Source organism: Lactuca virosa, chromosome 5 (assembly GCF_052849685.1).
Source record: "Lactuca virosa cultivar CGN04683 chromosome 5, Lactuca_virosa_CGN04683_v6, whole genome shotgun sequence".
NCBI lineage: Eukaryota > Viridiplantae > Streptophyta > Magnoliopsida > Asterales > Asteraceae > Lactuca > Lactuca virosa.
Genome location: NC_136430.1, coordinates 377,112,896 through 377,184,984, shown reverse-complemented (window position 1 = coordinate 377,184,984; position 72,089 = coordinate 377,112,896). Strand labels below are relative to the sequence as shown.

Genomic DNA, 72,089 nt, shown 5'->3' with positions numbered 1-72,089 from the left:
AATGGCACTAGTGTGTGTAAACAAGAGTGGGCCAATTTCTAGTGTGCTTACCATTCTCTCAAGCTTTCCAAGGTGCTTTTGGTGATTTGGGATTCCACTTGAGGCTTCCACACTATTGGGGTTAAGCTCTTAACGTTCAAGACTTCAAGCTCTATCAAAAGGTATGTCATTCTACTAGATTCTTGTAGTGTAGTTGCTTTATATTATGCTAGTTAGGATGAAACCTTGGAATATTGAATATTTGCATGTATAATAGAGAAAACATAGATCCAAGGTTTATAGCGTTGCATGTACACCATAGGAGCGTTAGAATGCTCAAAACCCATCAGTGGTATCATAGCCTAGGTTTGTTTTCAATTATACTTGATGCAACTTATTTTTCAAAACCAAGAATTGCCCAGACTGAAAACTCGACGAGTTCTAGCAAAAAACTTGACGAGTTCATGAGTTAAAGCATGAACTCGACGAGTTCCTTATAGAACTCGACGAGTTGGCCTTCCAGTTTGTAGATTGTCGATATTTTTGGCTGAAATTGGACTAGAATCATTACCCTAAGCTGTTTTTTGAACTTGTAAACTTGCTTTTGATGTGGTAATGATTATGGTAAACCAATTTCAAGGTTGTTATCAAAATTTGAAGTTTTATATGTGTTTATGTAATTCTTGAAATTGTTAATATGATTGTTCATACACTTATCAGTTTTGGTAGATCATAGGAATTATTTGCAAATTGTTGTTAGTTAATTCTTGATCTAAATGTGTTTTCATGGAGTCCATAATTTGTCCTCAAGTTATGGATTACCAAAAGTCATTTCTTTTAAAGATCCATTAAAATTCATAGGTTTCACAATTGAAGAGTCTTTTTGTCTTATGAACTCCATAACTTTTCCTCAAGTTATGGATGTTCAAGAGTCTCTTCATTAAAGTTTTAAAACCTTAATTAAGCTCATAAGTTATGAAAATCCAAAAGTTTTTGAATAGTTCAAAACTTGCCCTCAAGTTTTGGAATTTGTAAAGTCTCATATACACTTTAATTCCAAACCCTAGAGTTTTAAAAGTTAAAATTCAACCCTTATACTTTATAGTATTATAAGTTAATAATATATATATATATATATATATATATATATATATATATATATATATATATATATATATATATATATGTATAAGAGCAAGTCAGTCTTACCGTTAGTAGGCCTCATTCATGAAGCCGGTCTATAAGGGGGGTATAAGGTTGTTGCCTATAAAATGGCAGCTTAATGGGTGTCCACATTCACCCACCGCTTCCTTGACTGGTGGAGGGTCGTTAGCCGAACGGGTAGGACAAGGACTATAATTTTCATTATAAGTGTAATGATAAATATAAAGTAACTAAACCTTTTATAAATTCCCAATCTTAGTTACTTTAGGAAAATGTGAATTTGGTGCTAACCCATGAAATTACACTTTGCACTTTGCTTAAGTCGTTAGTGGAGCGTGTGTGGTTAATCGGCACACTAACCTGGATTTAACAAGGTAGGCAAAGGGTAACTTAATGTTTATCATAAGATCGGTGGAGCGCGTGTGGTTAACCGGAACATCGATTAAGTGATAAATATTAAGGGTACCAAGTATATTTGTATGGTTATTCACACCTTGTTTTGTGATCCTCGGCATCCCAGTCACAAAACGTGAGAGGGCACAATCGAGATTGAAACATGCCATTGAAAAGTTCAATGAATCTCAAAAGATCTAGGAATTTCAAATCCAATTAAAACCTAATAAATTATTTCGTTTTTCACGGTGGAAATTGGTGAATCGTCATTCGCCTACCTTCAAATATTTTATAGCTTGGATTACGGCATCCCTCTTCCAAGTTATAAAATATTGTGTTGGGTTCTAGCCTTAATATTTCATATTGGGTGTTATATTAAGGACTTAAATCAACTGACTTGAATTTCTCCCATATTAGATGTCTGGTTTAGACATCTATGATCTTCCCAAATCCCTTGGAACAAGCTTTCCTATTGAATATGATGTTCCATGGTTGGATAATGGAAATCATACTTCTCTTCCTCCACCTCCTCCAAATTTTCTCCCTATCCCACAAGTTCTTGAATAGTTCAAGGTCATTCAAGCCCTATTGGCAAGCAAGGTCTATGTGTGCTCACATCTTGAAGATGAAGTCACATATTGACAAGCCGGGAGAGTTGGGTGTCAAAGTCTTGAGAAAGTTGGTTGTTCAATCACTTTCTAAGTCACATAGTGAGCTTCCATTGGGACTACTATGAAACAGACTATGACATGACCCTTAATGATCTTATCTATTTGCTTGGTACTGCTGAATCAGCAATGATTTGGAGGACTGGTAAAGCAAATTTAATTATAAGATCAACTTCCCAAACTTCCATGGACATTGACAATGATAACATTGGATATCCAGAAAAGCTTTCTCTTCCCAATAGAAAGGGATCGGCCATAGTCAACTCGGTTGACCAAATGGTAAATAGAAAGGCTAAGTCTGAGACAGTCCCATGTCCCATTACCAAATATTCCATATGCTTATATTGCCAAAGGAAGGGGCATTGGTTGCGAAGCTGCCCTATTTACCTGAAAGATCATAAGGTTGGTCAAGTCAAAAAGTTTGATTCTACTTCTGGTAAGTCCACTATCTAACTCTATTAAGTTCCTATTTGGAGATTCTTATTACATGATGTGACTGGGTCACATGTTGAAGTTTTAAGAATCAAAGAAAAGAGAGGAAGCTTAAAGAATAGTAAGCTGATTCTGATCGCGAAGATGGATTTCGATCGCATGGTTCGGTGATCAGAATTTTTGAGCTGCTGCTTAAGAGTTGTGATAGATTGCTTAGGAATAGATAACAACATAGTTTTCATATGCATTTGCATTGTAAGGATAAGTTTTTCCGCAAGTTTTAAATAAAAGAAAAGTTTCGTTTTTATTTATTTTAAATATCCTTACATTGGCATTTGTGAAAAAATTGTTGTTTATATGATTCCATTGATAGCAACACTGGAAAATGGATTTGATTCTTTCGTTTGTGGTAGTGTCTAAATTTACCAAATAAGGAAAGATTCTCATCACCCAAGTTTCAATTGGACAGAAATTTGGAATCATGCAAGTTATATCGTATGATGAATGAGAATTTTCATCTTTGGAAAATTAAGACTAATTCCTTGTTCACATGTATATGTGAGTCAAGTGAAGGACTAAGGGATCGAGTACACATTCTTGTGCACTGGTCAAGTCCACCACAAAAGATCGATAAGACTATTCGTCATGATTTACTAAAGTTTAGTAAATATGGTTATACTTACAAGTTTAAGTATAATTCTGAAACACTGGAAAAGTTACGATGTATGGCAGAACGAATGAGAATAATCAAATTTGGCAGAAAGATAAAAGTTTCTCAAATCTGAAAAGATGGGAGAGTACTTTAGTATCATGTTTTATGATCATCTTAATGATTGTGAGACCATATCACAATTCATCCTCTAGGGACATCTTAGTGCATTCTTATGGCTAAGAAGAGGAGTCATGAATTATTGAAATGGTTAAATCAAGAAGGTGATACATACTTCGTTCCAAAACAAGTCTGAGAGTCATACTCTAAGATTGTAATTTGAGTGACACATCTTAAAGAAGGTTTATAACACTTGTCAAATGTAGAGTAAAATGTTTTCTACTCTTGTACAAAATTTGTAAGTTGTGATGTTTTGGATAAAACAAAGACCAACTAAGGCCAATTGTGTGGAGTGTTTGTCTTGATAAGAGTCCGCACTATCTCTTGAATTTATGTTTGTCAAGGAATGGTTCTTGGCAAGAGAGTCTTAGATGTCAAGAGGACAGTGGGAGTCTAAAAGATCCTGAAAGAGTTTCAAGATCTAATCAAGAATAAAACATGTAGTTTATCACTAGCACACGACTTGAGGATTATAACCTATCGTGTTGACATATTCCTATTTTTGTGCCCATTCTAGTTAAAGTTGGCTTTGCATATGAGTTCTGAGAGTTCTCAATTGGTTGCATAATAACTTGGAAGCAATGGCAGGCCCTTGTGCTGCCAGGTGGCAAGAAGTTAAGACTGCACAAGTTCAGTCCATATGAATTTGTCACTAACCGTGTCTTGTGATTATGGTTTTGACAAATTCACATGGAAAGGAACACATACACCATCAAATCTAAGTGTCATAAGGTTTCTCTCCAATTCATGAAAATGATGGTGAGGAAACGCTTTCACTAAGAGGTTTTAAGTAGATAGCAATTGTGATATTTGCATTCTCAAAGTCGTTAGTGGAGCGTGTGTGGTTAACCGGCACACTAACATGGACTTGTGAGAAATGGCAAAGGTCTAAACAATTGAGACTATGATTATGGCATCCCTTTTCATAGTTCTGAAATTGTTTAGACACACATGTGTGCTATCTAAGGAAAGGTGTATGATTTTGATAAAGTTTTGTCAAAGCATCTCGTATCAGAAATCTGAACTTTGATAAGAAAGTCAATAAAGTATTGATTTCTAGAAGTTCAACTGATTTCTGAGTACATGTCAAAGCTAGTGGGAGCATACGTGTTATGCTAATAATCATCATGTTAGTGGGAGCATGATAATTATAATAAGTGTTGCAAGTTAGCAATGTTAATTATAGAAAACAAAAGTTTCAATTGGGAAAAAGTTGTTTTGCTATAATTAAGGGAGAGGAAATTATACTTCATTTCAAATCTAAAAACTTAGATCGTGAGATTTTAATCATCTTTAGTCAAGGATATATATATATATATATATATATATATATATATATATATATATATATATGAATTTTATGTTGGAATGGCTCAACTTGAGGAAATTCTGTATATATTGCGTTCTCAAAATTTGATTATGATTACGGCATCCCTCTTCATAGTCGAATTATGAAAACATGGCAAATAAAAAAAAATATTGTAGCAAAATACTGGTCTATAATCATGTCTTTATGTGAGACATCATGAATCGTGTCCCATATGCTTCGGGTATAGGATCGATTGCATGTGCTATAATATTTATCTTTTCTAAATTTTCCAAAGTGCATGGGGGCATTAAGAGGGGGAAAGGTCTAGAATTGGATATGACTAAAATGATTAAGCAATTGTCGAGGACAATCTAAGGTTTACCAAAGATTGGTTGCTCAGGGAGAGTTGGAAGTATAGTGTTAATTTTGGAAGGACCATATTGACATATTCTAAAATGAGGCAACTCTTGTTTCAGAAGTGATAGTTAAAATGGGACTATTGAAATGTCTCCATGGGTGGAAACTATTCAATCTGTGTAATATTAGAAAACTTAATGCAAGAAGGATGTTCAAAGCAATGTACTTTGAATATGAGACTTCGTTTCCATGTAGTTGATCTCCATGGAATACTCTGTAATGTATGTTGTCAAGTCTTTGTGACTACGTGCATAATCATTACAGAGGATCAGTGCATATAAGTTTAAAATCTAACAGATTTCGGTAAATGGCAAGAATTTGGAATTCTTGCATTTGCGGTAAGGATTTGGGATTGTGAAATGAGAATCATTGGAATTATGTTCAATTGATCTATTCCACAAAGTAAAGATCATAGACAAACATAGTGTGCATACTTGGTGTATGGCATGACTAGTGTTCAGAAAACATATTGTACATGCTTGGAGCATGGGGTAACTATTGTTTTAATTCAAGTATTAAGTTGATAAATTTGAAACATTATACAATGAATAATGTTTAATCAATATGGTGATAAATAAAAGGTGTTCTATTTATATTCATAAGTTCTGAGACCATATTGGATTCGATTATTCTTGTGTTTCACTTTGCATGTTTTGACATCCAGAATAACTAGGTCATTCGTCTTGAATGACTAAGTTATTCAAACCATTCACAGTCGATAATACGTTGGAAGTAGGTATTAAGGAAGACTGTCATGAAGTTGGTTTGTAGATGTCTAAGGTACTGGACATAGCAAGAGTTGCAACAACATTCATGAGTGCTCATAAGTTCTGAGTATTGGATTAAACCCACGCTCATTTGACTCACTTCATGGATTTTATCATGAGTGATCATGAGATGATAATATCTTATATTATTCAAACCTAGAGATATGAGTTGTGGCCTATGAGTTGGTTATACATTGATTGTACGAAAACGCATTGGTAACTTAATGTTATAAAACGTGCCTTTGTGTATGATTCAACAAGTAGTAGGTCAAGCATATGAGTCGAAGTTTATCCATTCCTTTTACCCTTGATGGGATAAAAGCGATATATGTGGGCCCCTCGATGATTTAGTGATGACACCACTAAGCGCTTGGCCAAGCCTGGACTGATTTGATTTGTTCAATTAGTCGGTCGTCATAAATCGGAAATCGGGAAACAACAAATGGACATAGAGAATGATTATAATCCATGTCTCAGTCCATATGATATCTAGAATGGAGGAATATATGATCCCTTATCTAATGGACAAGTCATTGATTTGTTCAGAGTACGGTAGCGGCTTTAAGAGCTACGATTGCTAGTCGGGTTTTGGAGTCATACGCAATAATAGTTTTAGACTTATCCAAGTGGGAGACTGTTGGATTAGTGTCTAAGTCCATAACTATAATTGGAATGTATTCGACCCGACTTGGCATGGTCCATTTGGGTTGCACTTCACCGGAACAATTTATATGGATAGTCTTTTGAGAATAGTATGTTTATGATTTATATTAATATATTATAAGTTCTAATATAATAATATGGAATCATATTATTTAATTAGTATTGATCAAGAATTAATTTAGTGATCAAAAAAGAACTAATTAAATATGGACTCTTATATATATATATATATATATGGAATGGGCCAAGTTCATTTAGGTTGGGCTAAGCTTTCATGGATAGTCCATGGAGTGTTTAACCCATGGATCCTGTGGAAATGAAAGATCATGGGTATTAGGGTTTACATGAATGTAACGCTAATCCTCCATACTATACAAAGAGGTCTTTGGCACATGAAATGGAACTAGTGTGTGTGTAAACAAGAGTGGGCCAATTTCTAGTGTGCTTACCATTCTCTCAAGCTTTCCAAGGTGTTTTTGGTGATTTGTGATTCCACTTGAGGCTTCCACACTATTGGGGCTAAGCTCTTAAAGTTCAAGACTTCAAGATCTATCAAAAGGTATGTCATTCTACTAGATTCTTGTAGTGTAGTTGCTTCATATTATGCTAGTTAGGATGAAACCTTGGAATATTGAATATTTGCATGTATAATAGAGAAAACATAGATCCAAGGTTTATAGGGTTGCATGTACACCATAGGAGTGTTAGAATGCTCAAAACCCTTCATGTTATTTATGGCTCGATTGGTATGTATGGTATGTGGTATTTGGGGAACTCACTAAGCTTTGTGCTTACAGTTTGTGGTTTACGGTTTCAAGTGCTTTAGGTTCGACAGGGAAGGGCCCGGCTTGATCGTAGCGCATATACCCGTGTTTTCCGCAATATGTGATTTTGTGAATGAACTCTAATAAATGTTTTGTAATGAAATGTTTTGCAATGTTTGGAAAGGATTACTCTAGTGTTTTGAATATGATAAAAATGAAATTTTTACCCTTGATTGTTGGGATGTTACAAATATTAATACATTCAACATGGAGTTGAAAGAATTATGAATGGAAATATGATTATTCTACATATACAATTATGTGATCATTTCTAAGAAGATCATAATGGATTACGTTTTAAAAAATAATAATGGTTATGTTGTTTGAACTAGCGAGTTTTAGGAAGAAAGAAATCACTAGCTTAGTGGATATCCAAATGAGAAGTAAGAGTTGATGGCATATTTGAAATACATATTTGGATTACAAACATAAGAATGCCTTGATTAATCTCATTTGTATGCTCTTGTAATAATATGTGGTTACTTGTCAAAATTTGAAAGTATATCGTTATGATTTGAAACTAAAACTTCTAAACATAGATTTATAAGTATAATCTACATGGAACTGCCTAGCAGGTATCTTACCCGAAGGAAAGCAACAAAATATGTAAATTGTAAAGTCTTTATATGACTTAAAGAAATATTTGGAAAAATGGTTTCGAAATTTTGAATATGTCATTCAACATCAAGGGATGTGATGAAATAGATCCATATAAATGGCACTTTAAAGTGTTTATCTAAAGCATGTTCCTTTCTTTAAAATAAGCATATTCAAACTAGTTATGAAAGGAACATGCTTTAGAAGTATGTGTTCTTTTAGTGATTAAAGCATAAGACAAAGGGAGGATAGTACATGAAATACATAAGTCTTTTATAAGGATTTAAGGGACTTATACTTTAATAAAGTATGGCTGCCAATTTCTTTCTCTTTTGCTTCAAAAAGCCATGAGTTTGAGTGTGGTATGGCAAGAAAAGATTGTTTTGTTTATTGTTGATACCATGCCCTTAAATCTATAGGCCTTTAAGTACTAGAAGAATGAGAGGTAAAGTAATAAATTCAATGGGCAAAGACTAAAAGGAAGATGGACAAAGACTAAAAGGAAGATGGATATAAACTAGTTATTACACTCCTTTTACACTTGATAATTTCTGAGTTTTTGCTCTCTCCATCCTTTCTCTAGTTCTTCTTAAAGGGTTAAGATCATGGAGATAAATATGATACTTGGAATACTATCTTTTAATGCAAACTAGTTTCTTTGTCTTAAAAGCTTAAGAGATTATTTTATTACAAGATAAAAACTAGCATCTTATCAAGTTAACAACTTATTGGTGGATACTTCTAGTGAGCTTAATTTAGAAATTAATGCCATCTTCATCAACTTACTAATTACTAAAAGGAAAGAAAGTCTTCAAAGGTTGTATCACTTTCTTCTTCTTTGGTTTTGTTTAATCTTTCTAAGTTCTTGCAAAATGATCCTTGGTGGGTATAAAATGGTTTTAGTTTTGTTCAAAATTAAAGTCTTCCATTGCCATCTTTATGTTTTTGAAACTATTTTTAAATAAAACCCAACATCCTTGTCACAGGATACCTTATAATTTTACATGTTGATGGTTAAAAGAAAGAAATTGTTTGGCAAAGTACGATATTTGCAAGGAGACTCATGTATGGTATATTCATAATTACATTTGGCCAATGTTATTGTGAATTCAAAAATACATGTAGTGTGTATGATTATCATATTATGTTGACACAATTATATAGAAGTTCAATAGTGGTAACTATGATATGGTAATAACCATATTGATAATGGCCAACATCTGTTGGAAAATATAAGAGAATAAATTTAGAAGTTCATCCAAGTTTGGACAATGAATTAAAGGGCTCTACAAGTTTTTGGGAGATGTCCCATAATGAGCCAATATATCCTATATGTGTACATGTTGAGTCTAGATGTATTTATCAAAGACATAACACCACCCAAACAACGATCTAAAGATGAACTATCTTTACTGGCTATATAAAGTCTAAATAAGATTGCGGATCCGCTAACGAAATGCTTGAAATGAGAGGTCATTATGCGGAATGGGACTAAAACCCATAGATTAATAAGTTATTTTGAAGGAAAAACTAACCTAATTTACTGGAGATCCCAAGATCTACGTTCAATGGGACGACCTACTTGTATATAATATTTGTGAATCACTGTGGGGGTTAACCCCAACCCATTCCTAAAGAAAACAATGAAGCATGTTAAGCTTATAGTTGTGGATGATAAATTAGAAATCATCATGGATTAGATTTTAATGATTATTATAGAGTCACCTATGTGAGAGAGAAGTGGGGTCGCTTCAAAGGGAAATATATAAGCATATTCCTAAGAGCTCTTACAGAACCAAGCAAGTGTCCATGACCATAACAGACACATCAATGAGAACCTAACTAGTTCAGGAAGAATCATGTGCGACACATATTGATTATCTACACAAATGGGAGAACAGTTCAAGGAGATCGAGTCTACTGGTCAGTTAGTAAAATAAATATCTATCTTAAGGGAAGGTTAAAAGGGTTTCACTTAGCTATCCTATGCATGATTTAACTGTTGGATTTTTTCTAAGTATCTTGAAAATGTTTGATCAATTTCAATTCATGTGGGGGATTGTTGGAAAAATAATTGGTGGATTGAAACTAATCACTAAAGTTGAGGGGTTGAATGGTGTATAATCGAAAATTGATGTTTAATTTTCTGTTACAATTCGTAATTAACAACAATATTAAATATAATGTCGGTTACGAATTGTGTTTTAATGTCAGTTTAATTGTTTTGTTGGTTATGGGTGTTAGTATACATACTTGTATGATGTATTTAGTATTGTATGGCCCTGTGTATTTACGATGTATTAGGCCCAGTCCAATTTGTATCTTGCATTTATTGTGATTGATTAATGAGATGAGGGCATGAAAGATCATTACGTTGACATGGTATCAGATCCATAATAGCATCGTCTCCCTCATCTCAACCCTAGTGTCGTCGTTCTTCTCTGTGGTTGACACATATTCTCCTTCTTTATCTTTCTATTCATTTTGTGATCTTCTCTTTATCCCATATCTCTTCATTATGATTAGAAAAGCAAGCAAAGGTGTCCCTTTTAATGAAAAACCCTATGAGATCTCTAATATTTGTGCCTCAATCCCTCTTTTTATTGACTATGATCGACGATGCATGGAGGGAACTTTTTGAGACCCAATGCCATGAATTCAGATTTGACAGTCATCTCCAACCCCTGAAGAACCCTGCCTCCTCCAACATGTAGGAGTGGGAACGAATTGACTCCATAGTCAAAAGTTGGATCTACAGTACTCTATCCCCCTCTCTACTTCAAATGTACATGAAATAGAAGTCTAATGCCTATGATTTACGGACTCAACTCAAAACCTTGTTTCGATCCAATGTTGATTCTCGAGCTATGAAATTAGATATAGATACCTTGGATAACCTCGATGCGGAAGTCCCAGAAAAAACCTAGTTATTTATAATGTGAATGGTTTGGCTCCAAAGTTCAGATACATTGCAAGTAAGATTCATCACTCAAAGCCTTTTCCTTCATTCTCTGATACCCGTTCTATGCTTGAAGTCGAAGAACAACGACTAATTGAACATGATCGTCAACACAGTGGATCATCGACATACTCTAATGCCTCATATCCTACTGCCCTGGTTGTTGGTAACTCGATTAATAACTCTTCCAGTCGAGGCGGTGGCAGTCGTGGAGTCAGGGGTGGTGGTCATAATGGGTGCGGCAGCAGGTCCGGAGGTCATGGCGGCTGGTCATATTATGGTGGCGCTAATCAACATGGAGGTGGCAGCTCTCAATTACCCACCGAGTGGGGTTTTGGCTTTTACCTGTTGGCTGATGTGGGTTCTTGTCATGAAAATCAGTAGGTCGGCATGCTCCCTACACCGGCCCAACCACAGACTCGCTCCAACTGGCCTAGTAATACAACTCATGTATCACCCATAAAATTCTTGAAAGATTTTAACTTTTTAAAACCATCCAGAAATCATATTTAGTTACAACATAGTTTTCAAAATATGTTTAATATCAGAGTTTTCCCAAGTTCATAACACAAAACACGATGAGGTTCACGATAAAGCCTTCGCCTTCCCGTGATCATCTGAGGTACCTGAAACATAACCCAAATCTGTAAGCCAAAGCTTAGTGAGTTTCTCTCAAAATACCACCACACAAAACAAAGCATAAACACAAAGACTCATGCCTGGCCCAATCAGCCTCGGGCTGGAATACCAAGCATATCCACGATGGGTTCAGTCATCATTGGGATGGAATACCCTCGTATCATAAGCATATTGGCCCAATCAGCCTCGGGCTGGAATACCAATATGTCGGGTCCAATCAACCATCGGGTTGGAATACCCAAGGTTTGTTAGCTTACCGCCTCAACCCTACCACTCCTCCCGAGCCTCCGTGCCTACGGCTTATAGTCGGCCCGCACCGGGTATCTTGGCCTACCGCACAAAGCAGGACCGCCTCAACCCAACCAAACATAATATGTCGACATATAAACAATCACGATCAAGTAGGAACATAATATAGGTAAAAATAATCATACGGCTCACTACTTCCTACTAATCCTCTCACAACATAAAGTCCCACTACCAGCTAACCCGCATAGAATGTGTAACCATAAGTAACTAGAGGTGAGATAGCCACCCGAACAGATGGTCCTACTCTAGAACCACAACCAAACAAGGAACATGTAAAAGAGCCTAGACCAAGAGTTCTCAGGCTATCCTACATAACCACTGATAGTCCCTAAGGGCACTCCATAAATGATAACTAGCAAGCACATATAACATACAGTTCTGTAACATCCCAAGATTTGGCAGGTATTCCCGAACCCTCTTCTATCATTTCCTTGTCATTTATAGTCCTTGGGTTTGGAAGTAAAGAGCCAAGATAAGTTTAAGGGCCAAGTTTGCAAACTTGGGCCAAGAGGGAGTACGCTTCGTGTACATAAGAGTACGCTAAGAGTACTAATGTCCGCCTTAGTACGATGGGCGTACACTTGTGTACGCTGGGCGTACTAATGTCTGGGTGAAACCCTAATATTTAGGGTTTGGGGCCTATATAATGAACATTATGAGCACCAAACCTTCCCTTACCACAACCTCCACAGATTATACTCGTCTTCCCCAAACCCTAGGCTTTCCTTTGTGTGTTTAAGCTTATTGAGTGTGTTCTTGAGTGCTTTAAGAGGAAGCTATTGCATCAAAGAGTTGGAGAAAGAGATCAAGCTTGTAGATCTGAAGTTAGCTTGTGCCCAAGAAGCTCTAGAAGGTATAAAGTTCCAAACTTTATGCATATATGTATAGATCTCATCATTTTACCTTAATAGAAGCATTTCTTGTCCCAAAAATCCATAAGGTGGTGCATGATGTGATTTGGACAAAAAGGATTGTTCTTCTAGACTCTTGAAGGGACCTTGAGTGATAAAAATGAGGTCCCATTAGTTGTATGTGTCCCATGCATGGAAACATAAGGTCTTAATGGATTAAGACCAAGCATTAAGAGCTTTATGGACGTCCAAAGTGATAAAGTTCATGACTTTTTGGATCCTAGGCATATTAGGTCTCTGGATCTGAAGTTTGGGCTTCAGTGCTTAAGCCATTAAGCACTTAATAAGGTTTTGGCAAACCGCCGAGTACGCCCAGCGTAAATCCAGTACGCCCAGCATACTGGGTCAACCACCCTGATGGTGGTTAACATCTTGATGAGTGCGCCCTGCGTACCAGAGGAGTACGCCCCACGTACGTCCTCTGTTGGGCCTTTGACAAATAGACTTCAGGTTTTGGGCTGTTTATGGACGAAATGGAATTGGGCCTTTGTTGGACTTTGTAAATAAGATATTTTGGGCCAGATAGTGATAGTGGATCATGGGGTTAGGCCCAATTAGGAGGTTGTGCCCAATTTAGTAAATTGGGCTAATAGTGGGCTTTATATATATGTGGACCTTCAAGTTAAGGGCTTGGTATTGGGCCTTGGCCCAATCAAGAGAATGGATTTAATGAGTTGTGTGGACACTTAGTCAAGAAGGTTATTTTAGGTATTAACTTGATATTTATTATGTGATAGTTCGGGATTTCCGGTGAGACAGCGATCAGAGGTTTCAGTACTTCGGTACTACTTGCGAGGTGAGTTATCCTCACTATACTAAGGGGTCTAAGGCACTAAGGCCGGCCCATTGGATATGATATCCTAGCAGTTGGTATTATGTTGAGTATAAGTTAGTATTGCATGCTAGTTGCTATGCCAGTTGGGTAGATCTGTAGGACTACCTGTGTTATTATGTGATTATATGTATGTGCATTAGTTGTGTTATATGTCGACATATTATGTGGGGTGGGTTGAGGTGATACTGCTCCGTACGGTAACCAACAAACCCGGGAGCATTCCAGATACGAGCTGAGGGCCAGGTGGGGCACGCCAGACTCATACCGTGGGCTTGGGAGCATTCCAGATACGAGCTGAGGGAGACTCGTACTGTGGGCTCGATGGAACTCACTAAGCCTCGGGCTTACAGTTTCAGTTTATTGTTTCAGGTACATCAGGGGATCGCGACAAGGCGAAGGCGTGATCGTACAGCTCCTCATGTTTTGTTTATGTTTCTGGGAAAACTCTGATATTAAACATTTTGAAAACAAGTTGTAGTGATTTAATGGTTTTGAAATACTTTTAAAAGTTCAAATTTGGCATGATTTTTATGGATGTTACAAGTTCTACAAGTTATTACCACAAAGCGACATACTCAATACTATGAGATAGTTCCAATTGATCACTACAGTATAGCAGCATACTTGATACCAGAACACATATCTAACAGATCACTATAGCATAGCAGCATACTAAATATCAACAACCCAAGGAATGCATGTCCGTATATACTCAGAGGTAAGATAGTCACCCAGACAGGAGATCCTACTCTAGAACCACAAACAAGCAAGGAACAGGTAAGAGAGCTTAGATCAAGAGTCCTCAGTCTATCCTACATGACTATATAAAGTCCCTAGGGCATCCCTCTACTAGCAAATAACCAAAACTAGTGGGCCGACATTAGTGCCTTCGACCCACGGGTACAGTGAGGCGAAACTCACCTCGATATGCATGTAGATAACCACTGAAGCTACGAAGAACTCTATCAGATTCAACTCACTTCTAATCACCTACAAGAAGGTACTTTAGTCAATACCCGATCCCAAGTTATAGTCACTTGCAACAGTGACTACCCCACATGAAATGACGATTATGTTTTCACATAAAATGACGATTAGGGTTATGTAAGAACACTTAACCCATTAAGGACTTAATCACTTAAGGGTATGATTGATTAAGGTTTGACTTAATCGTTCTCGGGTGATAGAGCTCCTCGATTCTAGAGTTTTCACATAAAATGATAACTAGGATTAGTGTTCCACACTTAACCCCTCAAGGACTTAATCCATTAAGCCCAATATTGCATTAAGTTAATTGTAGCGACATTATTAAGTATTCTTTCAAGTTTAATTAATAGTTTTAATACGATTCCCGACCAACTCCAAAATTAGGGTTTCATGAAATTAGGGTTTTCCAACCCCTAATTAGGGTTTCCAACTCCTTAAACTATATGATTAGATAATTAATTAAATATCAATTTAATAAATCGGGCACCAACCACTGCCACCTCGGGCAGTGGTGGTCAGCGGCTGTCCGCGGCGGCAATCACCCGCACACGACGGAGGTTCGGGGTGATAAATCAACAAATCCAAGCATACATAAAAGTTCTTACATCACACACACATACTAACACCAAAAAGAACACGGAAAAATGTCTGATACAGCCACCAAGATGGTGGCAAAAGGCGGCAGCCACCACCTCATGGTGGTGGTAGTGGGTTTTCTTCAACTTCCGCTCAAAAACCAAACATACAACCTCACACCATAACACACACACACATACATAGCCACCCACACACGATGGCTGTTGGTGGCAGAAAAGGCAATATGGGCGGCAGCCACCATGGTTGGCTGCCATGGTGGTTCTTCATATTTTTCGGCCAACAAACACATCTACACCCACTTCACGATTGGCAACAACAATACACACACATAAACATAAGTTCCCACCTGAAAATTATGACATCCCCATTTTCACAGCCAGAAAAGACCGATTTTGTTTATGTTTTATAAAAATCAGAGTACCTCTTTTAATAAAAAATGTTGCGGAATTTGTTCCCAGAAAAACATGATAAATACGTTATCAAAGCATTTCCGAAGAAATGTATTTTTGTTCATTTTAAAACATTTGGGATGTCATCATCAATACAGAAACATAAGCATAAACAGAACTTACATTCATTTACACTAGTGATCTACATCTCTTTAATCTCTCAGTGTAATGTAACTTCATATCGACACCTGTGATACAAATAAGCTTGAGTGGGTCAGGTTGGGAAACCTGGTGAGTACATAGGTTTTTCAACCCACAATAATTTAATTATTATGTTTAAACATCAAACAATCAACCCAATTACCCATCCCCATTATCTTCCTTACTCTTAAGGTCTACCCTAAGAGTCATTTATCATGCATTCGTTCATTCCGAAGTCCATTGCTTCCAGGGTTTATATGACAGGCACTAAGTCCATAGCTGCCAATGCTCGTTCGTAAAGCACTAATTCCATATATGCTAAAGTTCATTCATCGGGTACTAAATCCATAGCTACCAGTGTTTATCTAATATGTACTAAGTCCATAGCTACCAACGTTTATCTAACAGGTACTAAGTCCATAGCTACCAACGTTTATTCAATAGGAACTAAGTCCATAGCTGTCGATGTTATTGATGGGTTTTAGGTACAACAAATAAACTAGAAACAATTCCTAAGTTCACATGCAACCTACTTTGGATCTATGTTTTAACTATTGAACATACAACTTTGAATTGCAAAACAAGAACCCTAGAGGAGAGAGGCTAATTTCGAAATTAACAAACTAGGGTTTAGGGTTTACATACCTTTCAATTGTTATAGCAAACAATTGATAATCCCTTGATCTTGATCTTGATCTTCTTGGAAGCTTTAACACCACAAGTGTAATGCCTCTAATGGAATCACACCCAAACTAGCAAGAAGGAAAGTAGAAGAAGAGAGAGGAGAGGGAGTATGCAAAATCTCGGCCTTAGGGTTTCTTCAAAAGAAAGAGTGACCAAAAACATGAACCAGGAGGCTCCTTATATAGCTGAGGGATTTAGGGTTTAAGGGAAACCCTAGTTATCCTTTGCTTAGGGCCTAAGCAAACCCAAGGGCCTTATCCAAGCCCCTATGGACGAAATTATTAGGGTTTCCCCTAAAGATTTCGTCCACCCTCTTCCAAGGGGGTTCTAGAGCCTTCCACTCAACTATTAGATAATTGCAAACTAGTCCCTGCACCTTATAATTAATTCTTTTAACCCTAAAATCAATTCTGATTAATTTCTGGCTAACAATTAATTAAACATAATGATTTCTAATTAATATATTAATCCATTAACATATTAATAAATCATTTATATATATATATATATATATATATATATATATATATATATATATATATATTAATTTATTAATCTTATAAATTAATATCTCTCCTTTCATAATTTCCTTGTCCAGTTGCTAGGTTGAGGGCAACCCAAAAGGACTGTGCTGGTATCAATTCAAGTACATACCAATTATAGTTATGGGCTTAGACACCTAATCCAACAGTCTCCCACTTGGATAAGTCTGTAACTATAATTGCTAGTATGCCTTCTAAATTTGACCAGCAAATTGTAGCTTCCAAAAGCTGCTGCCGAACTCTGACCCAGTCAGTTACGTGTCCTAAGATAAGTGATCATATAATCCTTCGTTCTGCTGGATATCCCTAGACATAAGACATGGAATGTAATCAATCTCTTTGTCCAGAATCTATGTTTCCCGATTCCTGATTTGTGATGATGTAGGACTTCTAATCGAACACATCAATTTAGTCCTGGCTGGGCCCATCACATAAGTCAACACCAAATCATCGAGGGGCCCACATATATCGCTTTTCCTGTTAGGGCAAAAGGAACGAATAAACGTTGACTCATATGCTTGTATCTTTTACTCATCAAATTATGCATGACAATACGTTTTATAACACCAAGTTACTGATGCGTTTTCGTATCACCAATGCACAACCGACTTGTAAATTACAACTCATATATCTTCGTTTCAAAATTATAAGATATTATCGTCTCAGTATTACTCGTGATGAATTCCATGAAGTGATACTCTGAGCGAGGGTTTATCCAATACTCAAATCTCAATTTCTGAGTACTCATGAACATTGCAGCAATTCTATTGCCATGTCTATCCTTAGACAATCTGCAATCCAATTCATGACAGTCTTAATTCACTACTTACTTCCAAGAGTACGAGCGACTGTGGAGTTTGAATAATCTCATTATTCAGGAAGTAAAACATGCAAAAATGAAACACAATAATAAACAATCGACAAAAGGTAGTAGCCAAACTTATAAATAATACTTTATTATTTAATCACCAAAAGTCAATTACATTTACTTTGTTACAAGTTTCAAAGACTAATCTAACTACTAAAACTAATATCATCTTTCAGTCCTATGCTCCGAGCATGCTGAATATGCTTAGCCCTACTCAGACCCTTTGTGAGAGGATCTGATGGGTTATCTTCAGATGACACCCTCTTTACTATAAGATGGCCTTCTTCTACTCTATGTATGATGAAATGGTACTTTCTGTCGATATGTCTGGTCTTACCATGATCTCTTGGTTCCTTTGTCAAGGCAACCGCTCCTTCATTATCGCAGAACAGTTCCATGGGCTCCTGGATGGTTGGAACAACTCCGAGATCCCCGATGAAGTTCCTCAACCAAGCTGCTTCTTTCGACGCTTCACTTGCTGCTATGTACTCTGATTCACAAGTAGAATCAGCCACCGTATTTTGCTTGGAACTCTTCCAAGTAACTGCTCCTCCATTCAGTAAAAACACCCAGCCTGACTGAGAACGGAAGTTATCTCTATCCGTCTGAAAGCTGGCATCACTGTAACCATCTACTCTCAAAGTATCACTGCCACCAAGCACAAGGACCCAGTCCTTTGTCCTTCGCAAATACTTGAGTATATTCTTAACTGCTACCCAATGAGCTCTACCTGGGTTTCCCTGATAGCGACTGACCATGCTCAAAGCAAATGCCACATCAGGGCGAGTACATGTCATAGCGTACATGATCGATCCGACAGCGGAAGCATAAGGTACACGACTCATGTCATCTATTTCAACATCTGTACTCGGGCATTGAGTCTTACTCAATTTGGTATTGCTCTGGATAGGTAGCTCTCCCTTCTTGGAGTTTTCCATACTAAACCTCTTTAGTACCTTATCCAAGTATGTGCTCTGACTAAGTCCAATTAGTCTCTTCTTTCTATCTCTCAATATTCTAATCCCAAGAATATAGGCAGCTTCTCCAAGGTCTTTCATTGCAAAACACTTTCCAAGCCAAGACTTAACCTCTTTCAAGGTTGGAACGTCGTTACCAATGAGTAATATGTCATCGACATATAACACCAGAAAAGTTACTATACTCCCACTAGCCTTGATATACACACAAAACTCATCTTCACTTCTAGAGAAACCAAACTCTTTGACTTTCTCATGGAAGCAAAGATTCCAACTGCGAGATGCTTGTTTCAATCCATAAATGGATTTCTCAAGCTTGCACACTCTATTGGGAAACTTTGCATCAACAAAACCCTCTGGCTGACTCATGTAAACATCTTCAGCCAACTTCCCATTAAGGAAAGCAGTTTTGACATCCATCTGCCAGATTTCATAATCATGAAAGGCAGCTATGGCGAGCAATATCCTAATAGATTTAATCTTAGCCACTGGCGAAAAAGTCTCATCATAGTCAACCCCTGGGGTTTGAGTAAAACCTTTTGCAACCAGTCGAGCCTTGAATGTATGCACATTCCCATCCATGTTTGTCTTCTTCTTGAAGATCCATTTGCACCCAACTGTCTTGCGACCTGGTGCACTATCAACCAAATTCCAAACTTGGTTGTCATACATGGACTTAATCTCGCTGTCCATTGCCTCTTTCCACTTGGAAGCCTATGGGCCTGCCATTGCTTCCTTATAAGTGACTGGTTCATCTAAGTTTACCAGTGTTCTGTCACTTATGAATGTGTCACCATCTGAAGTAATATGAAAACCATACAACTCAGGTGGCACACTCACCCTAGTGGATCTTCTAAGAGGTAATGAGTTATCAATTGGTTCAACAGGAACTGTTTCCTCTGGTTGAGTGCTAGTGTCATCTAAGGTTCCTTCATTGGCTGAATCTTGAATTTCTTCAAGGTCAATAGTGCTCCCACTGTCCACTTTGAATATGAGCTCTCTTTCAAGAAAGACTCCTCTTCGTGCTACAAAGACCACGTTTTCACTAGGCCTGTAGAACAAATATCCAAAAGACTGCTTTGGGTAACCAATGAAAACACATTTCTCACTTCTAGCTGCTAGCTTGTCGTGAGTCTCTCGTCTTACGAAAGCTTCACAACCCCAGACTTTAATGTGTGCTAACGAGGGAACTTTCCCTGTCCACATTTCGTGAGGTGTTTTGGCAACCTTCTTTGTAGGGACAAGATTGAGGATGCGGGCGGCTATCTCTAAGGCATACCCCCAGAAGTGAATAGGAAGCGAAGCCCGACTCATCATAGAACGAACCATGTCTAACAAGGTTCGATTACGCCTCTCAGCTACACCATTTAACTGTGGTGTCCTAGGAGGAGTCAATTGTGAGACTATCCCACATTCTTTCAGATAGTCGTTAAACTCGATACTAAGATACTCCCCGCCTCTATCGGATCTAAGTATCTTTATCTTTCTGCCCAATTGATTTTCGACTTCATGCTTAAACTCTTTGAACTTTTCAAAAGTTTCTGACTTATGCTTGATCAAGTAGATATATCCATATCTGCTATAATCGTCAGTGAAAGTCACATAGAATCGATTAGCATCTCTTGTAGTTGATCTGAAGGGCCCACACACATCCGTGTGTATGAGATCCAACAGACCTTCACCTCTTTCACAAGACCCTGTGAATGGTGATTTTGTCATCTTTCCCAAAAGACAAGATTCACACATATCATCTGACTTTAGGTCAAATGATTCCAACACTCCATCCTTTTGGAGTTGGGCTATGCGTTTCTTGTTAATGTGTCCAAGACGACAATGCCACAAGCATGCCTTGTCTACACTATTAGACAAGTCAATATTAAGTACACTATTTCCTAGGCTATCAACACAAGTCACTGTTTCATACACACCATTACAAGGCAAAGCTTCAAACATAAAAACACCATTCTTATAAACAGAAATTGAACCATTCAAATCATTAAAAGAATATGTAAAACCTTGTCTGAACAATGCATGAAATGAAATAATGTTTCTCGTCATCTCAGACGAATAGCAACAATTTATTAAATCTAATCTAACATCATTACTAAGCAGAAGCTGATAAACTCCGATCTTGGTTACTGGTGAAGACTTTCTGTTTCCCATGATCAGGTTTATCCTTCCTCGCTCTATCTCCTCACTTTCCTTTAGACCCTGCAAATCAGAACAGATATGAAAACCACATCCTGTATCAAGGACCCATGAACGAGAAGATAATGAGTTATTAGCAGAAATAGTGTAAATACCTGCCGAAGATGGCTTCACTTTGCCATCCTTGATATCTTGCAGATATTGTGGGCAAGATCTCTTCCAATGCCCCTTTTGGTTGCAGTAAAAGCAAACTGCCTCTTTTGGATCAGAAACATGGGGAGTGGAACCATTGGGCTTAGCCTTTGGGCCATTACTAGATGACCCAGCTTGAGCCTTGCTCTTCCAGTTTTGCTTGGGAGGACCTTTCCTCTTTTTCCCCTTTCCCTGTCCAATAGCCAAAACAGGGGCACTCGTAGGTGTGGAGGGTATACTTTTACCCTTCATCCCTGCCTCAGCTGTCTGCAACAAGTTGTGCAATTGGGCCAAGGTCTGCTCAGTATTGTTCAAATGGTAAGTTAGAATAAACTGACCATAACATTCAGGAAGTGAGTTCAAGACCATGTCAATGGCCAATTCCTCATCAAAGTGAATATTGAGCTTGACCAAACGCTCTATGTAGCGTTGCATTCTTTGCACATGTGACACAACTGACTCCCCATCTTTCATCTTGCAAGCCATGAGTGACTTGATTACTTCGAACTTTTCTTGACGAGCTCGCTTATGGTACTTTTCCATAAGGTCCTTGTTCATCTCGAAAGGCCAGTAGTCCTCATAGTACCTCTGCAGTTCTGGGGACATAGTTGCCACCATGATGCATGCCACTTTGGTAGCATCATCGTAATGTTTCTTGTAGGCAGCAAGATCTTCAGGAGTAGCTTCATTCTCATCAAGCTCTTTGAGCTCCTTTTCAAGAACATATTCTTTGTTCTCGAAACGAAGAGCCATCTTGATGTTGCGCATCCAATCGTTATAGTTTGAGCCATCCATAACGACTTTGGAGCAAATATTGAGCAAAGAGAAGTTTTGGTTGGAGGAGGACGAAGCAGAAGTGTTTCCAGGAGTAGACATCTGAAAAGAAAGAAAGTTTTAGTTAGATTTCAAGATACCTTAATAAAATAACCCAAAGATATAATATCAAGGTTAGGATCCAACTATGAAGATTCACAACTTAGAAATGGGATGCCGAGATCCAAGTGCAAATTTCATAAAGGTAGGTGAATGACGATTCACCAATTCCACCATTAGACGAAACAAACGAAGTGAAATTCCTAATTCTTTTGAGATACATTGAAACTATTCAATGGCATGTTTTAATCTCAGATTATGCTCTTCTATTTGTGACTGGGATGCCGAGGATCACAAACAAGATGTGAATAACCATGCAAATGTGCTTGGTAACCTCATTGTCTTTATCATTAACTATTGATGTGCTGGTAAACCACACACGCTCCATCAAAATGACAATTATGAGATACCCATTACTACTCTTTATTAGTGCCTTTTAGTGTGCTGGTTAACCACACACGCTCCACTAACGACCAATAAAGCATAATGTGCAATTTCATGGATTAGCATACTTTTCACATTTTTCCTAAAGTAACTAGAGTTGGGATTTTGAAAATAATGTTCTAGTACTTTCTTTAATATCATTATACTTTTAATGAGAAGTAGTTGTCCTATCAAATCCGTTCTGCTAACGACCCTCCACTAATCAAGGAAGCGGTGGGTGAGAGTGGACACCCATTCAACTACCATTTTATAGGCAGTTTTCTTATACCCCCCTTATAGATTAGCTTCGTGAATGAGGCATACTAGCGATTTGACTGACCATGTTCTTATACATATATAATATTAAACTTTTAATTATAATATATATATAAGGTGTGTTTTAAAACATTTTAAAACTTCAAGGGTTTATGAATTTCGAAATTTAAGCTATTAAATTTAAATTTAAATAAACCAATTAACCAGATTTAATATTTATCTTTTAATTAACTATTAATCAAATTATTAAATCTTGTAAGGATTATCTAATTAAATTAATCCATTAATTTAATCCTAATCCTTATCCCTCTAAATTTCGAAAAATAGGGTAAGGATAATTATCCAATTAATCTAATTAAGCAACAATTATCCAAAACAAGAAACCCTAAAACTTCTAAGCAAATTTCGAAATTTACAAGGGAGGAGGCTAGGGGTTTCAAAACCCTAACCCTAATTTCGATTAGGGTTCTTTGGAGGCTAGGGTTTTCGAAAAAACCCTTTGATCCAAAACCCTAGAAATCGAAAATTTTGGCCTTTAGGGTTTAATAGCTATAAACCCTAATTTGCAATTCAAAAATTGTAGCAATTCAATTTAAAACAACAATGGCTCTGATACCACTGATGGGTTTTAGGTACAACAAATAAACTAGAAACAATTCCTAAGTTCACATGCAACCTACTTTGGATCTATGTTTTAACTATTGAACATACAACTTTGAATTGCAAAACAAGAACCCTAGAGGAGAGAGGCTAATTTCGAAATTAACAAACTAGGGTTTAGGGTTTACATACCTTTCAATTGTTATAGCAAACAATTGATAATCCCTTGATCTTGATCTTGATCTTCTTGGAAGCTTTAGCACCACAAGTGTAATGCCTCTAATGGAATCACACCCAAACTAGCAAGAAGGAAAGTAGAAGAAGAGAGAGGAGAGGGAGTATGCAAAATCTCGGCCTTAGGGTTTCTTCAAAAGAAAGAGTGACCAAAAACATGAACCAGGAGGCTCCTTATATAGCTGAGGGATTTAGGGTTTAAGGGAAACCCTAGTTATCCTTTGCTTAGGGCCTAAGCAAACCCAAGGGCCTTATCCAAGCCCCTATGGACGAAATTATTAGGGTTTCCCCTAAAGATTTCGTCCACCCTCTTCCAAGGGGGTTCTAGAGCCTTCCACTCAACTATTAGATAATTGCAAACTAGTCCCTGCACCTTATAATTAATTCTTTTAACCCTAAAATCAATTCTGATTAATTTCTGGCTAACAATTAATTAAACATAATGATTTCTAATTAATATATTAATCCATTAACATATTAATAAATCATTTATATATATATATATATATTAATTTATTAATCTTATAAATTAATATCTCTCCTTTCATAATTTCCTTGTCCATTTGCTAGGTTGAGGGCAACCCAAAAGGACTGTGCTGCTATCAATTCAAGTACATACCAATTATAGTTATGGGCTTAGACACCTAGATTTTAGTCTAATATTTACCGTGACTAATTATTAGTCTTAGCATTATTATTATTATTATATAAGCGTTTAAACAATATTTTCCAACCACTATATACAGACAGGGGCCAGACATAAAACATCGGAGGGTAGGGCCTTTTTGGCATATAGCACTTCTGAAATCCAACAACCTATGCGGCCCTTTAAACCAGATTCCCCGTACCGCGAGTAGTTAAAAAAGATATTATAACGACACTTATATAAGTCATAATAATAGCCCAAATATTTATTATAAGTTCATAATAACAATACTAATTTTAAATATAAGTTATATTTAAAATAGGGTAAGCATAACTTACTTACAATGGTGTTTTAGCTAGGAGTCGGGCTCTGCAGGGGCAGAACTTCGTCGCTGAATCTTTCTAAGAAAGATTCTTGCAGCGCTTCAGCGCTCACCTTACAATACTAAAACTACAGAAAGAGAAGTCGAATCACGAGGGACCGGAATGCTCGGGGGATAAGAAGAGAAAGACTCTTGAATCAAGAGAATGGTGCAAGAAATATAAGAGCCTAGAGACTCTTATTTATAGTAATTTAATTTTCAAAAACCACCCTCTATATTTACTTAAATGACTAAACACCCCTCTATAATACTATTTTAAATAGATTTAATGATATTTGTACTAAACTAATGTCGAAAGTACTCAACATTAGTCTTACAATGACCGCATTGTCGATACCTTTCTAATGATATATACATATGTATATATATGTAGACGTATATATGATTTACGCTTTATTTTAATACGTAAATGTGCTATTAAAAATTATAACTCGTTCATACGAACTCCATTTTTGACGTTCTTTATATCCACGCGTTGGTATTTATGAGTACTACAACTTTCATTTAGACACCATCGGCTAATTCTCATTCTATCTCGAATTTACAAATCTGTATCGAATTCGTCGCGCTCGAAAAGTAGGGACTAAGTTTCGTCCATATCTTTTGCATACAAGCTCCGTTTTCGACTGTCTTTTTATCATTGAAATCCTATTAACGATATCTTCATTTCTCGTTTAGATTTTTTTGGTTAAAAATCGACCGATCTAAAATTCGAATTCCGGGCTGTGCACTGTTATGCTACATTTTAGAAAAATTATAACTTCATCATACGAAGTCAGATTTGGACGTTCTTTTTATGCACACTCTCAGTTTAACATATACTACGACTTTCGTTTAGATCGCTAAGGCTATAAAGTATTTTATCGTAAATTCATTTTTTACGATTCTCGGTGTCGTGTTGGTTTTGCCGTAAAACTTCGACGGGTCATAACTTCTTCGTTATAACTCGGATTTCGGCGTTCTTTATATGTACGGAACCCTTGTGACATATTATACAACTTGGTTAAGATTATTTATTCTAAATAATCTTTTGTCGAAAAGTTGTTTTCAACACTTATTGTCTCTAAATTGACTAGTCCGAATCTGCGGGCGTTACAAAAATTACACCCAACTCAGCCTCCCTTGCGGTGGCGTGCGGCATTCAGAAGAGATGGCGACATCGGAACAGCAAAACAGAATGGAGAAGGAGAGGAGAAAGGTTGTGCATCTTCAACCGAGAACAGCGGCGGTGACAACCATTGTTTCGCTTCTCCGACCTCCTTAACGCAATGACGTCAGCTCGCAGGTCGTCATTGTCATCAGTGGCAGCGGAAACAACGGCGGTGTCGGCTCGGCGGTTCACAAAAACAATAAGGGTTTGGCAGCATCCCTCCTCGGTCTTGACGGATCCTCCCGACAACCCTCGTTGTCGCCGACGGTAGGAGCAGCAATGGGCCGGCGCAATAGAGGGTGGATGGCGGCGACTGGAATAAGGTGGCGGCGGCTGAGGTCTTTAGGGTTAGGGTTTGGTGATATGTAAGGCCAAAGGGAGGTGACGGGTATTAGACCCCGTCCATGTTCAAACTCCATAACATTTGACAATTTCGGCCCCCTCCCCCTCAATTTCTTTCAATTCAAGCCCATAGTTACCAAACAACCCTTGCTCATGAATTCCTTTTCATTTTAAGTCCTAATGTTACAATATAGACCCCAAATTCTGGAAATTATATCATTTAACTCCTTAAGGCTAACACGGATAAATTATTACGGATTTAGGACTAAAATAAAATAAAATATAGAATACATCTCGGGGTTTTAAGGCTTATTATTTATTTATTATTTTTATCCTTATTTATTTATTTGCTTATTTTATTTTATTTATTTTATTTTATTTATTTTATGTTAAACGGAATGTTACAACTCAATGGGCTGCTACTGTTCTGCAACCTTCCCAGTGACAAGGATCACATCAGGCTTTTGTCACTTCTAAAAAACAACATCAGCCCACCCCTCTGTGGCAGTGGTTTAGCCCAACTTCTTCAGTTTAGGTCTCGGATCAAGCTACAACCCTTCCTGAGCTCTTCAATGCAATGTCCTTGAATGACCCTAATCAAAATGGTTGGTATATGGACACTGGGGCAACTGCTCACCCACACTCCGAAGCAGGTATTCTCAAAACCAAATCTTATAGTATGTTTTATCCTTCAGTAGTTGTCGGGAAGGTTCCAAAATCGTTGTAAGTAACATGACACTGATCTTTCTTAATCTAACCAGTATCATACTCTCTCTTTAAAATACGTCCTAATTACTCCCAATATCATCAAAAATATTATATGTGTGTGTCGTTTCACTACTGACAATCGGTGTAGTATTGAATTTGATCCTTTTGGTTTCTCTATGAAGGATCTTCAGACCAAACACACTCTTATGTGATGTGATAGCATGGGCGATCTTTATCCAGTCACCAATCCCTCTTCTCAGGTGTTTGTCTCTACTAGTCTAGCTCTTTGGCATCAACGTCTCGGTCATCCTGGTCTTCCCGTTTTTCAACATTTAGTGTATAGTAATTTGATTATATGTAAAAATAATAAACACCTGAATTTATGTCATAAATATACAAGGTTACCTTTTGCTTTGTCAAATTATAATTCTACTTTTCCGTTTCAGTTAATTCATTCTGATGTTTGGACATCTCCTATTGAAAGTATATCTGGAGTAAAATATTATGTTGTCTTTCTAGATAGCTTTACTCAGTTTGTGTGGGTGTACCCTTTGAAATATAAATCTAATGTGTTCACAAAATTTCTTCATTTTCAAAACTATGTCAAAAATCAATTCAATTATGATATTAAATCGTTCCAATGCGATAATGGAGGTGAATTCAATAATACTCAATTTCACAATTTTTGTAACTCAAGCGACATTCAAATGCACTTCTCATGCCCATATACAACTCAAAAAAATGGCAAATCGGAGCGAGTGCTCCCCACCATCAATAATATGATTCATACTCTTTTGTTTCATGCTCACCTTCCTCCCACTTATTAGATTGAAGCCTTGCACATGGTTGCCCATCTCCTCAATATTCTTCCTTCAACCACCATTAATAATCAATCCCCATTCCAAAAGTTATTCCACAAGACTCCCTTATATTCTTATTTACGCATGTTTGGTTGTCTTTGTTACCCATCTCAACACAGTGGGTACTGGTGCTTAGGGATGAGATTTAGAACCGGAAAACCGGACCGGAACCGGAATATACAGAATCGGTTCCGGTTCCGGGTTTAAAAATTGGCTTTATCCGGGTTCCGGGAAATTTGGGTCTGGGTCCATCGGGTCCGGGTAAACCGGGTCTAAAAACCGGAACCGGTGTTTGGAACCGGAACCACTTTTAGGGCCGGAACCGGTTTTTTGTGAAACGTTTAAAAGATGCATATCTCATTTGTTTCAACTCCGATTGACATACGACTTTTTCCAACATGTAGTTTAGAGTTTGTACATGATTTTAGACTATAAATTTGCCATTTTTATTTTTGTATTCATTGACTTACAGTTCCCAAAGTCGATATATCAAAGCTGGAAGTTTTTATTTTTCAGTTTTTTTGTATTCGGTGAAAGTTTTAAAACATGCATATCTAATTCGTTTGAAGTCGGATTGACATGTGGTTTTTTTTCAACTTGTAGTTTACAGTTTGTACATGAGTTTAGACTATAATTTTGTCATTTTTAGTTTAACATTCAATGATTTACAGTCCTCCGAAGTCGGGATATCAAAACTGAAAATTTTCAACTTTTCCGCTATTTGTTTTGGTACTTTGTATTATGTGAAAATGTTAACACATGCATATCACATTCGTTTAAAGTCGGCTTGACAAACATTTTTTTTTCAGAGTGTATTTTAGAGTTTGTACATGATTTTAGACTATAATTTTGTTAATTTTGGTTTCATATTTAATGAGTTACAATCTCCCAAAGTCGGGATATCAATATGAAAATTTTCAAAGTTCAACCCACTAAGTAGTAAGTAATTACCAAAAAATTCCGGTTTTTCCGGGTTTTCCGGTTCTAAACCCACTTTATCCGGTTCCAGCCTACCCACTTTGATGTTTCCGGGTTTTTCGGTTCTAGACCCACTTTATCCGGAACCGAACCGGAACCGATTCCTATATACCGGTCTGGTTTCCGGTTCTACAAAATCCTGTTAACCGGTTCTGGGTTTTCCGGGTCCGGGTCCATCCGGTCCGGGTTTGGACCCACTTTCATCCCTATGAGTGGTGCTTGAGTCTTGAAACTCAACAGATTATTTATCTCGTCATGTCACTTTTGACAAATCGGTTTTCCCCTTCGGGTCCATGCATCTGATCTAGAAATTGATGGTGTTATTCTTTTATCTCATTAAACAGCCGAGAGGCTTAAATAGATACAAGAGGAAACAAAACTAACGGAAACAAAGGAGAGGATAATGACAAAATTATAGAGGATAAACATTCAAGAAATATGTTATATTCTATACTCCCCCTCAAGATGGAGCATGTAAGTTGACAATGCTCATCTTGCCAAGTAAGAACCTGAGCTGGTTAGTATTAAGTCCCTTCGTCAACAAGTCAGCAACCTGCATCTTACTGTCAATACGCATCGGAAGAATCTCCTTGGAAACAACTCTTTCAAGGACGAAGAAACAGTCCATCTCCACATGTTTCGTTCGCTCGTGAAAAACAGGATTATTAGCTATATGTCTAGCTGCTTGGTTGTCACAGAAAAGCGTTGTCGGCGTATCAAAGTGAACTTGCAAATCTTTAAGGAGCCATCGAACCCACAAGATTTCACTAACAGTAGAAGCCATGGCCCGATATTCTGCTTCAGCAGAGGATCGTGAAACGACAGTTTGCTTCTTAGTCTTCCACGAGATTAGAGCACCACCGAGCATTAGTAAGTAACCGGTTCGAGACCGCCTTGTGTACGAACACCCAAGCCAGTCTGAATCACAAAAAGCAGTCAAAACCGGGTCTCCATCTTCAGGAAGTAAAATCCCTTGACCTGCTGTTCCTTTCAGATACCGTAAGACGTGATTCGCAGCCTCCATATGACTTTGTTTCGGATCAGCAACAAACTGACTCAATGCATTGACGACATAGGTGACATCAGGTCGAGTAGCCTGTAGGTAAAGCATGCGACCTATGAGACGTCGATACTGACTCGCATCAACCTTTGGTTCATCTTGTCCTTGGCTAAGCTTTAAGTTTTGCTCAATAGGAAAAGAGCTAGGTTTGCATCCTAACATTCCGCTGTCTGTAAGAATGTCCATGACATATTTCCTTTGACTCAAAACTAAACCATCTTGAGTGTGTGCAACTTTTATACAAGAAAATATTTCAACTTTCCTAGGTCTTTGATGCCAAATGCTTCATTGAGTTGTTTCTTTGTTTGTTGGATTAGCTCGAAATTGTTGCCGACTATAATGACATCATCCACATAGATAAGAATGGCCATGTAATTCTCATTCTTATTTTGCAGAAACAATGAGTGATCTGCCTTTGGCTGTTGAAAGTTCAACGTTAAAAGGAACTTAGTGAATTTGTGATACCAGTTTCTTGAGGCTTGCTTTAAGCCGTAAAGAGATTTTTGTAGGCGGCAAACACGCGTCTCATTCTCCCTTGAAAAGCCTTGTGGAATTTTCATGTACACTTCCTCCTCTAACTCCCCATGCAAAAAGGCATTGTTCACATCGAGTTGATGAACAATCCAGTTTTTCTTTGCAGCGACTGCCAAAAGGGTTCGAACTGTCACCAGCTTCGCCACTGGTGCAAAAGTATCGTGATAGTCCACTCCTTCCATTTGGGTGAAGCCTTTAGCAACTAATTGAGCCTTGTATCGCTCCACTTCTCCGTTAGGTTTATATTTGATCTTGTAAACCCATTTCGAGTCAATATCTCACTTTCCTGGAGGTAGGTTAGTTAAGAACCAAGTGTCGTTTTGTTCAAGAGCTTGTACCTCGTTTTTCATTGCTTCTTGCCATCGTGGATCATGTGATGCTTGCTTAAACGTTTTTGGCTCATCATTTGAAGTAATGGCCGACAAGTAAGCTTTATGTGAATTAGAAAAACCTTCATAAGAGACACAATTAGAGATTGGGTATACCGTAGAGGATTCCTGATCTGGAGCGGGTTGTTGGTGTACGAAGGAAGGGGGAAGCTTCACCAAATAATCTTTGAATTTTTGTGGCTGGGTTTTCATTCGAGTACTCCTGATTCGACCATCAGCTTCTATGTCATAACTGTGCTGATCCAAAGCATCGTTGGACTCTGGTTGAGTTTCTGGCCCAACCTCATCTACATGATCCATCGTTTCAACTGGGCCGGTACCGTCGTTATGGCTAAATTGGGTCGTATCTCTTGTCTGATTGCCATGCTCCTGTTCAGAAGGAAGTCTCATTTTCGTTTTCTGGTTCAACTCTATCTTCTGGCTGTATGGGCTCATGTAAGGGTTGATGCATGTTCGAACTATCGTATCCACACTTCACCGGTTGCTCATCATCATCGCATGTTTGGATATTAATTTCTTTTAAAGGAAAAACACCTTCATTAAATAAAACGTCTCTACTAACCACAATTCTTTTGTCTTTGACGTCATACACTTTGTAGCCTTTGACACCTTGAGGGTAACCCAAAAATATTCCAGGTTTGCCCTTTTCTTCAAACTTTTCGCCCTTTGTGTTCATGTTCTTGTAATACACTAAACAACCAAAAACCTTCATGTGGTCACACTGTGGTTTTTGATTCCAGACAAGCTCATAAGGTGTTTTGTTCTTGATAACCTTCGATGGAAGACGGTTAATCATGTATGCAGCGGCAAGAATACACTCACCCCAAAACCTTTTAGGTATGTTAGCCTCAAAACAGATTGCACAGACCGTTTCAAGGAGGTGCCGATGTTTTCTTTCCACGACTCCGTTTTGTTGTGGAGTGTGGGGGCAAGTTGTCTCAAGGAGAATTCCTTCTTGGCTGTAAAATTGATGCATGGAGTTGGAGGTGAACTCTCCACCATTATCACATCTAATCTTCTTGATGCATTTTCCAAATTGGACCTTTATCATCTTGTGAAAATTCATGAGACACCTACTTGCATCACTTTTATGTTTAATAAGAAACACCTACACAGCTCTACTAAAATCATCAACTATTGTGAGAAAGTAGCTTGCTTTTGTATATGAGGGTATTTGATACCCACCCCAAATGTCATAATGAATAAGATCAAAATTGAAGTTGTTTTATTGATGCTAATGGGAAAAGGTGTCCTGGCTAATTTTGCATTTGCACAAGAATCACAAATTATATTACTAAAAACAACTGGACTGCCTTTAATAAAATCAATCTTTGAGAGCTTTCCCTTCGAAGCATGACCCAACCTTTTGTGTCAAGTGTCGGTAAACATCAGCATTGCTTTTCTTTCCTTGACCATGCTCATATGGTACAGCCCCCCTTCACGTCTACCCGCTCCAATCAAGTTCTTCATACGAAGTCCCTGCATGACACATAAATTGGGAAAGAAAGTTACAACACACTGCAGGTCGTTAGTTATTCGACTCACCGAAAGAAGGTTGCATTTAAAATTTGGTACACACAAGACCCCATTGAGCTTAACTTCCCCTGTGAGTGTACAATCTCCTTTTCCTCTAACAGGAATGGACTCACCATTAGGTATGCCAACAGGTCTTTCAAAGGGAGTAATTTTTTTATTTTCAAGTATATCAGAAAGATATGTTATGTGTTCAGTGCATCCGGAATCAATAACCCAGTGATCATTACATCCTTTACCTGCCATGTTTGCCTTTGGTCCTACCGACTCGTTGCTGGTGGAGAAATGCTTCACGAACAACTGATATTGTTCGTTGGTTAATTCCGGTATAGGACTGCCCTCCGTCTCCGTGCAAGCAGCCCTTGGCTTGTTTTTCTCTCCTTTCTTTCCTGGCCACCACTCCGGGTAACCGATAAGTTTGAAACATCCATCTCGTTTGTGCCCGTTTCTAATGCAGAACGTGCATTGTTCATCTTCCTTCTTTTCTTTGTTCTCCTTGAAGCTTTTCTGAAAATTCTTTTCCTTTGGCGGGTTGAAGTTGGTGCTCTTTCCTTGGAACGCCTTGAAAGCAGCAGGTTCGGGTGGTGCTCTCTTGTCGTTGGAGATAGTTCTTTGTCTTTCATCTTCTGCAACCAAGTGATAGACAGTGGCCAAGGATGGTGTGGGCTTTGTTGCAAGGATCTGTGTTTTGATCACTGCAAATTCCGCATCGAGTCCCATGAGGAATTTGTATAAGCGTTCTTTCTCCTGGAACTCGTTTATTTCTTTTCCAACGTTGCATGAGCACCCGTCACAAGAGCACTTGGGGAAAGGTAGAATCGACGAGACTTCATCCCAAAGAGTACGAAGGCCCGTATAATAAATGGAAACGGAGGTTCCATCTTGTCTCGTCGAAGCAATTTTCTATTTGAGTTCATAAGCTCTAGGAGAGTTTTCCTTGCCAAATCGTTCACGTAGATCAACCCACATATGAGACGCAGTGTTGGCGTATTTGACGTTGTCCTGGATATGCTTTTCCATGGCTGCGGTGAGCCATCCTTTCACCATGGCGTCACACCTCATCCATAACATGTAATCCTTGGCTCCCTTTTCTGGCTTCTTAATGGTCCCATCGACAAATTCGAATTTATTCTTGGCGAAGAGGAAGTTTTCCATCTCTTGTGACCAATCTACATAGTTGGAATCTGTGAGTACTTCATTAACATGAATCTGTTTGGGGACGTCAGACGGGTGAAGGTAGAATGGAGAGTTATGATCAATCGAGGAGCTGGAGCCTTCTCCGATTTTGTCTTTTGGATCGGATCCTGTCATCCTAGAGGAAGAACAGGTTTATTTAGGGTTTTGAGTTCGCTCTGATACCATCTAGAAATTGATGGTGTTATTCTTTTATCTCATTAAACAGCCGAGAGGCTTAAATAGATACAAGAGGAAACAAAACTAACGGAAACAAAGGAGAGGATAATGACTAAAATTATAGAGGATAAACATTCAAGAAATATGCTATATTCTATATCCGACTCCACACCGTCCTATGAGTTTCTTGAGATTATTGATGGCACCAATCATCTCTCTCAACTGTTTCGCCAGACTCCTGTCATTCCTGCTACCACTCAAACTGTCGAGGAGGTCATCCCGGCTTCCAAAGCTGACATATCTCCCTCCACATCCGTTGCTAGCTCTCTCCCCACTAATGATTCAGTTCACACTAATGCCCCTCATCTCATTAATCAATCGCAATAAATACAAGATACAAATTGGACCAGGCCTAATACATTGTAAATACACTAGGCCATACAATACTAAATACATCATACAAGTATGTATACTAACAATGAGTTGTAGTATAAATACAACCATTTGGGACACACAAAAAAGGATCCAAACTCTCTTCTTCTCTGGTTTATCTTTTTTTTTTCTTGTTGTATCTAAGGTTTAATCAAAGCCTATTGAAGGTTCTGATGATCTAGAAGAACCACTTCACGCTGTTGTATTCTAGGAAACAAACACCTACTAGCGAACAAATTTGTTTTAAGGACATTGTGTTAAACACAGCCTCAACGGTTTCTAATTTCATGTTTGTTTTTCGTACATTTCTGTAATATAATTCCTACAAGGTGTTGCTTTTTCGTTTGAGTATAGGAAGTCTTTCATTTTTAAAATATTGTTGCGTTTTCGTTTAATTGGCTGATTTTTGAAACCGTAAAGCTAGAAAGAATTAGAATGTGTAAATGCAAAACCCAATTCAGCCTTTATCTGTAATTTTGTTTTGCTTATATTGTTGCCATTCCAACGAAAAAAAAATCGTAGGTCGGATAAAAGTTGATAAATTCAAGTGGGATGTTTAATAAAAACTCATCTCACGTACATAGAAAATAAGCAATATAAACATATTAACGAATTTCAATGGAGGAGTTTGTGAGAATATCTTCCGAGCTCCCGCATGGATAAAGTGTGAGAGATTTGAAGTCGTTTTAAAACCTTAAGCTGCAAATACGAATAACACCTACCATTTATTTAATATTCAACTAATTACTAATATATGCAATTTGTCTTAAAAAATAAAGAACAATATAATAAAATTAATATATTCAAAGGATTCAATAGCAGCCATGGGAGGTAGTTGTTCAAATAATACCATCAAAATTTAAATAAAAATATTAGACACATAATAAATAATACATATTTTTTTGAAAGCAGAAACCAAACGAAAGCGTGTGTAATCTTAAATAAAACATTAATAGAGTTGACAACCAAACACAATGGCTTAGGATATTGTACTTCATCGTACAGCTACCAAAAGCATATGGATGATAATAATAAATTATTATATTATACTAACACGATTTGTTGTATCATCTAAATGAGGAGGTATATCATAAATAAGTTAGTCTTTGGTAAGATATGGAATCGGGAAACAGTGAATTATTCTTTCTGTTAGAATGAAAAAAGAATAGTTGTTTTGCACTTTTGCAGCTTGATGGAACAAAATAGAATTGTCGTGTAAAATCATTATACATTCGTTTTTATAAATTTCCATCACTTCTCTATTGAAAAATATAATTTTGATGAAATCAATTTTTTTATTTAACTAAATTACAAAATTTCCTAAAATAACTTAAAATTATTGTATTTATTGAAACATATTTGAGTTTCTAGTTTCGATGGGTTTTCATTATGTTTCTATTCTGATTTTCACAAATAGAACTTTATTAATATAATTAAACTAATTTATAAAAAAGAGTTAAAAATTATACATATAAATCTATAACAATTCATATGAAAATTTATTTCAATCTTAATGGCTAATCAAACCGGGGCGGTTCTATGTGAGTGTCAGTAGTGACATCGACAATGCCTGTTTTTTCTGCATGCAGTGGAAATAATTTTGAATTTTTTTCTATTATTATATCAATAATTAAAAAAAATGTGCAACTACATAAAATAAAATGTATCCGCCCTTGAAATCAAACATGATCATAAAATATAATTATTTACTCCATGTTTACTAGATTACTTATAAATTCTATTTAGTCTTCATTCTATTTCATCCGTCTAAAGAGATCTGATCCTCTAATGACCAAGAGACTAATAAAATAACCCACAAGGGGGACATTAAACGAACACAAACATATAAATACATATTTTTTGTCTTCATGTTTGTTCAATATGAAAATAAGCTTATTTATTTGTGCTTGTTTATGTTCATAAAAAATGTAAAAAATCACAAAAACGCATATACGTTTGTAAATATGTTCATGTTCTTTTATTAAGTTCTTAATAACTCTTAGTTATGAATCTAAATAAAGAGATTACTAGGCGAAATCTTTGTTCATATATACGATTCATTTAATTAAATGAACATGAACTTTTATTGATTCCACTAAACCACTACAGATTACAGATTCCATACTAAAACATTTACTAAAAGAATTTAATAAGCTGACATTTTATATAAATATTAAAATAGTAGTTTATAACATTACGGTTACAAAATTAATTAAATTTTCATAGTAAAAAATCATAATTATTAATCAATTACTTTAAATAAATTATTAATTAAGAGATATACCAAAATTTTAAAGTTAGTTATAACTTCAAATTTAACATATAATTATAAAAAATTTAAAATCTATTATTTAAAACCTTAACATCATTAATTGTGATTGTGATTTACCTAATATATCTTCCTTGGTACAATATTAATAAGAAGATGTATTAGAATGACACATAATAAAGTTATTTTTTTATTAGTATATGGATACGGATATAATTTATAATTAAACATGTAAATACCACGGTTGTAGAGACCTTTGACCCTTGAATCCACGATACACAAATGCATTTATGATATTTTGCAAGATGTCACAATTTAGAAGCATGTTTTACTAATTCGAAAGTGTGATAATGACTTTTTTACCCTCCTTGATTTGTGGGACATGGATTTCTGCGACTTCATCCATCACCAACCATCTTTCCTTTGACCTCTCTCTCTCTCTCTCTCTCTCTCTCTCTCTCTCTCTCTCTCTCTCTCTCTCTCTCTCTCTCAATTTGTTGCTATTTTTAGCAAGACCAAAGTATAGACTAATCGTTACACACACGGACACGGTCGTTATAAATGTACACATTTATTTACTCGCTAAAAGGAGAAACTATATGCAACATTTGAACTCTATAAAGCGTATTCCACATTCTAAGCCTTTGAAATATCAAAAACGTGCTATCGGGTTGCTTTTATCGTTCACATAAACTCAAAATCAAACCCTCTTTTTTGAAAACCTTGATTTTATTAATTCCAGTCAAGCATATACGCCAATAAAGAATAAGTAAATGTTTTTACACGAATAAAGAACAAGTAAATGTTTCTTCTCTTCCGTATACGTGTTGTGTCGACTTGACATCAAGACAGTATCCCTTTATTCACGGTGGGTTCTTTTATATATAAGTGAAAAGAGGGAGGTTGGTCATCATCATCATCATCGTTTTCAAGAAGATTCAGAGATTGAAAAATCTTGCATTTTAGCCAGAAATCAAGAAACTTAAAGGAAAGTCTTTGGATAAAGCTCATATTGATTCAAGGTGAGTGACAGATAGCCCGTTTTCTTGTTCTGTTCTTTTAAGATTCTTAATGTTATTATTGATAGTTCTAAATTTCCTTTCTGGGATTGGTTTATACTGATTAAACACGTATTGGGTTTCTTTGAAACTAAGTTTTATGAATCTGCTACATGTTTTTTTAATCAAAATTTGAATCCATTAAGAAGAATGTTGTGTTGTTTTCCTCTGGTGGGGTTTGAACTTGGAGCAATCATTATGACTTTATTATGCAGAATATAGTGTTGTTATATGTTTCTGTGTGTTTTCCTCTTGTGGGGTTTGAACTCGGTGTATTTATTGATAATGTTTCAAGACTATTACATTATTTAGACAAAAAAGTTGTTTGTATGTGAAATTTTCAATCCTTTTGGCATATGCACTTGACATCTTTGTGTTCTTGAATAATAATAATTACATATCTTTTGAAAGTTTAATGATTACATCTCTTAAAATTTTAAACAAGTTTCTATCTATTTTCTGCAGAAATCTTGAATTTTGTTATGGGTTTGTCCTTATCATTGTTATCATCCGCCTGGGAAGAAATCTTGCATCATAGTTTCATAATCTTGCCTTATGAACTTGATAATGAATCGAACACCGATTGCTTCATAAAATCTGAATCCGATACACTATCAAATGAACCCAAAGATTCATATGTTGATCATAGTAGAAAAAAATCGATCAATTTGAAGAAGCGTGAACCCTTAAAGATAATGCTAGAAACCACGCTTTCTTTCAAGAATCTTGTTCAAGATTTTAAGAAACCCGAACCCAAAAACCCAAATCTTAAAACGGGTCGGTTGAGTTCTCCCGGGTCAACCATATTCTTTTCGCCCCGACCCGTTAGTGAACTCAATGCAGCTGCTACCACAGTTCAAAAAATATACAAAAGTTATCGAACCCGAAGAAATCTAGCGGATTGTGCTGTTGTTGTTGAGGAATTATGGTTAGTTTTCGGCTCCCATACAATCCATATTGTTTGAAATACAAGTTTGTTGCTATAGTGGTTAAAAAAAATTAGTTAAAGTTAAAAATTGGCCAACCTCCTATTAGCATTTTCCAAAATGGCAACTAAACTTTTTCTTACACAAAAAAAAAAAAAAAAAAAAATCCCCTTTATTACCATTATGACATGTTATAGAATGTTTTTATGCTATTGTGACTGATTATAATAGATTTAACATTTTTTTTATATCACTATGACCGGTCATAGTAAGTGTAATTGGAAAATCTTTCTTAACTAAAACCCAAAAATTATTGTGGTTTGTGTATTTTGTAAAAGACAATAAATTACATTGCTATTTGACGCCATTTATTCCAAAATAAATCCAGCTATAGTTTGACTTTGACTCAAAACTTTTGACTCAAAACTTTAAACTTTAAAGTCGTAGTTTGTTTTTTTCTTTTTTTTAATGGGTGTTTTAAGTTAATTTGGTTTTTTTTTTTAATTGGGTGATGTGTTGTAGGTGGAAGGCTTTAGATTTTGCAAAGTTGGATCGGAGCTCCGTTTCGTTTTTCAATGGTGAGAAACCCGAAACTGCAAGTTCAAGGTGGGTCCGGGCTGGGACTAGAGCTGCTAAAGTTGGAAAGGGTCTATCCAAGAATGAAAAAGCCCAAAAATTGGCCTTACAACATTGGCTTGAAGCTGTGAGTACTTTCCCCACATTCTATCATTATTTCAAGATTTCTTCAAATGTTTCTATGGTGAAAATGGACGCAAAAGAAAGATACCAATGAAAATTTCAAGATTCTTTTGATAAATTGGTGTGAAAAACATGATTTTTTATGCCATTCTAAGGATTCTTGAAATGTTTTCAACCACGAAACGGGCTTTTCTTTTTATTTTACATAGAATTCTCGTTGGATATCCAATATAGACATTCATCTCTAACTCAAAATCCATTGTTAATTGGCCACCTGCAGATTGACCCACGCCATCGATATGGCCATAATTTACACATTTACTATGATATCTGGTTTGAGAGTGAAAGCAACCAGCCTTTCTTCTATTGGTAAGTCATCTTTTATTATAAATCATAAAAGTCATAGAAAAGTCTTAACTTTTATTATAAACCAAATGCCATTAGTGTGGTGTGTAACAAACATGGTCTAATGATTGAAGTTATTAAGATCCTTATGATGTTCTATTTTTGGAAATATAAAGGTTGGATGTTGGAGATGGCAAAGAAACAAATCTTGAAAAATGCCCGAGAGTCCGTTTACAACGACAATGTATCACATATTTAGGCCCCGTAAGTTTTTTTTTTCTTTATCATTTTCATTCAATGAATGTTTCTAAAAGACATTACATTCAACAGAAGGAAAGGGAATCATACGAAGTTATAGTTGAAAATGGGAAGCTAGTTTATAGACAAACCGGTTTGTTTTTGGAAACAATAGAGGGTTCTAAATGGATCTTTGTTCTTAGCACATCAAAGAACTTGTACGTTGGACAAAAGAAGAAAGGCTTGTTTCAACATTCGAGTTTTCTATCCGGTGGTGCCACCACCGCTGCCGGAAGATTAGTCGCCCATGGCGGCATCCTCGAGGTACAAGTCCACAATGCATGAGGACATTACGTCTTTTGCATTTGTCATATGTTTTCCATATTGGTATTAACTTTTTAAGCATTTGTCATTTGTTTTTCAGGCTATTTGGCCTTATAGTGGTCACTACCTCCCAACAGAAGAGAACTTTAGAGACTTCATAACCTTCTTGGAGGAGAACAATGTTGATCTCACAAATGTCAAGGTACAAATTACCCTACATGCATCACTAACTTGTATACCAATGCATTAACGGGTTGTACTCTTAAAATCCGTTTCATTTTTCGGTTTTCTAATCCTCATTATCTTATGAATGCAGAAATGTTCTGTCGATGACGATGAAATGAGCTTCTCGTTTAAGTGCACCCAACCGGAAACAAAGCCTAAACCCCTTGTCATTCCACGAACAAGGCCGCAAGACATCCTATGTACAACTACTGATGCTGAGCGTACAACCACACCAAGCTTTATTCAAGGTCTAACCAACGGGCCTATTTCGGCCCACATGTCGTGCAAATGGGCCTCAGGAACAGGGGCCCGAATCGGTTGTGTGCGGGATTACCCAACTGAGTTACAGTTTCAGGCCCTTGAACAGGTTAACTTATCTCCTAGGACAGTTACAGGAAACTTTGGGCCTGTCCCGTCACCGAGACCAAGCCCAAAGGTCCGACTCTCTCCTAGGATTTCTTACATGGGACTTCCAAGTCCAAGGACCCCAATTGCTACCGCTAGCTAAGCTAACAGATTTGTTTGAGGTCCTTTTAGTTTTGACTTTTTTTTTTCACAAAGTTGATGGATCACGGATTTTACTTTAAAAAAGTTGAGATGCTCATATTCATTTATTTATTTTTGGAAAATATACTAAATTGTTTGGATAGTTTTGTTAAGCCCCAGTTTTGATCACTGCCCCTTTTATGCAGTTGGGTTTTTACCTTGTTAATTGGTTATTTCATCTCTTTGTAAAGAAAATACATTTCTTTCTATAATAAGGAAAATATAGTTTTTTGTTATTTTTAACTTGTATGGTGATGTGCAATAAAAAAAAAATCCATAAGGTACAAATTCTCAATGTATGATTAGGTATTAGCTGAGGGGCAATTTTGTTATTTTATTTGAAAACGAGTTATTCATGTCAGATTTCATTGATAATCGGCGAGGAGGATGAATTTGAATTTTTTAGTTAAAAGACTACTCGAAAAGTTTAGATGTTGAACAACATACGTATTTATAATTTACCACAATGAAAATTGTTTTATGGGATTTAAAGTCCCGAAACGTTGGTCTTATTTATAAATAAACCATTGATATTAGTTTTTAATAGAAAATAACAAAATACAAGTGATTGTTTAATCAAATAATCAAAGGGACAATAAACCATCACTCGTTTACACATTTGGGATTTTAGCTAGTAATCTTTGAAAAAATCGCTTGCTCATTAATGATAAAGTCATTGATTTTTTTTAACGGAAAAGACACAAAGTATTATCTTAATATAATCTTACCGTATTTTCTCACAAACATATTATCTTACTATAATGTTATTTTATTCTCTTGACTAAAGTTTTACGACATTATCTCTGTCATGTAGAGTTATATTAATGTAGTCTTATTGTTTTTTGTCTATCTGATAGAGAATACAATTTGACCGAGTCTTCACATATCTTCTCTGGTTGACAAAGACTATATTTTTTATTGTAATCTTATTGTATTCTTTCTATCTGATAGATAATATTATCTTACTATAATCTTATTATATTCTCCCTAGTTGAGAGATGATATTATATAAATGTAGTCTTATTGTGTTTTCTCTGTCTGACGGAGAATACTATTTTATTATAATCTTCATGTATTCTCCCTATTTGACAAAGGCTTATCTTTTATAATCTTACGGTATTCTTTCTATATGTTAGAGAACATTCTTTTACTGTAATCTTATTATATTCTCATTGGTTGACAGATGATATTACTCGACGATAATTTTACTATATTATCAACAGAAAGTATTATTTTATTATAATCTTACTGTATATTATATGTGTTTTTTACTGCAATTTTACCATAGTTTTTTGTTTGGCAGAGTATTATCTTAATATAATTTTATCATATTCTTTCTGTCTAACACGTTATTCTCAAGTTTAAAAATTAAGGATGGAAAAGAGAGAGGAAAGAAAGGAGAAGATATGGGAGGAGAAAGATGAGGGGATGGATGTGTTCTTGAGTTTAAGACAGAGGAAGGAATATCACTGTGTATAACATTTTTATCTCTAGAGGAAATTGCACAACAAATGGCCAAGTGTAAAAACATTTCTTTCCTTTCCTTCTCAATTTGTCCAAAAATGAGCTGATATAGACTTAACATTTTTCCTTCTTCCCTCTCCACCAATCTTCACCTCCAATCCTCTCCTCCCTTTCATCTCTCTCCTAAAAAAATTTGAGAACACCCTTTTCATTCTTAGTCCTCTCCTTTCTTTTACATTCTCACATAAAAAAAATAATAAAATAAAATAAACAAGCTCTAAGAGATGGTTTTATCTTATCGTAATCTTACTTTAATCTCTTTCTAGCAAAAGACTTATCTTACTGTATTCTCTCGGATGACAAATGATATTATCTTATTATAATTATATTGTATTATTTTTATTTGATATTGTAGTATTATTTTACCATAATCTTATTATATTCAATTTGTTTTACGAAGAATATTATCTTAATTATTATATTCTATTTGTTTAATGAAGAATATTATCTTATGGTAATCTTAATCATACTTTAGTCTATTTGTATGTTAGAGAGTATTATCTTTGATGTAATTGTATTGTATTCGAGTTTTGGGTTTTATATAATTAATCATTTCCTTAGATAATATTTTATTTTACACCCTAGTTATATTTAACCCTCAAATCTTTATTATTTTTTGATTCATTAATTTATTTCATTTTAATACCCAATAATAAATAGTGAATTTATAATGGTCATATAATATCTTTATCGTTTTTATTTTTATAATTTTGTACATAATAATTTTATCTTTAATTTTATAACAATATCAAATATAGACTCTAGATTTTACGTATTTATTTTATTTCATGTATTGTAATATATTTTTTATTAAGTATGGTCAATTAGTATTCCTATTAAAATATAAAACAATTGTTTGAAAATTAGCCAATTAAATAAGAAAGCTTCCTTAAAAAAGCTTTATTAAATATTTTACAAAGATAAAGATAATTTAGTTAATTTAAAAAATATCAATAATTGGAGATGGTTTATGATGAGATGTTTTTGTTAAATAAAACTAATAGAATGATTATTTATCAAAGCAAAAACACTATAAAAAAGTTAAAACTTGTAACTTGTAACTAGTCAAATGTCATGTTAAGGCTCAAGTCCAATTAAAGGACTCATTAAAGGTTTCAAGATTGGATCTGAGAGAGGTTGTAACTTGTAACTAGTCAAAGGGCAAGACTTTGACTGCCACTATATAATTTATAAGGTCTTTGTGCACCACTATATAACAATGTTTTTAAGATGCAATGAAACCAAATAAAACTATTCCTATTTATACATAACTCGGAGGGACAAAATGGTCAAAATGACCATAAACCTGGTTCAAACTGCTAGTTCTTTTTTTGTTTCTTCATTTTTTCTTTTTTAAGTCTAGTTTTCCTCATGGACCTTATTCAAACTGCTAGTTTTCCTGATGGACCATAAACGGCCGTGTTGGAAACAACCCTCATCTACGCTTGTTAAGGACGCTCACGCAAAATACAACGAAAGTATTGGGCATCAATGTTTTAAAACCCGGGTCGACCCGACCGGTTGGACCGTGACCCGGGGTAGAAGGCGGGTCAATTGAGAACGGTTTTTTGTAAAAATATGGACCGGATCGAACCGGCCGGGTTTCCTTAAACCGCGGTCGAACCGTTTATGTCGAACCAGTTAAAACCGGATTGACCCGTTTTGATAGGGCTTGGATCGATTAATTGATGCTTTCTTCTCCTATCGACTGTGAAGGTGATGGTTTTGGTTAGTTTACTAATTATTTATTGTTAATTGATCACTGTTTCAAGGTTTCTGATTGTGTAGATTATATAATTAGGATCCAATTAACATATGTTTATTGATTATAACATTGTTTTTCAATACACTTAAATATGGAATCAAGGGAAGAAGAACCATTACAAGCACAATCTATAACATGTTTTGATATTCTTTCAATATTTAAACTTTGAGGACATCAAATTATTGGTTTTATATGTCTATGTATTATGCAGAAAAATAAAAATATATGAAAAATAGAAAAAGACCATGAACCGGGTTGAATCGGTTGACCCGTGAACCGGTCATCACACCGGGTCAACTAAAAACCCGGCTTTTAAAACATTGTTGGACATATGCTTCTACTTCTGCTAAGTGCTAACCTCCTCCACCACTTTTTTGTTCTTTAACGTATTGCGATCAAAATGGACTAGTTTCTCACTACAATTCCACAATTTTATTCAAATACACTAAACGTAGATCTTCACGGAGCTTCGTGTTGGTAATAAATTTCGTCTAGGCCATAAGATTGGCAGTGGATCGTTTGGAGAGATCTATTTAGGTCTGTTAATCTCCAATTTTGCAGTTTCGTAGTTTTAACACATTAATCTATCACAATTTTTTTATAAAATTTAGAAAACGAAGGGCTCGGAAGGGAGATGATGACTTGAATGCTAAGTTCAGACGAATGAAGAAGATGCGATTAAGCTTGAGTTTAATTTTCATTCATTTATGTAACTTGTAAATGAAGGTTACTAGTTTTTGTATTTGACAAAACAGTAGTGAAAATGTTCTGAATGAATCATGTTAGCGTATTTGGGTTTATTGAGATGGATGAGGTAGCTTATTTGTTTTGCTCCATTAGCATAACTGCATAACCCCTTTTGGTGGAGCATAGAAGCTTAACAAGTATTGCTGATGCATTTTTGAAGTAAGAACTAAGGAGTGTTTAGGTTGCGTTTATTTACGGAAAAACAGTTTTCGTTTTTCGTTTTTCGCTTTTCGTTTTCCCTTTTCGGTTTTTGTTTTTCGTTTTCAGTTTTCATTAGAAAATTTAGAAAACACATTTAGTTAAAACTTATTCATTTTTCATTTTCAGTTTTAGAAAATTAGAAAACGCGTTTAAATGTGTATATTTCTATCGGTTTTCATTTTTACGAAAAGGGTAGCGGTGGTAGGGTGGGGTGGGGGCAGCGGCGGGGGGCAGTGGTGGTGTCGATGACGGCGACGGTGGTGGTTGTGGCGGCAGTGGTGATGCTGGTGATGGAGTAGTGGTGGTGGTAGGTCGGTGATTGTGGTAGTGGTGTTGTGTGTGTGTGTTTGTGGGTGTGTGTGTGTGTGTTATGGGGGTGGGTGTGGGTGTGTGTGTGTATGGGGGGGGGGGGGGTAGGCTTGGGAGTGGGTGGGTGTGGGTAGGTAGGGGTGTGGTGGGTTGGGGGTGTTAACTTGGGGGTAGGTAGAGGTGGGTGGGGTGGGAGTGGGTGTGTTAAAATTTTAGAAAAAATTTGGAATTAGAAAAATGTGAGAAACAATGATTACCGATATTCAAAAAATTTCAAATTCTTTGTAATTTTAGAAAACGGAAAACCGTGAAAAATTTAGAAAAATAGATGAACTAAACGCATTTCCAAAATTCTCATTTTTCTTGGAAATTTTTTCTAGAAAACGGCTCATTTTTCCGCAACTAAACGCACCCTTAGTGTTTCCAAATGTAAATGCTAGAATACAATACATAAAGTAAAAACTGTTCCATCTTTTCGGGAAAGGTAATAAATGAAGCATCTTTCATCTTCTACTCATGGTAGATTTTAGTTATCCTTACTTTGTGTTTAACTGTAATGGCATTTTCAGGAAAATGTCAAGGAAAAGCATCCTCAATTATTGTACGAGTCAAAGCTATACAGGATTTAAGTAGCTTCACTAACATGTTTCACTTATTATTGATTTTTTTTAATTACTTAAAACAATTGGACTAATGAAGCTGGTGTTCCAAGTATGAAATGATTTGGTGTGAAAGGAGACTATAATGTTCTAGTGATGGATATACTTTGGTCCTGGTCTTGAGGATTTATTCAACTATTGTGGCAGGAAACTTTCTTTGAACACTGTTCTTAACTTCTTATGCTTGCAGATGATATAGTAAGCTTTGGTAATTACCAAATTGACCTTCTAACATCTATAGGTAACTGATACTAGAGTCGTTTCAGATCAATCGTATTGAATATGTTCACTCTAAATCATTTCTGCCAATTTGGAGCCTATGCTTGGATTACCTTGTAATATCCCTCCTTTGACTATGAAAGGTGTACAACATTGACTTTGGTCTCTCGTTTCATGACCTCTTTATCCACCAAGGTAATTCAATTCTAACAAATCAACTTTGATCTCTTGTTTCGTTTGTGAAAAATGACGAGATTGCCCTCCCTCCTCATACTGAATCTTGAAAATACCCCTAGAAAGCTTGTCGAGACATGCTGAAGTCATAATTTGTTTTTCCAGGTTCCGGTTTGATTATGCTTTTAATTGTTCCACTGAATAGAAAAAGACATTGACAATTATAACCCTATTTGAATTAGGAATCAGTTTTTGTTTTCATTTCCAAAAAAACTCATGACCATGAAGAACCTTCTCCCAAACTTGATTTGCTTTTATAATTATATCATTTTTTTCTTTTTGTTTACACCACAAAGTTTTCATTTTTTAGCATTTATATCCTTCCTTTTACCATTTAGGTGCTATTTGTTTTATTGAAGCAAAAATTCATGAAGTCTGCAGACCACCTCTGCAACCCTCTGCAGTAGAAGAAGTTGATCAAACGGCTGCAGATTGTAATAAGAAGCGTGTTTGTTTTTTTAACATCTACATGCTGTTGCAGATATTAAAAAATTAAAATAAACTGATTTTATAAACCAAAAATAGTTTTTTAATACCGAAAATTTAATAATGTATGATATTTCAGCAAGAATTTATGATACTTTAGCAAAAAATAATGATATTTCAACAAAAAAAATAAATATATTTTAGCAAAAAATAATGATATTTCATCAAGAAATTATCATTATTCAATATAAAAAAAACGAAAAAAAAAATTCAACAAGAATAAACAAAAAAAATGTAAAATAAGATTTTAACAACATATAATCAAGATTTCAGCAAGAAAAAAGAAGAAGAAGAGGTTGGAAGAGGTAATACAAGTGTTGCGTCAAACAGAACATGTGCATAGGTTTTTAACTCTGAAGACTTCTAAAAAACAAACAGCTGCGATATTAAAAGTGTTGCGCGTGTGCTGCGCCGCTCAGCAGTAAGAGGTCTGAAGAATTTTTTTACAAAAAACAAACTAACACCTTAATTATTTATTCTTTTGTGTTCATTCTTCATACTTTGACAATTTTATTTTATTACTTTTTTTAGATTATAAACATCTTCGTTAATAAAAAAAAACAATCATAGACAATATTGCAATGACAACTTCAATAATAAAACAAAACCATGACAAAGTTTCTTTCTTTTGACATTTATATTCTTCTTTAATATTTAATTTTTTTTTCTTTTTTGTCATTTTTTACATCATTAGCTCTATTTTTTAGGTTATAAACTCCAAAAAAAATTAAAAAAAAGTCATAAAATATATTGCAAAAGCACATTCAATAGTAAAACAAAATCACCAATCAAAGACAATATCACATGATTAACGAACTAAAAGATAATTCATAAAATGTGCTTACAAAAAAATTTGTATACTCTCTATCTTCAATACATATTCTATCTCTATAGAAACCACCTCGGTTGCATTGCAATGTGGCATATTTATCTTTACTTGAATCTCGAATAGATACTCCATATATTTTAGCGTCATAAAAAGCCCATACACTCTTTAGTAATTCATCATATGATTCAAATTTGGAGTTAGATAAATAAAGTTCATTTAGAGGAAGACGATTGGCGTTGGGAATTGAATGTTGTTCTCAATTTCAATGTGAATGAAGTTAGAAAGCATATTGATAATGAGTGCTTACCGGATGGTACTCTTGTGACCAGGTGGAATCGCTTCGTTCCTAGAAAGGTAAACATATTTATTTGGAGATTGTTAATTGATGGTTTACCTACCAGGTGGAATTTTAGCATCAAAGGTTTGAATATCCCTTCGTTGCTTTGTCCATTATGTGATAAACAGGTGGAAAATGCATATCATGTTTTCTTTTTATGTGAAGAAGTTTATGTTATCTGGCAAATGGTGTTTAGATGGGTGGATTTGGTGCTTCCGGGTGTGGATATACTACATGATCTATTTTTTTGGTTGGATATGGTTTCGATCTCGGGTAATAAAAAAACGATTTTGGAGACTATTATTCAAACGAAATTATGGGTGATTTGGAGATATCGTAATGGTATCATTTTTAGAGATTCTAATCCGATTAAAAACCGGATTTTTAAAGATATAGTTGATTTTTCTTATAATTGGTTTAGTTCTAGAAATTTTAAAACTAAAACTAATTGGGTTGATTGGCTTAAAAACCCAATTCTAGCTATTTCTTTGTAATTTCTAGCTTCTTGCTAGTTTCGTTTTAATAATATTTGGTTGTTCAAAAAAAAAAAAAATAAAGTTCATTTTGTATCATAGAACTTTATTTATCTAAATCTAAATTTGAATCATATGATGAATTACTAGAGTGTATGAGCTTTTCTTTGAAGTAAGGTTGAATCTATTCGAGATTCAAGTAAAAACATATATGTCACGTTGCAATGCGACCGAGGTTGTGTCTATTGAGATAGAATGTGTATTGGAGATAAAGAGTATATGGGTTTTTTGTAAGAACAATTTATGAATTATCTTTTAGTTTGTTAATCATATGATATCGTCTATGATTGGGTATGATTTTGTTTTATTATTGAAGGTGCTCTTGCAATTACCTTCTATGATTTATTTTTTAATTTATTGAAGGAGTTTATAACCTAAAAATAAAGCTAATTGTGTAAAAAATGACCGATATATATATATATATATATATATATATATATATATATATATATATATATATATATATATATATATAGGAGTAGGATCAAATGAGAACACTAAAAAGGTTGAGAACGCGAGAACAAATCTGGTCCATTTAAATACTTAAATCTAAGGTCATTATTGAAAGGGGGATTTATGAAAAATTCTTAAACTGTTGGAATTAAAATGTAACTTTTAAATGGTTAGAAGGACATAACAGGAATTTCAACTTTACTATCTCTTATAATTTCTCACCCGTTCATATATTTCCTTTAATCTATCGTGTATATATTTCCACCTCTTCTTTTTAGGGTTTCATAAAACTCATGCCATCATCGATCTGGGCATCACCTACAACCCACCACGAAGTCTGTTCCCATCATCATTGGTCTCGGTAGGTGCAGCAAGGGTTGCTCAAGCAGTTTTTGGTTGTTTCTCCTTCGATTATGGTAGCATATGCGAAGGGGAGGAGAACATTTGGCCCGATGGAGCAAGGCAAGCGGAAACAGCAGCTCCGGTGAGGGTTTTCGCCGTGGTGCTCGATAGAAGAAGAGGAAGGTGCGAGGGGACGAAGAAACAGGCAGTAACAACGATCTATCAACAGAAATCGATGGGTCACGACAGGGGCAGTTCATCGGGTAACGCTTCTTTTTCTTTTACTTTTAATTTGACTGTAAATCAATGGGGCTTAATGATGGGTGTTTGGCTTTGATTTTCCAACAGAAACCGATGGGTTTATATTACTAGATTTAGATTGGTGTTTTGTTTGCTGGAAGTTGATATGAAGAAGATGAAGCAATAATCCCAATGGTTGTATTTCTTGTTTGCAGGAAATCACGAGAACAAAACAAAATTTGTTCTTGACTGTAACTTGATAGGAAGGAAGAAGAAGGGTAAAAACGGGTTTGGTTTTTGTTTTGGTTGATTCATTTGAAAAGAACAAGGAAAAAGAAAACGAGGGTAATAGATGTGAATCAGTATTACGGATTGATTAATTGTTAATGATTAGAACTATGTTTTTTAGATAAAGTTTCAGTTGTAATCTTATATGAATACAATGTCAAATGTCTCATTTGTGGTTAAACATCAATGAATAGAAGTATATTATAATTACATGATTTCATATCTTAATGATTTATGTTTTGAACATGTGTAATTTAGAGCTTGATGTTTCTAATAAGGATAACCTTAAAGCATGGAAATTGATAGCAGGATCAAGGGCGTCCCTCTTCGTTTATATATGTATGATAGCAGCAAGAAAATATGAAGAAAAAAAACAATGTTGTAGTAATTCATCTATGATTCACATTATAATCTTATATAATATAACTACTGAAAATATAGGAATTTAGATGTTTTTTGTATTCTTGTAAATTTATTCATGTATGATTAGAGTTGTATTCATTTATGATTGTAATAAAAGGTGTATTCATTTGCAACGAAATGATGAATTCTTAAACATTTTTTGATATCAATTCATGAACAAAAAAAAAAGACAAATCCAGTAATGACATTTTCAGTTATGAATATGACACTATTTGACAAAATTAAATTACAAAATTAGTTAATTGTTATATATTTTTAATCGATTGTATACTCAATAAATTAGTTTGATATTTATTCATTTATGGACAATAATCACATAAAGCAAGATAAAATCATTTTAAATTGATAACTTTTTTTCTCTTTCATTAATGATATAAAGAAAATGGAAAAAAAAATTATTTTTTTGGTGACAGTCAATTAGAATCTCAAAAATTTAGGAAAATATCATTTAATTAAAAGACAAGTTTACCTATATGCCCTTATCTATTGATTGATTCAGAACTGTTCTCGCGTTCTCAACCTTTTAGGTGTTCTCATTTGATCCTCTCTCTCTCTCTCTCTCTCTCTCTCTCTATATATATATATATATATATATATATATATATATATATATATATATTAAATATTAAAAAGAAGGGTATAAATATCAAAAGAAAGAAACTTGGTCATAGTTTTGTTTTATTATTGAAGGTGCCATTGCATTGTTGTCCATGATTGTTTTTTTTATTAGTGAAGGTATTTATAACCTAAAAAAATAATAAAATAAATTTGTCATGAACAAAGAGGAATAAAAGATTAAATAGTAAAAGGAGGGCTATAAATGCTAAAAAACAGAAACTTGGTGGTGTAAAAAATAGAAAAGAAAAAATGATATAATTGTAATAGTAAATCATGTTTGGGAGAAGGTTATTCATTGTCTTCGTCGTGAGTTTTTGGGAAAAAAAAAATGAGATTTTTTTTTCTTAGGTATTTCCTAATTCGAATAGGGGTATAATTGTCAATGTTTGTTTTTATTCGGTGGAACAATTAAAAACCTCCTTGGAAAAATCAACTCCCTTAGGGTATGAGTGCCGACCAAGCGGGCCATGTCATGATGATGTGGACCCCACACACTAGAGACAAGATCATCATCAAACACATAGAAAGTTTCCTTAGATCCGAAAATGGGTTAAAAAAGTATGAGAGTGGTTTATTAAACAAGAGTATTCAGGGCTTACACTTGAATGATGAATAAATGATTTGTTCACTGATCCAAATGATTACTTCTTCAAATATCTTTAAATAGTATTACTAATTGTTGTTTGGTTATAATGAAGGTGATGATGATAATCCACAAGTGTAAATGGGAAATTATAACTAATCATCTTGATGATTGTTTGCTTAGTTTATTTCCACTTCTGCTGAAATTGCAAACTCTTTTTTTTTTTTTTTTGTTTCATAAAATAAAATGATCGATCACCCATAAGACAATAAAGCTACAATGAGAACGATAAAGGGTTTAACAAAGTTTCTATTTATGGTAAATGAACAAAAGTAGCTTCGTGAATGCTATCAACCTCACAATATGAATGTTGGTCCCTTACAAATCTTATGGAAAACCTTTGAATCTAGCTTTTTGACTCATGGGAAAATTGTGAATCAAATAAGCTAGGTTTTTTTAGGTATCATAGATGCTTTAAATTCGAAGAAATGCTAGTTTTGAGGCGGATTATGTCTATACACATGGATTTTTTTTATTATTTTTTAGAAAATGACATCTTATATAATGTTCTTAGGGAGGAGGGAGTGATCCCTCCTAACTCATTCAATCCATTGTTATATCAGTTTTTTTCCTACTTTCATCTTTTCCAACCCACAACATATGGAAGTAACATCTTTCCCAACCCTTTCAACTCATTCAATTAAAAATATACAAAACAACTAATGTACAAGTTTTAAAGCGCATGGTACGAGAAAGAGGGGGGGTAGAAAGCGGGTTGAGGAATCCACTCAACAAAACAAATAAGCAACAAATGAACGATACCACTCTTGGAGGGGCAATCCCCCGATCCAAATTTGGCCACCCGAGCCACTCCACCCTTATTTAGACTTTTAGAAATTGTGTTTTTTAGGCAGAGGATTTTGACGAGTAAGACAAATGCGTCTTTGCAAATGGTGAAACAAAAAATAAGCTTGTGGTGGTGGGAGCTATGGAATGTTTTTTTTTTACTTGCCAATTTCCTTGAATCTAGATTGGTTTTAAAGGCTTCCTGCTTAAGACTAAACATTGTTACCCTTGACCACGATATGGTTGCAAAAAGATAGTTGTCTGTGGTGGCAGTTGAAGGGACGAGAATAAAGGAGAAGAACAGATAGGGGTGGGTGGGTACAAGTGTATAAGGTATAGGTATGGTGGGGCCATGAGATGAGTATGTGCCAACAACAAGAGATCCATGTCATAAGCTCTATAAAGACACTCGATGTGTAACATCCGGATTTTCAAGGACATTATTGTGTATGTTAATCTTGAGATTTAAGGAGGGACTCGACGAGTTGAGGGACCAACTCGTCGAGTCGAGTCGAGTTGCTCGCGTGGATTTTATGAATGGACTCGACGAGTCAGAGGAGGGACTCGCCGAGTAGGTGCTGGGCAAAGAAACCCTAATTTCCCGGGTTTGGGACCTATTTAAAGGCATTTATAGCCTCATTTGCGGCTACCTTCCCCTGAGAGCAAACCCTAATTCCTATTGGAGCTAGAGAGTGAGAGAGAAGCTCATATTGTGGTTCTTGGTGCATTTCTATGAAGAAGGATGAAGAGCTTCATGATGGGGAACAAAGGAAGGCAGTGGATCTGTGGTATTGAGTGTTTCAGCTGCTAAGAGAAGGTACAAAGTCCTCATCTTGTTCATTCTTTGTACTAGATCTCATTTTGGGAGTTTTAGGGCTTTGCTTCCATCCTTTTGAATCTATGAGTCGAATGAGACCTGGTTGTGGTTGGAAACCTCAGATCTGGACCTCCTAAGGTCCTTAGAGTCTAGATGTCTCAGCTTTAGTGGTCCAAATGAGGGTTGATGAGCAAAAACCTTCAGGAAGAGCATGTTTTGGCATTTTGAAGCAAAAACATCATGTATGAACGTAAAGATCGAAGCTTTACGTATTTATTGAGCCTTGGGATGATAGATCTATAGTTTAGAGTGATAGATCTGGTTGAAATCGTCTGAATGAGAAATAAGATCAAAGGGACTCGCCGATTCCATGTCCTGACTCGACGAGTTGGCGAGGGTTTGTCCCGATGGATTGATTGAGCGATAACTCGGCGAGTTGGGGGTCAAATCGACGAGTTGAGTTGGACTTTTAAGACTTCTGAGGATACGAGGGGACTCGACGAGTCGCAGGAGTGCACTCGACGAGTCGGGTCAAACGTGGACTGTTGACTCGAGTTTGACTTCTGTTGACTTTGGGGTTTTGGTCAACATATGTGATAGAGACCTTGGAGGGGTAAAATGGTCTTTTACCCACTTTAAAGAGTTAGAAAGAGAAAGAACCGCCTTCGATTATCTAAGTCGTGAAAAGAGTATTAATTAGAGATATTCATCCTTTGTGTTAGGAGGAGGCTAGTTCCAGATCCGAGCGCGAGGTTATTTGCTCACCTGCTAGCCGAGGTGAGTCTTCTCACTATACATTACCTAGAGTGGTAACTATGTGCAGACCGGAGGGTCTTATATGTTATGTGTATGTTTGAGTTTATGTGCATTGTGATATATGTATGTTATGTGTTATATAGACCGGACCGGAGGGTCCAACGACTTACGAGGCCAGAGGGTCCTCGAGTAGACCGGACCGGAGGGTCCAACGAGCTAGACCGGACTGGAGGGTCCAACGAGCTACGGGACTGGAGGGTCCCGCTGAGACACATTGACCGGAGGGTCATACCGAGTTATAGCCTCGAGTGGCTATGTGATGTATGTGGTATTTTGGGGAACTCACTAAGCTTTGTGCTTACCGTGTTATGTGTTATGTGTTTCAGGTTTTATCAGGATCGCGGGACGGCACCGGCTTGATTGTACACACCAGAGAAAGAGTTCTGTTTTGAGGATCCCGGATTATTAATGGAGTTGTGCTTTGTAATTTGAATAAACGAGATTTCTATACAAAATATTATGAAAAGTATGTGATTTTAAAATGAAAAATCTGTTTGAAAAATTACGGTGTTACAAGTTGGTATCAGAGCCTTGGTTTGAGGGATTCGGATGCACCTTCGGGTAAATCTGGACTCAAACTGAGGATTTGAGAAAAAATTTCAAAGAAATGATTTTTCTAAAGCGAACAAGAGTTTCTAAGAGAAAACGAGAAGGAGCAGTGTGTACAATCAGCCAGAGCCCAAACGGTGATTTCCCAAAATACCCTTACGGTTGTATTATGAGATATTTATGAGATATGCTATGAGATATTATGAATGCTAGAGATAGACTAGGTATTTCATATGTTAGGACTAGAGTGGCCTGATTTGTGATGCCTTAGCCTAGGAATTACTGTTATGTGCTTTCGAGCATGTGCTGAGTAAGAGTATCCAGCAGGAATCCTCTAGAGAAGGATTTGAGTAGAGGAGTAATCTAGGAGAGATACCTAGATGAGCATTTGAGGAGTCTGCTGAGAGAGTAGTCAGATGCCCGCGTGGGGTAAAGTTGCTTGAGTTCGGTGGTATCCTTTGAGTATGAGGAGAGCAAGTGGGTAATAACCTAGAGTGGTTTTACATGTTGGTAGAGATTATTCGATGCCCGAATGTTGCTTGCTTCGTACTTTGTGGAACTCTTGATGATGAGAGTCACCTACTAAGTGAATATGACGATATTCAGGAGGTAGATGGCTGGCATCATAAGGAGTTCTTCAGCAGCTGATGGCGGAGAAGTGTGAGAAACTAGGAAGAGCCTAGGAAAGGGTGACCCTAGTCAGATGAGTACACTGACAGAGTTGGATATTTCATAGAGGAGCGAACACGCATGACGGGGTTGGTGATTGAGAAGGTCGAGCAGCTACTTAGGGACTCGGGGATGGTCCGTGTGGAAAGTATGGGTAGATGTGGCAGGTAGTATGGGCCCGTACTACTGAAAGCAGAGGACCCATACTCGATATAGGGAACATTTCGGAGGTCTTAAGTAGCAGATCGAGAGGTGATTTCATGGTTCGAGTACCATGATTTGTAGCAGATCGAGAGGTGATTTCATGGTTCGAGTACCATGATTTGTAGCAGATCGAGAGGTGATTTCATGGTTCGAGTACCATGATTTGTAGCAGATCGAGAGGTGATGTCATGGTTTGAGTACCATGATTCGTAACGGATTGAGAAGAGATAACATGGTTCGGGTACCATGATTCATAGCAGATCAAGAGGTGGCCACATGGTTCGAGTACCATGACCCGTGACGGTTAGTGTTACTGGTTCTACCAGTTATTCCGTTGTGATTGTCTAGACTGAGATCAGATGTGAAAGAATATGGGGCCAGAGGGCCATGATGAACAAGTTTTAGTGGAGCATCCCTTAAAAAGGGAAATCGAGTTAGCTCCGAGGGATTGTTGGTGAGATGCCAGTTGGAGTCGCAAGACTCAGGGATGAGTAGGGATGGTGCGTTATGGGAGAATACGGTCTGGGCTGAGCGACCGGCCGATGGTGGAGATGTCATTTTCTGTGACCTGAGCGGTGCTATTTCTGTTCCTGTGGGAAACAGGAGAGGTATTGAGATTTTCGGTTTCCAAGGTTGGGGGGGTGAGCCCTGTGGGGTAGCTTTGGTTGCGATCTTTCATCAGAGTATTTGGGCAGTATGTCTGCCGAGAGGTAATGTTAGAGCATGAGCAGGTTGTCAGCGGGGACTGAGATGGTTAAGGACAAGGATACACCCTATTTGAGCATAGTAGGGCATGTATTAGCTGCAGCGACAGACGATCAAGAAGAGGATATTGGAGCGGTGGCTCTTATTGTCTATGATGAGTATCGAGTGTGGTAATGAGGACTCCACTCTTATTACAACCCACGTGATGGAACGTTGGTTGAAGAGTCAAGGATGAGGAATATGTTACTTCGTTATTTTCAGACTGAGAGTCAGGGTTGCGACTGGACAGTTGAGATGTCCGGTAGTGGGATGGTACGAGATTCTGAATGACTAGAGGTAGTCATGATGAGAAGTTTCTGAGGATTTCATCGGAGATTCGGGGTATTTGGAATTGCTTGACCTCTATCGGGGGGATTATCGAGCATTGCGTATCACCTTCCAAGAATAGGTGCGATGTTATTGGTAAAAACAGTCTGCGGGCTAGATTGTTGGCGAACCAATTGGTGATGGATCAAACCCTGAGTGGGGGAGAACCGGGTACTTTTGAGGAGATCAGAGATTTGTTCAAGAGCGGTTAGAGAACTGGATAGAGAGGCCTGCGGTGAGGATTCCTGAGACCAGGGTTATTGGTGGTCAAGGAGATAGTGCATGTGGTACGTGTTTAAGAAAGGATGAGTGTCTCCACGGCAAGTGGCCGTTGGTCGGAGACCTTGTGGTGGTTAGGAATCCTTCAAGGTTAAAATGGTGAATGCGAGGTGGTTGGCTTGTGAGGTTAGTTCGGCGGTAGAGAAATTCTGGTTCAGAGTATGGGCTATTATATGCAGTATGGGAAGGGAAGAAGTTGATTGGGCAACCAACTTCAGGGTCGTTATGAGTATCCTTGCATGAGTTTTGAGCATTAGAGGAGGAAGTTTCAGATTGTCATCTTCGTGTTCTGAGTCGTTGGCAATTTCTCTGTGTTTTAAGTGGGAGATGGAGTATTCAGGGGTTACAAGTGGCACGAGAGAAAGACCGGTTGTGAGATTCCGAGGAAGCAAGGCGGTATCTGAGTATGATGCCATGAGTATGAGATCGGTGGTAGAGTCAAGACACTGCGAGGCGTTGTGATGGTATTCCGGGGTATCCGAGTTTAATGTCCTAAATCTCGGATTATTTTGAGTTTTGAGTTTGAGATGACGAGTGGTGTATCAAGTGTCTATGGTTCTGGTGGGGGCCCTTCAGCTAATTGACATCAAATGGATTTATTTGAGAATGTGAATTGCAGCGAGAAAAATAGGTTTTGTCACGACGGTGGTCGTCCAAAGTAGTGATGCTTAGCCTGGATGGGTGTGTGTGTACCTATCTATGTTGGGCCGCAGAGCATGAGTTAATGATCGCAGTGTGATGTCAACCTGAGGATGAGATTGTGAAGTGGTAAGAGTAAGTGCGGTAAGACTGCGGGGAGCTGCAGTTTCAATGAGTCGGTGCAGAGAGGTTGTGGTGATGCTACGGGGAGCCGTAGTACTCACTATTCAGTGAGAGGTTGTGGTGATGCTACGGGGAGCCGTAGTACTCACTATTCAGTGAGAGGTTGTGGTGACGCTACGGGGAGCCGTAGTACTCACTATTCAGTGAGAGGTTGTGGTGACGCTACGGGGAGCCGTAGTACTCACTATTCAGTGAGAGGTTGTTGTGATAATGCGGGGAGCCGTAGTACTCACTATTCAGTGAGAGGTTGTGGTGATGCTACGGGGAGCCATAGTACTCACTATTCAGTGAGAGGTCGTTGTGATAATACGGGGAGCCGTAGTACCCACTAGTCAGCGAGAGAATGTTGTGATGAAGTGCTCTCTGATCAGATCTTGACGCAGAAGAGTTTTAGGCTTGGGTAGACCTAATATTTGAGTTTGTGGAAGCCTGGGGTCGAACCAGGGGTGAGACTAGGGTCTCCATGTTTGTCGGAAGTCGTTATAATCTGAATTGAGTAGTGGTTTTCGTGGCCAAAAGGGAAGTGGATCAGTGAGGTACGCATGGGTTGCGGGTCATGAGTCATGAGTTGAGTGGTTCATTGGGGCGAGTGGTTCCAGCTCTGGATCATATCAAACTCTCGAGTTTGAGTTTGGCTCTGGTAGTGCGTTGAGTAGGCAGAATGAGATTCCGGATTCAGAGCTGAATTTCATTTGGAAGGGGGGTATTGCTTCCATATGGTGCCTTAGACCTGAGTGGGTCAATTCGTTGGTGTGAGAAAACCGCGAAACGTATGGAACTAATGAGTAGTAGACGACAGGGGTCGAGGGTGAAACGAATTCTGTATTCGCTTGAGGAAAAGCGAACTTCGTGACTTGTGTGTCACACTGGGCCGAGATAGCTAGTGTGGGAAGGAAGTCAGTGAGACATGTTGAGGTATGCAATGGGTAACTCTTGGAGGTTCAACAGCTAGGTCGGGAGATGACCTGGTGTTCAGTGTTCAAAGGGATTTGGAGAAGGGAGCTGGGGTTTGATTACAGTTCAGTGGATGAGTCCCTGGTGTGATGTGATCCTTCCATTCCTTGGTATATGATTTGGATTGTTTATCATGTCTGGGACGAGTGATCGGTAGCCAGTTTTGGGCATGGACTTGTTTTATCGGTCCCCACTAGAGAATCGGAGGGGCAGTGAGCTATCGGGGTTTGTTATTCGAGGAGCGAATAACGTGGTGACATCTGGAGATGGCGGTCTGGCTGTGCCAGGCTACTAGGGTTCCAGATTCTTGAGAGTCAGAAGGGGTAGCATAGTGGCAGATGGGTCTGTCCTTTTCCAGGGAGGAGTTCCTGTTTGGTTTCAGGTGTCCAGAAAGGAAGATAGTTGTGTGGTATGAGACCCTTTCGATGGTGCTGTTGGGTTATTTGATTAGATCTATATGTTGTGGAGGAGCGATTTCGAGGGCGAAATCTAATTCAAGTGGGGGAGAATTGTAACATCCGGATTTTCAGGGACATTATTGTGTATGTTAATCTTGAGATTTAAGGAGGGACTCGACGAATTGAGGGACCAAATCGCCGAGTCGAGTCGAGTTGCTCGCGTGGATTTAATGAATGGACTTGACGAGTCAGAGGAGGGACTCGCCGAGTAGGTGCTGGGCAAAGAAACCCTAATTTCCCGGGTTTGGGACCTATTTAAAGGCATTTATAGCCTCATTTGCGGCTACCTTCCCCTGAGAGCAAACCCTAATTCCTATTGGAGCTAGAGAGTGAGAGAGAAGCTCATATTGTGGTTCTTGGTACATTTCTATGAAGAAGGATGAAGAGCTTCATGATGGGGAACAAAGGAAGGCAGTGGATCTGTGGTATTGAGTGTTTCAGCTGCTAAGAGAAGGTACAAAGTCCTCATCTTGTTCATTCTTTGTACTAGATCTCATTTTGGGAGTTTTAGGGCTTTGCTTCCATCCTTTTGAATCTATGAGTCGAATGAGACCTGGTTGTGGTTGGAAACCTCAGATCTGGACCTCCTAAGGTCCTTAGAGTCTAGATGTCTCAGCTTTAGTGGTCCAAATGAGGGTTGATGAGCAAAAACCTTCAGGAAGAGCATGTTTTGGCATTTTGAAGCAATAACATCATGTATGAACGTAAAGATCGAAGCTTTACGTATTTATTGAGCCTTGGGATGATAGATCTATAGTTTAGAGTGATAGATCTGGTTGAAATCGTCTGAATGAGAAATAAGATCAAAGGGACTCGCCGATTCCATGTCCTGACTCGACGAGTTGGCGAGGGTTTGCCCCGATGGATTGATTGAGCGATAACTCGGCGAGTTGGGGGTCAACTCGACGAGTTGAGCTGGACTTTTAAGACTTCTGAGGATACGAGGGGACTCGACGAGTCGCAGGAGTGCACTCGACGAGTCGGGTCAAACGTGGACTGTTGACTCGAGTTTGACGTCTGTTGACTTTGGGGTTTTGGTCAACATATGTGATAGAGACCTTGGAGGGGTAAAATGGTCTTTTACCCACTTTAAAGAGTTAGAAAGAGAAAGAACCGCCTTCGATTATCTAAGTCGTGAAAAGAGTATTAATTAGAGATATTCATCCTTTGTGTTAGGAGGAGGCTAGTTCCAGATCCGAGCGCGAGGTTATTTGCTCACCTGCTAGCCGAGGTGAGTCTTCTCACTATACATTACCTAGAGTGGTAACTATGTGCAGACCGGAGGGTCTTATGTGTTATGTGTATGTTTGAGTTTATGTGCATTGTGATATATGTATGTTATGTGTTATATAGACCGGACCGGAGGGTCCAACGACTTACGAGGCCAGAGGGTCCTCGAGTAGACCGGACCGGAGGGTCCAACGAGCTAGACCGGACTGGAGGGTCCAACGAGCTACGGGACTGGAGGGTCCCGCTGAGACACATTGACCGGAGGGTCATACCGAGTTATAGCCTCGAGTGGCTATGTGATGTATGTGGTATTTTGGGGAACTCACTAAGCTTTGTGCTTACCGTGTTATGTGTTATGTGTTTCAGGTTTTATCAGGATCGCGGGACGGCACCGGCTTGATTGTACACACCAGAGAAAGAGTTCTGTTTTGAGGATCCCAGATTATTAATGGAGTTGTGCTTTGTAATTTGAATAAACGAGATTTCTATACAAAATATTATGAAAAGTATGTGATTTTAAAATGAAAAATCTGTTTGAAAAATTACGGTGTTACAAGTTGGTATCAGAGCCTTGGTTTGAGGGATTCGGATGCACCTTCGGGTAAATCTGGACTCAAACTGAGGATTTGAGAAAAAAATTCAAAGAAATGATTTTTCTAAAGCGAACAAGAGTTTCTAAGAGAAAACGAGAAGGAGCAGTGTGTACAATCAGCCAGAGCCCGAACGGTGATTTCCCAAAATACCCTTACGGTTGTATTATGAGATATTTATGAGATATGCTATGAGATATTATGAATGCTAGAGATAGGCTAGGTATTTCATATGTTAGGACTAGAGTGGCCTGATTTGTGATGCCTTAGCCTAGGAATTACTGTTATGTGCTTTCGAGCATGTGCTGAGTAAGAGTATCCAGCAGGAATCCTCTAGAGAAGGATTTGAGTAGAGGAGTAATCTAGGAGAGATACCTAGATGAGCATTTGAGGAGTCTGCTGAGAGAGTAGTCAGATGCCCGCGTGGGGTAAAGTTGCTTGAGTTCGGTGGTATCCTTTGAGTATGAGGAGAGCAAGTGGGTAATAACCTAGAGTGGTTTTACATGTTGGTAGAGATTATTCGATGCCCGAATGTTGCTTGCTTCGTGCTTTGTGGAACTCTTGATGATGAGAGTCACCTACTAAGTGAATATGACGATATTCAGGAGGTAGATGGCTGGCATCATAAGGAGTTCTTCAGCAGCTGATGGCGGAGAAGTGTGAGAAACTAGGAAGAGCCTAGGAAAGGGTGACCCTAGTCAGATGAGTACACTGACAGAGTTGGATATTTTGCAGAGGAGCGAACACGCATGACTGGGTTGGTGACATAGACAGTAGTTGACGTCTAGGAAAGGGCTACTGCCCCTAACAACATATGAAGGGTTTCATCTCATCAACAGTCAATTCCAGGAGCTCTAAGCTGCAATTGTTACTAAAGGTTTGATATCAATTATTCCTTTGTCTCAGACATCATGTCGAACATGAGATATGGATCGCGATCAATCTCATTTAGTGTTCAACATTAACTAAGTCCTTAGATGTCATGCTCTCAACGAATAAGAGGGACAAATCCCATCTCAACTACATACGCCCGTCAATGTAGTTCATGTCATACCCAACGATGGCCCTTATGACTGCCTTTTACAAAACAACGTTAAACCATGTCTAAGCACAACAATTCCTACACTTCAAGTCCTGAATATGCATCTCATGTCTAAGAATACAAAGATCATCTTGACTACATACGCCTATCAATGTAGTTCATGTCATACCCAACGATGGCCCTTATGACTACTTTTTACGAAACAGCGTTAAACCATGTCTAAGCACAACAATCCCTACACCTCATGTACCAAATATGTATCTCAAGTCTAAGATTAAAAAGATACAACCTTGATCAAAACATCACTCTTGACTACGATCCATAAAGTGGTTTTGATGCGGGTCAAGTCCAATACTTATTCTCCCAATCAAGTACCTATGAAGTTGGTAGCAGCTCTTTGCCATTCTCATTTCCATGAGAATCCACCAATCCACTCATATTAGTCTTACCCCATAGATGCTCCCACAACTATGAACAACTATGGACATTTAGAATAACCTAGTTATTCAAGGATTTAAACATGCTAATATACACCACAACAATTATTTAATGAAAGACTCATATCCAATATATCATTCATTACAATATATGTTGCTTTATTGTTCCAATATCCAAATACTAAATTTCAATCAATACATCTACTTGTATCAACAATGCTCTATAAAGAACAATGCTCTATAAGTTGGTATCAGAGCCCTGGTTTGAGGGATTCGGACACACTCTCGGGGGTGTCTGGACTCAAATCAAGGGTTTGAGAGATTTTTACAAGAAAAACAATTTTTCCAAAATTAAAATTAAGGGTTTTTATAAAGAACAAGGAGTGTGATGCGTGCAATCGGCCGGGCTCAAGTAAGTTTTCCCCAAGATACCTATATATGTTATGTTATGATATGAAGTATGAATATGTGAACTGCATGCTAGATTAGGGCTAAGGATCTAGGAAGGATGCCTTGTATGCCTACTGTATGTGCTTATTGAACTGCATGGTAGTACCGATTAGTCAGCGATATGATTGCCTGATTAGGATATGCTTGGTTTTGGTTACTCAATGCTCGAATGTTGCTTGCTTTGTGCTTTTAGGAGTCCTAGTTATCTTTAATTAACTAGTAAACGAATACGTTAAGTTACATATTACGAGGACTAAATAATTTCAGAAGGTTAGGTATAGCCCTATTTTGCAGCTCTTGTCTGAGTCCAACCATTATAGGGTAGGACCTCTCATTCGAAAAATTAGCTGGTCTTAGTAATATGTAATGGTATTCGCGAGCTTGTTAGGGAGAGATAACAGGGACTTATTATGCAGCTGATGGCGGAGAGTGGGTCGGAGATTACCGTAGGGCAAGCCTAGGATGAGATTAGTATCAAAAAGTATTTGATTGCGAATCGTATACATGGATAGAAGGCCGCTTTGGTAAACCAAGGCAAACCAAGGGAAAGTACGCATAGATGTAGATGGTAGTATGGGCCCGTACTGCCGAAAGCAGAGGATCCGTACTTGACTCTTGAGGAGCTGCGAGGAACCAAGAGTGGTAGAGTGTGAGACCTCTCGATGTTATGTATGACCCTGACGATTGTGTGTTTTGTTTCAGAATAGTGGTGACATGTCATGGAGCGGGAGGCTCAGGGTCTGGATCAGGTTCGGGTACGGTTTCCGAGCCAATTGATGATGGATTGCGCGAGTTCATTGCATCCGAGATTACGAGAGGCATCCTTGTGGCGACCCCGGTGATTTTCGGGTCGATCAAGGAGGGTATCATTGAGCTGATGGAGGATCGCCTTAGGGTATTAAGGAGTGACATGGCACCTGGCGAGTCAAGGACTCGTACGCTCTCCTTTAAGGATTTCAGGGGATGCGGAGCACCATACTTCGGTGGGGTGAAAGGCCCCATTGTGGCGAGACAATTGATCGCGGACATTGAGTCTACACAGATGACGAGCTTCTACCGTGAGGGGTCGAAGGTCAGATTTGCTGCTGGTTGTCTGAGGGGGCGAGCGAGAGACTAGTGGGAGGCGGTTAGTGATACGTTGGGAGCCCCAACCATTGAGGCCATGAGCTGGTCGGATTTTGTGTCCAGGTTTCGGGCGGAGTTTGCGCCGGCTGTGGAGGTTCAGCAGCTGGCCAGGGAGTTTTTGGATATGAGACAAACTACTAAGACGGTGGCGGAGATTACCGCCAAGTTCAGGGAGAGGGCCTTGTTGGTGCCCCAGTACGCGGGTGATGAGGAGATGAAGAAAACCCGGTACCATGATATGTTGAGAGCTGACATTTGGAAATATATCAGTTATTTTGCATGCCCGACTTTGGATGATATGATAGCCAGGGCACAAGAGAGAGGGAGATTGATATAGAGCACATTCGGAAGAGGAAGGCGGAGGCTGGGCAAACGACTGGGGTTTCGGCGAAGAAACCCAAGGGATTCGACTCGAGGTCGAAGGGCCAGCAGGGTCGGAGCCGCTGTGGGAAATGCGGCAAGCCACACGAGGGAGTTTGCAGAGCCGGGGGATCGGGCTGCTACAAGTGCGGCAAGACTGGGCACTTTAGCAAGGATTGTACTGTCTCTACCCTCACCATTCAGACACCAGACTTGATTTGCTTCCATTACAATCAGCGGGGCCATAAAAATGCCAACTGCCCGAGATTGGTATCAGGAGCGCTACTGGCGGCGCCAGCTCCAGCGACCCTACGGATCACAGATGGCCGCCAGGGAAAGTCAGATGCTCCTGTGGTGAGGAGTCGAGCCTTCCAATTGACCGCCGAGGAGGCGCGTGTCGCACCAGATGTGGTGACGGGTATGTTTCTTCTCCATAAATTTTATTATATGTCAGTTTTAGTATTTACATTCCATGTATTTTGTTATAGGATTGTTCCATGTGAACGGTATCCCATTGCTGGTATTATTCGACTCGGGGGCTACCCGATCATTCGTATCTCTTGCACTCAGCAAGAGGTTTGCCGAGTCTACGAGTATGTTGGATTGTCCTTTGGAGGTCGAGATTGCGGACGATCGATCCGTTCGGGTATCAGAGCTTTATAGAGATTGTGTCCTGAGGATGTAAATCAAGCATTATCTCGTGGATTTGGTTCCCATTCCTTTACGTGGGAACAAGGTCATCATAGGCATGGATTGGTTGAGCTCTAATGGGGCGGTGATCGACTGTGAGCAGCAGTTGGTTCTGGTAAGGGCCCCAAGTGGGGAGAGAGCTGGTGATTCAGGGTGAGAGACTGCAGTGTGGACTGGTCGGGTGTTCTGCAGCGAGAGTCAGATGCTACCTTCAGTTGGGATGTGCAGGTTTTTTCGCCTATGTTATGGATACCCGGGAGAAGGGTAAGGCGACCGTGGAGGATGTGCCAGTTGTGCGAGAGTATCCAGACGTATTCCCGGAGGATTTTCCTGGGATATCTCCAGAGAGACAGGTGGAGTTCAGGATTGACCTAACTCCGGGCGCGGCTCCGATAGCCAAGGCCCCATATCGGTTGGCTCCTCCCTAGATGCAAGAGTTATCTACACAGCTGCAAGAGCTGTTACACAAGGGATTTATTAGGCCGAGCAATTCGCCATGGGGAGCCCTGATTATGTTCGTGAAGAAGAAGGACGAGTCTCATCGGATGTGTATAGACTACCGAGAGTTGAATAAGGTAATGGTGAAGAACCATTACCCACTCCCGAGGATTGACGATCTCTTTGACCATATTCAGGGGGCATCTTGGTTTTCTAAGATCGATTTGCGTTCAGTCTATCACCAGATGAGAGTCTAGGACGATGATGTACAGAAGACAGCCTTTCAGAATCGCTATGGTCATTACGAGTTCGTGGTGATGCCGTTTGGGCTCACCAATGCCCCTGTCGCGTTCATGGATCTCATGAACCGCGTATGCAGACCGATGCTGGATCGGTCTGTGATAGTCTTTATTGATGACATCTTGGTTTACTCTAAGACGCAGGAGCAGCACGAGGATCGCCTGAGGGAGGTGATGGAGACGATGGGGGCCTGATCAGCAGGCAACTTTCGAGACTCTCAGACAGCGGTTGTGCGAGGCACCGATTCTGACTTTTCCGGAGGGCGTCGGCGATTTTGTGGTTTACTGTGACGCTTCGATTATGGGTATGGGTGCAGTACTGATGCAGCGGGGTCGTGTGATAACATACGCTGCAAGGCAGTTGAAGCCTCATGAGGCAAATTACCCGACACACGATTTGGAGTTGGGGGCTATAGTTTTCGCCCTCAAGATTTGGCGACACTACTTCTATGGAGTTCGCTGTACTATTTACACGGACCATTAGATCCTGAGGTACCTGATGGATCAGCCAAATCTGAACATGAGACAGCGACGTTGGTTGGACGTGGTGAAGGATTATGATTGCGAGATCCTCTACCACCCGGGGAAGGCCAATGTGGCGGCCGATGCAATCAGCCGCAAGGCGGTCGCGGCTCCGATTAGGGATATATGCTTGAGGATGATGGTGATTACCCCGCTGCTGGAGTAGATTCGGGAGGCTCAGGTCGAGGGTATGAAGGTGGAGCACTGAAAGTGCAAGCGGATCATAGGGCAGGTAGCTTCATTCGATTATGATAGCCGTGGATTGTTGACCCTACATCGTAGGGTCTGGATTCCTTACTGGGATGGTGTGCGCCAGGTTCTGATGGAGGAGGCGCACAAGTCGAGATTCTCCATTCATCCCGGGGCGACGAAGATGTATCGGGATCTTCACTGTGATTATTGGTGGCCATGCATGAAGCGGGACATAGCCTGATATGTGGAGCGATGATTGACTTGTAGGAAAGTCAAGGCTGAGCACCAGCGACCTCACGACAAGACACAGCCGTTGGAGATTCCCGTGTGGAAATGGGAATACATCACTATGGATTTCATCACAAAGCTTCCTAGGACAGCATGTGGAGTAGATTCTATCTGGGTCATCGTGGATCGGTTGACCAAGAGTGCACATTTCATACCAATCCAGGAGAGTATTTCGGCCGAGAAGCTGGCAGACATCTACATCAGGGAGGTAGTAGCTCGTCATGGGGTGTCGGTTTCAGTGATTTCTGACAGGGATGTGCGGTTCGCTTCCAAATTCTGGAAGAAGTTCCATGACGAGTTAGGCACTCGTCTGCACTTCAGCACAGCCTTCCACCCGCAGACGGATGGTCAGAGCGAGCGGAACATTCAGACCTTGGAGGATATGTTGCGGGCGTGCATCCTAGACTTCGGTGGTAGTTGGGATACCTATCTTCCATTGGCAGAGTTCTCTTATAACAATAGCTACCATGCCAGTATTGATCGGCCTCCCTTTGAGATGCTTTATGGGAGGAAGTGCATAACCCCGATATGTTGGGGTGAGGTGGGAGTAGGACAGAGGGTCATGGGGAGTACCGAAGTGGTACTCAAGATGACGGAGAAGATCCAGCAGGTCCGGAGTAGACTCTAGACGGCCCAGAGTCGGCAGAAGATCTACGCCGACAGACGTCGATCGGACTTGGAGTTTCAGGTCGGGGATATGGTCCTTCTGAAGGTGTCACCTTGGAGAGGTGTCATCCGCTTCAGAAAACAGGGCAATCTGGGCCCCAGGTATATCGGACCTTTCAGGGTTATAGCCCGGGTAGGTAAGGTGGCGTATCGGTTGGATCTTCCGGAAGAGCTTAGACAGATCCACAACACTTTTCATGTTTCACAGCTGCGGAAATGCATAGTCGATGATGCCGTGGTGGTTCCTTTGGAGGATATCCAGGTGGATGACAACCTGAACTACATCGAGAGACCGGTAGCCATTCTCGATAGGAAGACGAAGGATCTAAGGAACAAGAGGGTAGAGTTGGTGAAGGTGCAGTGGCAGCACCGCAAGGGCTCGGAATGGACGTGTGAGCCTGAATATGAGATGAGGGAGCACTACCCAGAGCTTTTTCCAGCTGCAACAGACTTCGAGGATGAAGTCTGAGACAAGTGGGGGAGAATTGTAACGCCTGGTTCCCGATATGTATTTAACTTATAATTATTCACTTTTATATAGAAACTCGACGAGTCGGAGGCCCCAAACTTGTCGAGTAGAGATGAATTGGACCGCGGGTTTTGGAAACCTACTCGACGAGTTGGGAGGCCTCGACTCGACGAGTAGGCTGGCGGAAATGAAACCCTAATTTTGGGGTTTTGCACCCTATTTAAACACCTTAACCCCAAGGTGTTGGCCTCATCTCCAACCTCCACTGTCCAAAACCCTAATCTCGAAACCCTAAGCCATTTTTGGTGATTGTAAGCTAATCTTGTGCATTCTTGGTGAGTTTGAAGAAGAAGAAGCTTGAAGGAGGAGCAAGAACGTGTGGGAGGAGGGTAGATCCAGAAGTTGGGCTTCATTTTTGATTCATCTGAGGTATAAAGCTTCAACCTTGTCCATGGCATGCTTAGATCTAGTCTTAGGATGCTTTCTTTCATGTTTTGGTCCAAGTTTATTGGTTATTGGAATTTGGACGTCCCTTTTGGGTAAACCCTTCAGATCTAGGGTCATGAGGGGACTTCATGGCATAAAAGTGCCAACTTTATGGACATGGAAGTCCCATGCAACCTTTGGACCGTCATTTCGGCTTTCTAAGCCCCATTAGGTCATGCATGTGGGCAAGATGGGAACTTTACGTGACTAAGTTGTCCCTTGAGTCCAGATCTATGACCTCATGGTCTATCTTGAAGTTTTGATGGCTTTTGGAGTTGGATTTAAGCCATTTTGGGTTAGGGTTGGAGTTTTATGCGTTGGGAGAGGTCCTTAATGGGTAAAGTTGGAAACTTTACCCTTCTAGACGTATTTCCAGCTTAGATCCAGAAGATAGGGCCTTGGTTTGAAGAATAGGGACTTAATGCATTAAGAAGGTTGACAGACTGAAGAACTCGACGAGTTCATAAGAGAACTGGACGAGTTGTTCTGGAAGTGTCCCGACTCTGTTGGAAAAATAGGGACTCGACAAGTTGTAGGAAAAACTCGACGAGTTGGATCGTGATATCACGATTATGTAATTTATGGAAACTCGACGAGTTGAAGAGTAACTCGGCGAGTTGAGTCAACTTGGAATGTTGACTTTGACTTTGTCCTGGGTGTTGACTTTGACTTTGATTTTGACCAAAGTTGACCCTTAAGGGGTTATGAGTATGAAAGGATACTTAAAGGAATCTTTTTATGTTTAGGAGTTTGAGTTGGGTTGATATTCTGAGCCGAGAATTTTTCAGCTACTTTCCAGTATTCGAGGTGAGTTACCTTCCTTGTATAAGTGGGTCGAAGGCACCAATGCCGGCCCACTAGTAGTTGTTTTAGTAGAGATAATTTTCTTTGTGATAATTGTCTGGTATGCCACTATCTATTGAGATTTATGTGCTTGTATGCTATGTTATTATGTGGTAGTGGTAGGGGTGAAATAGACCCCGTAACCGGTTAGAATACATCGGAGGGTAGGTCGGGCACCCAGATATGCTTGACAGGGTAGGTCGGGCACCCAAATATGCCTTACAGGATAGGCCGGACACCCAGATATGCCTGACAGTATGTGATTATGTGGTATGATGGGGGGAACTCACTAAGCTTTGTGCTTACGGTTTTCAGTTTTGGTTTCGGGTACTTCTTCTTCAAACGGAAAGGAGCCGACATGATCGCAACGCATCACACTATGATTTCCGCTTTATGAGATCTTTGAGGGTTAAAATACTGGTTTTTGTTTATGAAATGAGTTAACACTATTGATGTTTCAAACTACTGGTTTTATAACTACTTATTTAAAAATGAAATTTTTGGCTCTAAATTTTGGGATGTTACACCACTGTTGGGTTTTGATACGAAATAAAAGTTTGTTTTTCATAAAAACCGGCAACGGAAGACTTTAAAAATAACAAGTTTATTTTTAGCTCATAACAAAACCACACCATCATGGATCTATTTATAGAGGTTATAATGAATTAAAAAACAACCATATGATGTTTTAGAGATAACATATGAAGCCTTTGAACCCACTTGGTTTTGAGGTGTTGATGAAGGTAACAAAAATGAAAGTGTATGATTTCTCTACAAGTATTCACCATCAAGAGTAAGGCACTTGGAATGCTAGTTCCTTCTTGTATTCTTGAGTGTCTTAAGCCTTTAAGTGCTTAACTCAAATAAGCACTAAAGGGAACAACTCAAGAGGGCTTCTAAACACCAAAGTAAAGCATCAAAATGCATGGAGATAAAGCATATCCACACTTACGGTTTTAGAGAGAAGAAGAAGGGAAGAAAGAAGTTCAATAAGTTTGATGATATATGGTCCACAAAAAGTAATATGTAAACAAATTCAATAAGTTTGATGATATATGGTTCACAAAAAAAGGACTAAACATAAACAAAATCAAGAGTTCATTACCATCCTTAATAATTTTTCTTCAAATATACTTAAAATTGAAGGTGCCATGTGTATGTATTAATGAAACATCACACAAATGAGATGAAGGTGTATTTAAGATCAAATGGTTGACCATTTTTATGTGTACCCTTGAAATTTAGCCGGCTTAAAAGAGAAATAATTATACTAAAAATAAAATCAAAATCGGGGACAATCTGGTCTTTGCCTTCTCGGATCGAGCATGGATTATTGAAAATAATATAAAGCTATCCGGTAGGAGGGGGGTTAAAAGACATGTGAGCTCCTACGTGGCTAGCCAACCCACGCGTGAACACCGCCTCCGAGTCTCGTGGGTTGGTTGTGACGTGGTGATGAAGACGGACGAAGACGAGGAATCTAATTGGCTAATATGATTTTTGACCCTTTCCTTTTTCTTTTGTGAATGTTGGAAACAAAAATATATATATATATATATATATATATATATATATATATATATATATATAATTTTCAAATTAAAAACAAATCCCACAACTATAAATACCACCCTTTTTTTTATACATTTCACACTACAAACACACACAACTTCTTTCTATTTTCTCACTTTTGCTTCGACCTATGGATCCAAATCAAAATATCCAAATCAAAATACCGTATCCACCTAAAAACTCCAAATGATTCATATGCACATCTTAATTACATGCAATTGTTAATATCTTCAATCCAACAACCTCCATTCACCAATCTTCCATACCACCCAAACTACTACTAAAAACAACGACCATAAAATTCAATCAACCCCAATTTCAACATTCTCAACATCAACAATTTCAAACACAACATTCACAACCATCTCAAGTTTCATTGTCTCAATCTCAACCGATAAACTTCGACAATGCAATTTTTATGTTTTTTTAAGTAATTTAGGTTTTAAATTTAAGTTATGCAACGGGGTTTTAAGTAATGTAAAATATTTATTTATGTTTTTTATTTAATCTAGTGTCAAAAAACAGATAAATATTATAGAGTGGTAACCGTTTAGGGTTGGTGGTTTGGTAGTGAACATGCGGTGAGATAGAGATAGAGTGACACATATGTTAGATCACTTTTCTAATGGGTTAGTTGTGACCATTCCTCGTCTAAGAAGCTTATGGTATTATTTTCTAAGATTTTTTAGGATCAAGATAATCACATTTAAAGGGAATAACCAAAGAAATTCAGAAAAAAATATCTATAAATAGGGAATAACCAAAGAAATTCAGAAAAAAATATCTATAAATAGGGAATAACCAAAGAAATTCATATACAAACTACTGATAGTTACTTTTAATCAAAATTGTCTTCTTGATCACATCAAGAACACCATAACATCGCAATAATCGCGATCACAAATCAAAGCATCCCTCTTGATCACATAAACATCAATCAAATCCAAAGATCATATTTAGGCCATCAAGCTCAACCAACCAAACAATCAAATATTTTTCTCTTTTTTTTTCATAAACATTGTATCGACCTTTGGCAAATTAGGTTCACCAGATTCGATTACACAACATTAGCAGCAACCACATTCACGCACTCATAATCGATTGCTTTCAATCTTATTACAGCAGCAAACTTCTCAACATCAACCTCAAATTGAAAAATCGCAAATTTACAACTTTTCTTGATTGTTGTACAAACCATATATAAAAGGAAATAACCATAACCATAAAGGTTTATAAATATTAAATCAAATCAAGAATTGGGTTTCGATAAATACACCATGAAATTGAAACAGAAACCTGATTGATTCGGGTCGGGTCGGATCATGTCCTGAGACCATAAACCATCTTTGAGTATTTATCTTTAATCCACCTAAAGCTTTTCTTGATCGACCCTTTGACTTTTCCTTCAACAGTATAAGCTTTGTAACTAGCAA

General features: G+C 37.9%; 3 protein-coding genes across 3 annotated transcripts; 1 reads left to right on the top strand and 2 right to left on the bottom strand.

The window, feature by feature from the left end:
• Positions 1–31,108: 31,108 nt before the first annotated feature.
• LOC145113689 (uncharacterized) lies at positions 31,109–32,988 on the bottom strand. Its single transcript, XM_079049750.1, has 2 exons — positions 32,315–32,988; positions 31,109–31,808 (listed from the first exon to the last, which is right to left on the bottom strand). Exons 1-2 carry the CDS (start codon positions 32,986–32,988, stop codon positions 31,109–31,111), a joined length of 1,374 nt encoding a protein of 457 aa, XP_078905876.1.
• Positions 32,989–33,171: 183 nt separating this feature from the next.
• On the bottom strand, positions 33,172–33,579 carry LOC145113688 (uncharacterized). Its single transcript, XM_079049749.1, has one exon. The coding sequence runs from the start codon at positions 33,577–33,579 to the stop codon at positions 33,172–33,174; it is 408 nt and encodes a 135-aa protein (XP_078905875.1).
• A 3,406-nt stretch (positions 33,580–36,985) lies between these two features.
• On the top strand, positions 36,986–40,918 carry LOC145117446 (IQ domain-containing protein IQM1-like). The gene is made up of 8 exons (XM_079053733.1): positions 36,986–37,344; positions 37,846–38,308; positions 38,829–39,009; positions 39,286–39,374; positions 39,527–39,614; positions 39,681–39,911; positions 40,012–40,113; positions 40,228–40,918. The coding sequence occupies exons 2-8, from the start codon at positions 37,863–37,865 to the stop codon at positions 40,642–40,644; spliced, it is 1,554 nt and encodes a 517-aa protein (XP_078909859.1). The 5' UTR covers positions 36,986–37,344; positions 37,846–37,862; the 3' UTR covers positions 40,645–40,918.
• Positions 40,919–72,089: the final 31,171 nt, after the last annotated feature.

Coding starts and splice junctions, on each gene's coding strand:
- LOC145113688 (XM_079049749.1), bottom strand. CDS start 33,579: ATGACAGGATCCGATCCAAAAGACAAAATCGGAGAAGGCTCCAGCTCC.
- LOC145117446 (XM_079053733.1), top strand. CDS start 37,863: ATGGGTTTGTCCTTATCATTGTTATCATCCGCCTGGGAAGAAATCTTG. Junction 39,375..39,526: donor AACCAGCCTTTCTTCTATTG/GTAAGTCATCTT, acceptor GGAAATATAAAG/GTTGGATGTTGGAGATGGCA. Junction 39,615..39,680: donor GTATCACATATTTAGGCCCC/GTAAGTTTTTTT, acceptor TACATTCAACAG/AAGGAAAGGGAATCATACGA.
- LOC145113689 (XM_079049750.1), bottom strand. CDS start 32,988: ATGGGACTCGATGCGGAATTTGCAGTGATCAAAACACAGATCCTTGCA. Junction 31,809..32,314: donor GTTAAGCTCAATGGGGTCTT/GTGTGTACCAAA, acceptor TGATGCAAGTAG/GTGTCTCATGAATTTTCACA.